General features: G+C 31.0%; 4 protein-coding genes, 1 long non-coding RNA gene, 1 other non-coding gene and 1 pseudogene across 9 annotated transcripts; 5 read left to right on the top strand and 2 right to left on the bottom strand.

Annotated features, from left to right (window-relative positions):
- Positions 1 to 3078: 3078 nt before the first annotated feature.
- TRNAL-UAA (transfer RNA leucine (anticodon UAA)) lies at positions 3079 to 3161 on the top strand. Its single transcript has one exon. It is a non-coding gene; the product is annotated as a tRNA-Leu (tRNA).
- A 5402-nt stretch (positions 3162 to 8563) lies between these two features.
- On the top strand, positions 8564 to 10507 carry LOC133672449 (protein trichome birefringence-like 14; annotated as a pseudogene).
- Positions 10508 to 13393: 2886 nt separating this feature from the next.
- On the top strand, positions 13394 to 19342 carry LOC133673437 (protein trichome birefringence-like 14). Of its 2 annotated transcripts, XM_062094237.1 has the most exons (6): positions 13394 to 13736; positions 14305 to 14350; positions 14447 to 14605; positions 16129 to 16332; positions 17794 to 17989; positions 18104 to 19342. In XM_062094237.1, exons 3-6 carry the CDS (start codon positions 14449 to 14451, stop codon positions 18930 to 18932), a joined length of 1386 nt encoding a protein of 461 aa, XP_061950221.1. In that variant the 5' UTR covers positions 13394 to 13736; positions 14305 to 14350; positions 14447 to 14448; the 3' UTR covers positions 18933 to 19342. The 2 variants fall into 2 exon arrangements, with proteins under 2 accessions (XP_061950221.1, XP_061950220.1); XM_062094236.1 differs by having other exon boundaries at positions 14305 to 14605.
- A 16102-nt stretch (positions 19343 to 35444) lies between these two features.
- LOC133672752 (uncharacterized) lies at positions 35445 to 36823 on the top strand. Of its 3 annotated transcripts, none has more exons than XR_009834896.1 (5): positions 35445 to 35607; positions 35713 to 35926; positions 36042 to 36153; positions 36267 to 36403; positions 36479 to 36823. It is a non-coding gene; the product is annotated as an uncharacterized LOC133672752 (long non-coding RNA). The 3 variants fall into 3 exon arrangements; XR_009834897.1 differs by having other exon boundaries at positions 36042 to 36162; XR_009834895.1 differs by having other exon boundaries at positions 36042 to 36403.
- An 89-nt stretch (positions 36824 to 36912) lies between these two features.
- Positions 36913 to 38354, bottom strand: LOC133672751 (uncharacterized). Its single transcript, XM_062093268.1, has 2 exons — positions 37432 to 38354; positions 36913 to 37243 (listed from the first exon to the last, which is right to left on the bottom strand). The coding sequence occupies exons 1-2, from the start codon at positions 38202 to 38204 to the stop codon at positions 37153 to 37155; spliced, it is 864 nt and encodes a 287-aa protein (XP_061949252.1). The 5' UTR covers positions 38205 to 38354; the 3' UTR covers positions 36913 to 37152.
- A 7292-nt stretch (positions 38355 to 45646) lies between these two features.
- Positions 45647 to 48026, top strand: LOC133672812 (pentatricopeptide repeat-containing protein At2g13600). Its single transcript, XM_062093346.1, has one exon. It carries the CDS (start codon positions 45788 to 45790, stop codon positions 47918 to 47920), a length of 2133 nt encoding a protein of 710 aa, XP_061949330.1. The 5' UTR covers positions 45647 to 45787; the 3' UTR covers positions 47921 to 48026.
- Positions 48027 to 50142: 2116 nt separating this feature from the next.
- On the bottom strand, positions 50143 to 52394 carry LOC133673435 (ABC transporter G family member 5-like). Its single transcript, XM_062094234.1, has one exon. The coding sequence runs from the start codon at positions 52234 to 52236 to the stop codon at positions 50284 to 50286; it is 1953 nt and encodes a 650-aa protein (XP_061950218.1). The 5' UTR covers positions 52237 to 52394; the 3' UTR covers positions 50143 to 50283.
- Between the last annotated feature and the right edge of the window lie 5066 nt (positions 52395 to 57460).

Here is a 57460-nt window from a genome sequence, read left to right as displayed (position 1 = left end):
TAAAAAAATCATTATTTTAAATAAAAATATTATTTTAATATATTTTCAAACAAAAATTAATTTAAAAAAAAAGTTCTACCATGACTCCAAACACTTTAATAATTCCCTCCACTCTAGTTAGGGGTGTTTGAAATAATAATTCCAGTTATTTTTAAAAAAAAAATTTATTTGAAAATGTATTAAAATAAGTTTTTATTTTTAAAATTTTTTTTTTAATATTAACATATTAAAATAAAAAATAAAAAAATTAAATTAAATCAAAAAATTTAAAAACTTTCTTAGAAATATGTCCAAACATACTCTTATTAAAATTGGCATTTCATTGACGAACGACTAACAATAATATTATTTATCATTTATTATTATTATCTCAAGTCTCAGCCACTTGTACGAGCGTTTGGCAAATTGCCTAGATTGTCCTTTTTGTCCTTTTCCCTAATAAAATAAAATATAATTACAATTATGGTTTAATGCTTAAAGTTGAAGCAAAGGCCATCTTTATTATATTTAGATTTGTTTGGTTTTCACGATGGATGGAGGCTTGAAATTGTCTTAGGACTTACTCAATGGAAGATTGTTGGGTGGTTTTCAACGCTTTCTAGATCTTAATTATTTTGGGTGATTTCTTAATTTGTTCCCATCAACGATACAATCAACGTTACATTAAATTTATTAAAACTACCATTTTATTTTTCTTTTAACAATAAAATGATATTTTTAATTAATTTAATTTTATCTACTAAACTATTTTTCTTTGATCGGATCTTAAACTTTGCCGTTTTATGAGGGTTTTTTTAGTATTTAAATTTTTTTATTATTATTATTAATGTGGGTGTCCGGGTCAGCTTGTGCACACCTCGACTAATCCCACGAACTATAAAGTTAACGACTTTAAGTCTCCAGTGACTCTGAAATTTAAAAAACTCGAATTGGTAACCTCTAAGGAGTAGGTTAGAGTATTCAAATCTTGAATAATAACATAAGGGTATACCATTTCACATCCATTAGTTAGGGTTTAGTTCTAGTGTCTTGAAATAAATAAATAAAATAACATGATAATAAAGGTAAAAATAATATGTTTCTCTGTAATTTTTGTTTTGAAAATAGAAAATCTCTTCAACAAAACATGTTTTTTTTTTTAATATCAATCCCCTAGAACGTTCAGTAAAAAACATAAATTACTCCTACAATTGCTAACAAGTCATGAAAAGATCTGTAAAAAAAGCATAGAACACAACTTAATTTCAAGAATATTTGTATTATTAGAGAGTTGAGATATCTAGCTACTTTGAATGGAATTGATCGTGGCCATATTTTGCTTTTCCACCTTACAAAATAATGCCTTGTTACCTGTCGACAGAGCCGTGGAGATTTACCAAAGAAAAGATTCGTGACAATGGCACTGACTGTTTCTGTGTTCGGCAAAACCATTGATAAAAAGAGGAGGCTGTAGGGGCCGAGGCTTCGGGAACATCTTCCCAGTTGATGAGATTACATCGCCTGTTCCAAGTCATTTGATGTGAGGTAACACATCCATGTTTTATTGTCTCAACATAAATAATAGCTACCTAGGTTTTTTTATGTTTTAAAAACATTTTTATTTATTAACATTAAAAATAATTTTAATGTATTTTTAAATTAAAAATACTTTAAAAAACAACCACTACTACACTTTCAAATACATCGTAAACCAAGCATCGATATTCATCCCGAATAACGCTTCTCTTCAACAAAATATTCAATGCCTTTTTCTTTAACAAAATATTTAACATAGTTTGAGCTTATTTGGCTCCTTTCAAGTTAGGGTGTGTTTATTTTTTAGATTTTTTTTATGGTTGTGATTTGAAAAAAATAAGTTTAGAAAAGATATTTTTAATTGTAGTTAGTGGAATTTAAATAAGTATTTGGTAAAAATTATAGTTGAAGTTTATATGTAATAAAAAACATGTGTAAAGTATTTAGATAAAACTTTTTTTACTTTCTTACAAACAGTAAAAGGAAGACCAGTAAGGACTTTTTGGTAATTTTAGACAAACATATTAGGAATATTTACGAAACTCGATTAAAAAAACATGTAGAAACTGCTTTATAATAACTATGTTTTGAATTTAATTTTTTAATGGGTCTCACGGTATAAAACTCATTTCTTTTAAAAACCAAACTTGAGTCTAATTCACTAATGTGATATTTACTGAAAAACAAACAACAGTCTTAATTTTAATATGATATAGAAGAAGAAAATTCTGCCTTTTAAATTATAAGAAGATGGCTAGTACTATTTAATATATATATTCACATTAAAAATAATTAAATTAACTGATTTAATAACATGAAAAAGATTCCCTTCAAATATAACTTATTATGAATCTGGAGAAACATTCCTAATAAAAACTTAGCCCATCATTTAATTTTAATGACTGAGATTAGCACCAACTTAAAAAAGAGCCAAATCTAAGTTATAATGAGACTAGATCTTCCCTCCTAAATCCCTTTTCATCTTTTTTTTATGCTTTAAACATGATATTAATTTCCCAACGACGATCTTTATGAGACACTGTATGAATCGCATGACGCCATAAGAACAATGATTGATTAAGATTTGGAATATAACATGATTTTTGTCGTATAATATATAGTATTGTAATATAACATGACCTGATTATCTTTTTCCCTGAAACTAGTGACAATATTTCAGATATTTAAATTTAAATTACTAGCTAATATCATTCATTATTCTTAATTATAATTCTTTATTTTACAGCCCACGTACGTAGTCTAGAGTTGAATCCGAAGGTTCCACTTAAAGAAATCAAATAATACAAGATATACAAAACATTTACTAACTAATAAATTACAACTAACTTGTGTTTATACTAAAATATTAAATTAATTAATTAATTAACAATGATATTTGATTAGATGAGTTAATAATCATTCTGCCATAACTTTAACAACTTTCTCTGCATAACAAATGCCATATTAGTTCGAGTAGAGTAACTATTAGGAACATGTTAGCATCTCTTATATGGCTCGAAAACAGTATAGAAATATATTGAATATGAGCTTGCATTCGCATCAGCTGGTTTGCCCGAGAGGTTAAGGGGGAAGACTTAAGATCTTCTGTACATAAGTACGCATGGGTTCGAACCCCATAGCCAGCACCACCTTTTTTTCTTTTTCTTTTTTAAGAATGTATTTTTCATGTGAATTAAATGTGTTTAGAAGAAGTAAATTATTCTCTAAACATTTATTTTAAAATTAAATCTCGGAGATCTAGAAGATATCTTTCTAGGATCAAATTCCACAGCCAATTCCTTAGAATATATATCTTTCTAGGATAAAATTCCACCTTTTTAAGGATGTTTATCATAAATACAATTCAGAGCCACCTAATTGTGCTGAAACTATGGAATTTCAATTTTTAAAAACTAAAAAGAAACCTCGCGACAAATAAAATTAAAATAAGATAACCAAATCTAAGCCACTTACCCCAACACCTTATTTGAAAAAGCTCACATAAAATCCATCACAAGGACAGGGGCCATTTAGAAAAATGGAGTTTTTAAAAATTTTGGATTTTTTTTTGTTTAAAATTAATTTTATATATATATATTTTTAAATTGTTTTGATATATTAATATAAAAATAAATTTTCAAAAATAAATAATTTTAATATATCTTAAAACAAAGAAATATTTTAAAAAAATCATTCTGTCGCTGTCAAATACCCGAAATGAATGTCGGTGTCACCGCGTACAGCTAAGAAACACCCATTTTCTCTCTTTTAAATATTCCTTCCTGCATAAGACCGCCGGATATGCGCCATGTGGCATGTGCCCAGACACAAATCTCGCTCGTCAGAACAAAAGTAATAATCTCAAAAGATCAAACAAAAATCATTGCTTTTTTCTTCATCTTAACGATCATGAGATTTTCCCACCAGTTTTCGTAACAAGAAAATTAGTTATTTTTTATTAAATTCAAATTTATACACTTTTTTAGCATATTCTTTTGAATTCAAAACTAAATTAATAAATAACATGAGAGGATATAAAACAACTGAATTAATGTAACAAGATTTATAAAATATACTACTCGATCAGTAATTTTTTTTATTAACATGGTGTTCGGTTCAGTTTGCGTGCATCTCGACTAATCTCACGGATCCTGAAATTAACGACCATGTAAGCCTCCAGTAGCTATCATATTAGCAACCACAGGGATCAAACCTAAAACTATATAGGATGTAAACTTTTTAATCCTAAATTTTTACCATTAGACCATCTACTATATGGTTATACTGAATCAATACCATTATTCTCATGAAGATACAGTCACATATCAATTATGGACTGTTATTATATATTGAATCACGTAATAAAATCGATATCATATATTTAACACCCGTTTTGGATAATATATGAAAGTTTTTGTATCATACATTGAATAATTATCATTGTAACCAAAACTAAAAAATTGAAGGTCGGCCTATGTACAGTGAACCTCTCAGCCCATTTCCTTTTTTTAAAATTTTTTATTTTTTTAATTGCATCATTTTATGGTCTAATTATATAAAATTAATATCTAAATTAAAACACGGAGAAAATACATGGTTCGTCTCAAATTTATAATAATTTTTATTTTGATTTAAAAATTTATTTTATTCATTTTTTATTTCATGAGTTAGAGAGAAGATAAAGAAAATTGTTACAAAACGATAAAAGATAAAAAAGATGGTTGGTTGTTGTGATACCAATAACAAAAATGATTAAAGCCCTCACATGCTAGAACACTCGGATCCCCGTGCCTAGCTTAATTTAAAAAAAACACTTTAAAATTGGATTTTTTATGAGTTTTTTATTATTTTTTTAATTTTATTATTTAATATTGAGTTGATTTTAAATTAATCTTTATTTTTTTATTATTTAATTAAATTAAAAAATATTATTGAACTCATTGAATTTCATAACCCAAATCATGAGTTTGACAAACTAATTCAGGTTGATCAAAATTGATCTAATACATCATTATCTAAATATTGTTTTTTTTTAATAATTTCTTTATAGTCAGTATCACTAACTTTTTTTATTTGTAATTTTACAATGAGTTTTTTCTTTATTTCTCAAACTTAGTGACAGAAAAATAAAGAAAATAAATTTTTAAATTAAAATAAAAATCATAAAAAGTTTGAAATTAGCCATTATTTTTATGTGTTTTACATTGTAGTCATTTGTTTTTTAATTTTATTTTTCTACTACAATTTAAAATTTTATTTTATGAAACTGGATTATAAAAATTTTAAATAAAAAAAATTGTGGATAATTTTATTTAAAAAAAAAAACAGCTTCACCCATTCATGTCTATTTTATTAATCACTCTAATAGCATAGAAAATTTATGCATTCCGTGGGCGTTGTCCTATGGGAGAAAGTAAAAATGAACATATAGTTTAGATCCATCGCCGACAAATGACGGCACAGGGACCCACGATCCATATCCGGTCCCACTAGACCGTGCACATGAGAACTAGAATACTCTGAATTTGTACAGAAGAAGAACCCAAACGTGGAGGTCACTGGATCTCTCTCACTCTCTGCCTTGCGTCCTTGCAGTAGCGGTGGTTTTTAACTTTTTTTTAATTAGGAGATCCAGAGCCCAATCACGTCTTCACATGGATATCTTGGGACCGATCATGCTGTGGCGTAGCGTAAGTAGATACCACGTGAATGACTGTGTTTTTTTGCTTTAAAAATGTTTTTTTTTAATTATTTTTTATTTGTTTCAAATTATTTTTTTATTTTTTAAATTTTTTTAATATGCTGATATAAAGATAATTTTTTTAAAAAATTATTATTTCAATATATTTCTAAATAAAAAATATTTTAAAAAATAATAGCTTACATAATATTAAAATCCTCCAAATATTGACAAATTGGAAAAGGGTGTGCGTGGGAATCAGTAGATTAAAACCCTTACAAATCTTTGTATATGCTATATATACAATTTGATACAACTAATTTATTATATTCATTATTAAGTAAAATACTAGATCCAATAGGTTTTTTTATTGTAGTCTATCCACGGTCAAAAATGTCTAGAGCTATAATAAAATTTTCCTTTTACCATTCATTCTTTAATTTTTAAAGTTTCACTTGAGAAAGATATCTTTACACACAACTAATTTGTTATTTTTGATTTGTTTTGAGGGAGCACTATCAAGGGCTTGATTATAATTTCATAAGGGATTTTTTTGTTATTGTTCTTTGGTTATAAGAATATTTTTTATTTTGTGCATATATATATATAAAAATCTGAGCGAGCAAACTTGAGCGAGCATGTCAAATCTGCAGCTCGGATCATGATATTGGGGAAAAACAATAAAAAACAAATAAAAAAATAATAAAGCTAAATTTTTAATAATTCCAATGACGAAGAATGGAATCGAAAAGAAAAAAAATCAACTAACAAAAGAACAAGAAAAGAAACACCACCAAATCAGCAAGCCCGCCAAACTCCACGACTTGAATCATGCGAATGAGATAGTCTGATAGAAGGAAAACCAAGAAAAAACACAAATATCAAATGTTGAAGGGTGAAATAATTTTTTTTTTAAATGACAAAAAAAAACTCGAATCAATCCAAGCTAACGTATTAGACCTGCAACATAGATGATGGTCAGGATAACCGAAAAGAAATGAAATTGAAGAAAATCATGAAACCCTATTAAAAACAAAATACCGATTTAAAAATATACAGTGTGGAAGGATGAAATTAAAAAAGAAAATCAGTGAAAAAAATCTAAAAAAAAAGAACAATGTTAACGCAGGTTAAGTTTTTGAATCCGCAACTTGGTTCATGAAACTACAATCACCCCCATTGAGAAAAAACATGAAGGTCAAATTCCAACAACATCCATGCTGATTGATGAAACTGAAAAAAAAATTACAAAAGAATATAAAATAAAAAATAGTAATAAAAAGAATGAAGATCAAAGATACTAAAATAAATGAGATGATATTTTACATCTTTGAATTGAAGGATGGAATTGAAAAAAAATATTCACAAAAGGATAAAAAACTAATTAAAAGAGTGAGAATCAAATTTGAAAAAAAATAAAAGGATAATTTACTATTTTTTAATTGAATGATGAAATTGAAAATAATTTTAATTTTAGAAAAGGATTAATAAAAAAAATTAATAATCAAAAAAATAAGAATCAGATTCTAAATAAAAATATAATTAGGGGACAACTCTCGATATTGAAATAGCTAGTGCGAATTTCAGGGAAAAAAAAAAGATGAAAATAAAAAAGAAAGGATGGTCGACGATAGACCATTGTGAATGCCCCACGTGGAAAAGAACGACGCGCCATATTTAAAGACACCGTGGAAGCTGAATTTGGGCACTGATGGAGGCATCAAATGCCGCCAAAGCGTTGCGCACTTGCATGTCAACTACAACCCTCATATATTTTTTGTAAATCCAATTTAGTTCTTGAATTCTTAATTGTTCTAAATCAATAAAATTCAAACATATTTTCATAAATTAAGTATCAATCGAGTATCAAACCTTTCCCTTGACATTGAAAACCGTTGTATCTAGGCAATCAAAATAAATAATTAATTCGGTTCCAAAAAAAAAAAATTAGGAGAATCAAATTAAAAAAAAAGAAGAATAGGCACCAAAAAAATTAAAAAAGACAAAAATAGTTTCCTTAACCATCCAACCCAGCCTTGAAATATTTTCCTGACACCTCGAGGTCCTTATCGGTAGATAGACAAAACAACCCGTAAAGCCCATATTCATATAATTGCAATGTCAAAGAGCTAAATTAAAAAAAAAAAGAAATTGAAGCACCAAATATATAAAAAATTAAAGGATAAAAAAAATTACTGCAGAATATTACTGTAGTCACAGTGTTTACCGAGGAGATGTACAGTAATTCCTCCTGCAGTTTTAAGTTTTAATTTTCCTGTAAGGTAATGCTTGATAGTAGGAGATATCTAGAAATGAGAGTTGTTCGAAGAAAAGGAAAAGCCCATTGATTCTCTCTTGTTTATGCTTTTAGTCCAGAGGGGATCCAGCCCATATAAGCTTTACATGTCTAGAAATGAGGGTTGTTCTTGAAAAACCTTCTACTCTCGAAGTTGAAGCAGCCCAGCCCTAATAACGCTGTCTAATCCTATGGTTCGAACATTTAATGGCCAATTGTTGTCGATTACTAATCAAAATATTTCACCAACAAAAAAAAAAATCATCAAAATATAACATTTCGGTATTCGTTTGATCATACAATCCTTTCCATTTGCTCCTTTTTTTTTACCAAATTTTGAGCATGGCTGAGTGGTTGGATGTTTCTTCATTCGTATGGAATGGCGTACTTAAAACTAAGATACAAACACCACTTTTTTTTTTTTACATACATGTTATATTAATTAAAAATAGGAGAATTATCCTCCTCCTCCTCTTTAATTTCCTCTCTTTAAGCATACAGGAGAATGGTTTAAGCTCTCTGAATTTTTTTTGCACAAATAGCTGAAACAAAGGCTAGAACAATACCGCTAAAGCTTATAATGGATTATTGCTGAAGGTGTTCATCATCTTTGTTTTAAGGCTTGAAGGAGTTCTATTTGTGTGCAGAGTATCTATGCTGATCAAAGCTTATATGCAAAGATGAGGAAAGGAGGATATTATTGTAGGTTTAGGGGAAGACATCTTTTCCTCTCCTTAATCACTCTCAATCTCTCATTATTACATATATTGTCCTTCGGACGGGAGAAAAACAAGCCATTCTATTTTCACATGTAAGGAGCTTTTTTTCTTGGATTTCTTGCAGATACCATAAACAGTAAAGAAGAGCTTGAAAGTTTTGGTCATGAAGTAACTAAATTTTCAACTTCTTTCCCTCCACAAATAAATGAAAACACTGGGGCTAAATGGGCTCCTTCCAATGCAGAAGGTAATCAAAAGTTCCCCTGATACAGTTGCAATTTGCAAGCATATCAAAAGTGCTTCTCCTGTTTGCTCCATCCATGAAATCTTTTTTATATGCTTCTCCTTTACACAGTTTGTAACTTTGCCAGGGGTAGATGGGTTGTGGACAGCAGGTGGCCTTTGTATTCCGGTAAGAAGTGCAGACGTTGGTTGTCAGGAATGTGGGCTTGTAGACTGACAACCCGAACGGATATTTCTTATGAGGGATATCGGTGGCAGCCAGAAAATTGTACCATGCCAGAGTTTGAGCGGACTGCTTTCTTGAGAAGGTAGGCTTGTCTGGCTATTTTAATCAGATATAAATTCTCCATCAGTTTCCTCGGACAAGTTCATATGCGGTTTTGTATTTGTACAAGTTCCTAACCATAGTTTTCGAGCGAGTACTTGCTGAAATATTTGTCATTGATATCAGATACTTACAATTGAATTTATCCACTTATACCCTTCAATAGCCGGCTGTTTAGAAACGACTTCTAATGTTCAGTTCTCTAAATATGTCTGTTACCTTTCAGAATGCAGCACAAAACAACTGCTTTCATAGGAGATTCAATAGGAAGGCAGCAATTCCAATCTTTGATGTGCATGGCCACTGGAGGAGAAGACAGTTCTGAAGTTGAAAATGTTGGTGAAGCGTATGGACTTATCAAACTTCCTGAAGCAACTCGGCCTAATAACTTTGCTTACAGGTTCACAAACACCAACACCAACACCACCATTCTATATTACTGGTCATCAAGCCTTTCAGATTTAGAGCCCTTAAATAAGGCGAATCCAGACTCCAAGATTGCAATGCGTTTGGACCGTCCGCCAGCTTTCATGAGACAATTCCTCCATCAGTTGGATGTTTTAGTTATCAATACAGGAAATCACTGAAGCAAAGGAAAGTTCAAGAAAAATCGGTGGCTGATTTACATAAATGGAAAGGTTAATGAAGATAGAAAATCTAGCAAGAATCCCAGTTGCCAAGAACTTTACAGTTCATAGCATTGTTCAGTGGCTTGATTCACAAACTTCCATGCACCCTCGACTTAAAGTTTTCTCCAGGACTATTTCTCCGCGACATTTCAGTAATGGAGAATGGAATACTGGAGGAAACTGTGAGAAGGGTCAAGTGATGGAGAAGTTGAAAGTGCTGTTAATGGTACGAGAGTGCAAATCTTGGACATAACTGCTCTCTCGAAATTGAGAGACGAAGGCCACATAGCCCGTTACAATATGAAGGCAAAGAAAGGACTGCTTGCATGCATTGGTGTTTTCCTGGAATCCCAGATACACATGGAACGAACTTCTTGTTGAACAAATCTAGTTTTAATGCAATCTTAAATACATCCTAAATCCTATCTCTTAGTTGCAAGATAACAAAATCATTAATTTATGTAGATTCTGTGTTCTAGGAGTTGGGAGTTCCAGCTATAATTTTATGTTGGGAGAATTAATGTAATCATACAGCTTCTCAATTGAAAGCTGAAAGAATGGTAGCAGGTGGGATTGCCACAATTGAAACCTTTTTCTTTATTCTTGCTGTTCAAACTTCACGTTCTAGTGTGTGTTGCCGCCATTGACAATAACTCTTCGTTAATTTATAACAGTTTTTCATATTTTTAAAATATTTTTGTTTCATTGCAAATGGAATGTCATCATCGTTAATATACAAAAACAAAGCAGTAGCCCGAAACCTAGTTCGACGACAATGGTATACTGAAACTAGTTCTATGTATTAAAAATGATTCTTCTTCTTCTTCTTCTTCTTCTTCTTCTTCTTCTTTTATTATAAAACAAAAATCCAACTTGGAAGTTGCCAAATTGTACCAGTACAACAAGGATAAAAAGCTAAATGATATATAATATTTAAACAAACAAATAAATATATGAGGTGGAAAATAGCTTATTGCACTAACAAGGAGCCAAGTGTTATTCACTGGTTCAAAATTAATTAAGCCTTCTACCTCACGTTGTTTTTTTGGTGATAGACTAATGAATGGACTGAATCTTCTGATTGCAAATACATTTTTTTTATATAATGAGGATATTCTTGAATTAACTTGGGCGAGACTATCCTTTTTTTTTAAAAAAAAATAATTTTAAAGACACAATATTCCAATATCATTTTGGGCATTTACAAAAAAAAAAATAATCATATATATTTCAAGGTGTTAATTAATTTTAAGCTTTGAACTCTAAAAATTAAAAAAGAAAAAAAACCCTTTTGCACAGTAAGTTAACCCCCTGAACAAAGTGGCAAGAGAAGGAAACTATATGCAAAACCTTGTTAAATGAAAACCTTATGTTGGATCACTTGCCCAAATCTCACTTTGTGTATCATCAATTACAAGAATATTGCTGCAATTAAGGATGGTGGAGTTACAGGTTGTAGTTATTTTTTAAATTTTAAAAAATTATTTTTAATATCAACACATTAAAATAAAAAAAACATTAAAAACTAATAATTTAAAACAAAAAATTTTTAAAATATAAAAACAAACCAACCTTATAAACTATTTAGTTAAGCGGGGTGGCGATTGTTTCATGTTTTCCATGCTAGCCTCAATTAAAAGGACTAATTTAGTTTAGTTTCTTTGGTTGGAATTAGCTAGTCTATACTCTCCATTCAATCCAATTTGAGAGGATATGAAGAAAATCAATTATGAGATAGAAAAATTTTAGGCTCTTTCTCCCTCTCAATGGTGTCGGCTAGCTTGTTAAAAGGGAGAGGAGATTTTTTAAATTACAACAATGCCACTCTTAAATTGTTCCGTACGTTATTTCTATCGGACACCTGACAGTTGACACTTTTTATGTACCAATTTAATTTTTTTATTTTATCCGAATTATTACACTAATAAACTGAAAATTCTCACCATAATCATAAAATCTTTTCTCATAATTTATTATTTCTAGTAAGGAATTACTCTAGGTACTTAACACGAGATTTACAATAAATGTGATGAAGATGTTGGTTGTAATTAATATGATGGAGTTAACTACGATGATAATAATATTTAAAAGATGATAATGAAAAAATAACAACTAAAATAATGGTTGCAATAGTTATAATAATGTTGTAGTATAACTATAACATTAGTCATAATAATGATAATCCTGGTGAAAATATAATAATATGGTGTTGATAATATTGATAACTTGATAATTTATAAATAAAAAAGTTTAAAATATAAAAACTAATTTTTATTATTTTCAAAAACTTTATTTAATCTTGAAATTTATTAAAAAAACGTTATGTCAAATAAAGGACCATTATGGTAGGAGGATACTCTATAAGTAGTCTTCCTTTTATTTTTTAATATTAGCATGATATTAAATTTTTTTTTAGTATAATTAAAAAAATATTTTTTAATTTAGAAAAGTCAAAGAAGTTAAGTCATAACAAATTAGGCGGCATTTAGAAACGCGGGCCAACCTGTATTTTCAAAAAAATTAATTTTTTTGGTTAAAATTTAAATTTTTTCATGTTTTGCATCGTTTTAATGCGCTGATTTTAAAAATAATTTTTTAAAAAATAAAAAAAATATCATTTTAATGTATTTTAACATGAAAAACATTTTAAAAAACAATTATAACCACACTTCCAAACATATCTTAACAAAAAAAAAATATGGGACATGCACAACAAGTCAATCTTCCATGTACAACCAATAAATCGGCAAATGTATTTAGTGGTTGTAAAATGTAGCTTTCACATGTATTTTGTATTTTATTAAAAGTAAATATGTGAAAAATATTACACTTTTTCTAAAATGTGTTTTTTTATAGAAAAAAACAAAAGTAGAATTTAATCTTTGGAACAAAAAAATAAAAATCAAATCAGGAATTAACTTGACGGGTTGACTTAAAATTGACCTGATAATTGATTTAACATATGATTAACCTGTTTAACCTGAGCTCAACCCGAATCTTTACAAAATGAAAGCAACTAGGTTATTTGAGTTTTTGATAGAGTGTTTTTGACTTGGTCTGCTAGAATTTTTTTTTAATTTTATATTTTATCAATAATGATCTGGGATTCAAATCAGATGGATTTCAAATCAATCCACCTGACCATTCTCATTATTCTTTCATTGTGAAGATCAACCCCATTTTTACCAAGGAAAAAACACATTTTTTAAAGGTGTAATATTTATAACATATTTACTTTTAATTAAATATAAAATACATGTGAAAGCTATAGTTTACCACCACTAGATATATATTAGATAATCACGTTGGTCGTGCATAGAGTACATGCGGTGAAGTTGTTGTGCATGATTGATTTGTTGCTCATGTAATCCATGCATGCCTTCTTTAGTTATACTAGATTATTATTATTTTTTAACAATATTAGTTTGAAAAATATTTTCTTATTACCATGTTAACGTGGGAAAAAACTCGGAGTCCGTTCATGTCCTCTCCTCTCCCTCTCACCGCCTATTATTTATTATATTAAAGAAAAACTCACGCGCACACAGTCACTGAGATCGCCGCGTTTCACAAAATGACATAAAACTCCCTAATTTTCTAACGCAACATAATTAGGCCAAAACCATAATCTCTCTCTTCTGTGTGTCTGGTTGTGGGCTTCTCTCCCTCTGCATTTGAGGTTTTGTTTGGCAGATCTGTGAATGCCAAAAGTTTTGCCATTTTTATAGGAAGAAGGAATACAATTGCAGAAGAGAAAGGACGAGAAGTGAAGAGAGGAGAAGGAGGCTTTAATATTGTACTCTCTCTGCGTGTGTCATTATATCATCAGGTTCGTTCTTGTTTTTTCTTTTTTATTTGCTTTCTGTCCTTCAATTGCTTGCTGTAATGCAAATCTTACCTTCAACGGTTCTTGGGTTTTCTTGTTTTGACAATTAGAATTCTGGGTCGTTCGTTTTTCAGAACATAGACACGTAAAGTTTCAGTTTTTGTTTTTTTGTTTTTTTAATAATGCCTGTTGAATGGAGTTGTGGACCTTGATTCATGACTTCTTTTTTGGGAATTAACGTGGTAATCAAAGTGTAATTATTTGGACTCAAATGGTTTTTTTTTTTATTTTGAAAATTTCTGGTGATAGTAAATGAGCAGTCTTTCAGTGGGCGATCTATGAAAATTTATAGTCAAATCTTAGAGCAAGTAATTGATATTTAGCAAAGAGATAATGAAATGTACTTGCTCAACTTGTTTTTGATTCATAAGACCCGGCTGGAAAGTCATATAGCTAAAAACTGTGTGCGATGGCATAGCTCTTGAGGTGGCCTGTCTAAAACACACAACATAGGAGAACGAATGACCATAACCATCCTTTATTTATTTATTTATTTTTTCTTGCCTTGCAGCTGAAGCCTCTTGAAGGACGAATATACTGTGTAAGGGTATCCTAAGGTGGATTTTTCCTGAACTTATTCGCTGTTGCTGATTTTTAACCTGCCACATGGAATGCTTGTAATGCATTGAAATCTGCCCTTTGTTGTGTAATAGAGATGAAAGGAGCAATTTTTTATAGATTGAGGGGAAGACACTTTTCTGCTACTCTGCTCTTCCTTACTTTTACAACCTTTTTTTTCTGGACGTGGGAAAAGAATCCTTTTGCTACTACTTTGTGGTCAGCGCAAGAGCAGTTTAATTTTCATACTTCAGGTTCGCTTCCCATTTCACTGTTCAATATATATACACGTACTTGTTTTTGGGTGTGTGGTGTAGGCGAGGATGTGTAAAGAGAGAGCTTAAATTCCTGATTGTATGACCTTGCAACGTAATTGCTTGATTACTTTATATTTTGAATTTTTCTGAAGATAGGAACTCTATAATGAAGATGAGGTATCAGAGAACTTCTAGATGCGTGTAGACTTGGTCTCTCCTTTCTGCTAAAAATCTTGAAGGGTACACGGTTGGTAGCTAGGATGTTTACTTTGGACCTTATTGCTTTAGTTGTGTTTGGTCCCTGTCTAGTTTTTCTCATTTTTCTGAAGTGCTTATAGAACTGAAAATACCACATAACAGAATATAACAGAGTAAAGATTTTGATAGAAAGTTTTTGCTTTAACATCCCAGAGAAGTTCTTCTCTGAATCAACCTTGGAAGGTTCATTCTGCATTTTCTTACTTGCTAGAAAATTGCCAAAACCCTTAATCAAATTTGTAAGAACACTTACATTCTGTATGATTTAAACTCACAGAGATCGCATTTCATCTACATTTATATGGACACGACTCAAGTTAACTGTGGCATACCATACCTACGGATAAGGTTCATTACCATAAAACTCCTGAAAGTGCCCTTTTGCAGTATCTTTTCTTGATTATTTATAAGCAGGCATCAAGGAGGATTTTGGCCTAGATATACTTATGTGGTAGGATGAGGATGTAGTTAGTTAAATGAGGTGAAATTTAGCCACGGAAAATTTTAATGTCAGGCAAACTCTTTCAATGCCTTTTGGAATCTGGAAGATGTTTGCCCTAGAACTTCCTGAAACAGTGAAGTGCCTCTAGAATGTTTATTGCTTTCAGAGTGCAATGTTTTTGTTGGAATCATCCTTGTTTCAGAAAGGAAGGATGGAAAGACCTTGTGGAGGTGTGTTGTGTTTACAGCTGTATGGAACAGAGCTCCAGATCTTTTGAAGGATCATTCTATTGAGGCAATTGTTATGGGATAACATTTTTCTAGTTCTTATGGGGTAATGCTTAAAGGGGTTGTCTCCTTATCTAATATTCAGTGGGTTGTAAGATCTGTTGCCTTAAATTTTTCTTTCTTTATTGCTGTATCTAGGTGGATGCCTTATTGCCTTCCTTTTTAACCATTTGCTTTGTCTTTATCTCTTTCTTTCTCCAAAATAATTAAGATCCTTGGACTGGATGGTGCCAAGTAGAATAAATAAGTGACTGGAATAGTATTAGGCCTATTCTATTGTATTTACCTTTGGTGCTGGGATTGGAATAGATAAGTGATCAGATGATAAGCTTTGTTTTGGGGCATAAGAAGAATTGTTTCTAAACCAAGTGTAGTTTATTTATATTATATATTTTGCTGGTTGAGTTAATTTTTATTTTTGCTGTGATGAGTGCTCATCAAATTCTTGTGTACACCAAATAAATCATGATGTCGCTTAACTTTATTTCATGGTTGTCAGCTTACTTACTTTCTTTTCTCTTGATTTGGCTCAGAGTTTGTTGTTGATACCCTCAAAGACTCCTCTTCTGATTCTTTGACCCCAAAGAAGCATGTTGAGGAAACAGATTCTGATTCTACAAGCTCAGGAGAATCACAAATACCAGAAAAAGAATTTGACGCCTCAAATTTTACCAACTCATTTGCTCCTCAATTGGAAGATAGGGATGCAGATAGGACACCGTCTTCTAAGATAGAAGGTAGAATCCTTTTCATTTACAACCACAGAACATTATTTATAATAACTCTAGGAACTCTGGGCTTTCCATTCTCTAATCAGAGTGTACTTGTGTTCTTTGGAACTTAAACAGATGATTGAAATGCTTTTTTAACTTGTTGATTTGGCTCAGTTAGAATGAGAAATATACCTAACTTTTTGGGGACCATTTCCTTATCGTTTTGGGTGCTTTCTTAAATAGTACGAGGGTGGTGCTCTTTGTTTTTGTTCCACAGCTAACTCATTATATTATTGGCTGTACTTTCCTCTGAATTTTGTTGTACCAACCTTAGAGATGCCTTTTGTCAAAATTCATTGGCTCAACTACCTTGCTTTTCATTAACACTACTTGTCTACAGCGTGTGGCATTTTTTCATGTTCAATGTATCAAATATTTAGTTCAGTTTTCATGACCTAGAACATTACATGAAAATGCATGAACTTACTGTGTCCTCAATGTCCTCGCTATCAGGGTTTCTTGTAATGATCACTTGCCAGCTACAACTATGGTTTGCATTTGTACTTTGTTGGTTATAGTCAAGTTATAAGCTATAATCAACCTACGACAAAAATTGTATTCAACATGGGAACAATAATCTGTGACAGTGGAATCTTTTCTTTTTGCTGACAGAAGAATATTACATTACAAAGAAGCAAATGAGGATACCAAGACAGAGTGACCTATAGGGTCACAAACACATGTATCCGGGGTTTGGCTGCCATAATCATTAATTAGCCAAAGCCAAACTTGGGTTTCACAGTATGCTTAAGATAGAAGGACATTGGGATCCAAGCAGCACCCTGAGTTTAATACTTTTCACGCCTCTCATTTTGCTTTTTGTTGTTGTTAGAGTGACAATTACATGTTTTCCTCTTTAGTATTGTGCCAGGCCAAGATATGATGGCAGGAAATTGAAATAAAAACAGGAAAGAATGGAAATATGGATCAACCAAACTTATCTTCCTTGTCAATGGGTTATAGATTTGTACTATGATGGACACCATGGCTTACCACATAACTAAGTAGGGTAATTTAGTATGAGGGTTAAACTAGGAGACTTTTCCTTGTTCTGCTGAAGTGCAAGGAAGATCCTTATATTACAGCAATAATTATAGAAATCAAAAGCATTGCAGGGCAGGGTAAACTTGAAAATTGAGAACGTTACAGTTTGGGTAATGGTAATTACTTGAGGAGTCTGAATGTGTGGCCTGCATTATTTAGTTACCTTGTCCTGCTAAAGATAATAGAAAAATCAATGGCAACAAAAATTTGAAAGCTTAAAACAACACCTGTTGACTAGGTAACTTAACACGAAGTTTTAAGTCTCCTATTTGTTTATGAAAACTATAAATCTGTTGCTAATCTTTGTGCACCAGTTACAAGTTATGCATGCACCAAAGTCTTATGTCTGGTTGAATTTTAAGGATGCTGTCATCTTTGCAGACTGCAATTATTCCAAGGGTAGATGGGTTGCAGAAAGCAGGCGGCCTTTGTATTCTGGGTTTGAATGTAAACAGTGGTTATCTGAAATGTGGGCGTGTAGACTAACCCAGCGAACAGATTTTTCCTTTGAAGGATATCGTTGGCAGCCAGATAACTGCAAAATCCTGCAGTTTGAGAAATCTGCTTTCTTGAGAAGGTCAGTTTCATTTTTTCTTGTTTTGATTCTGAAAGGACAACATATGCTCTTGTTCTCCAAACCATCAAACAAAGACGTCTTTTGTTCAGTTCCCTGATTATTATTGCATTCCAGGATGCAGGACAAAACAATTGCATTTATAGGAGATTCATTAGGTAGGCAACAATTCCAATCTTTGATGTGCATGGCCACTGGTGGAGAATGGAGGGCAGATGTTGAAGATGTGGGCAAAGAATATGGTCTTTTTAAACCTCGTGGAGCCATTCGTCCTAATGGCTGGGCTTATCGGTTTTCAAACACCAATACCACCATTTTGTATTACTGGTCATCAACCCTTGCTGACTTGGAACCTTTGAACATCACTGACAAAGCCACAGATGTTGCTATGCATTTGGATCGCGTGCCAGCCTTCATGAGGCAATTCCTCCATCAGTTTGATGTGTTAGTTCTTAATACAGGACATCATTGGAACAGAGGGAAGATTACAGCGAACCATTGGGTGATGTATGTAAACGGGAAACCCCTTAAAGATAGACGACTCATGGCAGTTGGGAATGCCAAGAATCTTACAGTGCATAGTGTTGCCAGGTGGCTTGATTCACAACTCCCTTCTCATCCCCGACTTAGGGCATTCTTCAGGACCATCTCGCCAAGGCATTTCCGCAACGGAGACTGGAACACTGGGGGTAATTGTGACAACACCACTCCCTTTACCGGAGGGAGCGAAGTCTCACAGGATGAATCAAGTGATCCAGTTATTGCGGCTGCTGTTAAAGGTACAAACATCACTCTTCTGGATATCACTGCTCTCTCTGATCTAAGAGACGAGGGTCACATCTCAAGGTATAGTGTTAAGGCAACAGCAGGTGTAAATGATTGCTTGCATTGGTGCTTGCCTGGCATTCCAGACACATGGAATGAACTTCTTGTTGCACAGATATAGACACAGCCACTCCAATTGAGACAGATGGACAAATGCAGAGAACAATAAGAGACTTTTTATGATCTAATACATTTTTTTTGACACGGCGATTTTGTGACAGCTATCTTATTGATTAGAAGAGGACAGGTGAATGAACACAGCAGTTGCTAGATAAGCCTGGCAAAGCTCGAAGAAATAGTTTTCAACCCTAAGTTCTGGAGCTTAATAATGTTCCGACGGATGTTGCATGTAAATTCACGATTGTCAATACAGGAAAAGATTTATTCAGCCTCCCAATTTGTGCGTCAACCATGTAGCTGTAGTAGTTATGCAAGTTATCATACGGACCTGCGAGTCTTTTTGTGTAAATTGAATTCCTTCTTCCTTTCACCATTTATAGCAATTGGTATCGCAGGTATACTTATATTAAACATGTTTATTGAATTCTGTTCAACAATTTTTAAATCTGAATTAGATGTGTCAAGTAACAGAGAATAATTCTTAACATGTTCCTTTTCATTTGTGGAAAACCTAAAAGTATTTTTTCACTTTAAAAAAACAAATATTTTTCATAAAAAATCAAAATAATAATTTGCAAGTGATTTTAATATTTTGTTTTTGTGATAATTTCATTATAGAATATTATTTTTATCTCATTGTATTGCTCATGTTCTTCATTTGAAAAGTAGTGAGAAATTGTATTATAAAAAAATTGAAGATTTTAGTTGTGGTTATTGTTTTGAATTCAGAGCAATTAAATTAGTAATAATACATGTTTTAGTAATGGATGGATGTAAAAAAATAATATTCAAGTGCTGTTATTGTATTTTTAAAAATAATAAAAAATAATAATAGTCAATTCTCATGAATCAAAATACAAAATGAAATTGAAAAAAATAAAAATAAAATAGACTAAAAACAAAGTACTAGAAAAATCAAGTGAAGTTGTTAAAACTATATCATAAAAGATGAAATTAAAAAATAATTTCAATTAAAAAAAATAAGAATAACTATAAATAACAATATAAACAATGAAAATTACATTTGATATGAAAATAAAATGTTAAGGGATAAAATTCAAAGATAAATTAATTCAATAAAATATTCAAGACCAAATATATCATAATTAAAAGAATAAATACCAAATCTAATATAAAAATTAAATATTAATAAAAAACAAATAAATTCAATAAATAATTTAAAATTAAATACATTTAATAAAAACAAAACAACGAACAAACAAACAGACCAACTTTCTTGTCTTCTTACAATGTCTCACGTTTTATTATATCATAAAGGAAGATAGCGAAGCGATCGAACGCTGCCCTTGGTCAAACTTACAAGCCGAAGCTTCATTTTTCTGCCCATTGTGGGAGAAGAAAGATTATCAATCGATGAACAGTGTATATATTTTTCTCCCAATGGACCCCAAAACTCGACTTTCCAGCCGGAATTTGAACTAGGAGGACGCTGCGTCGTCCGATTAATTAAAAAATTGAGCTCACCTATTTCTTTTTTTTTTAAAAAAAGGGCCAAGCATGTTTGGGCTCTTGTTTTGGTCCAGACGCATGGACCAATTCTCTTGGACCTAGCTAGCATCAGGCGTGTTTTCCTTGGATTCTTTTATAGATTTTAGCGTTGAAGGGTTATGAACCTGGAAAATGTTGACAGATGGGATGAAAAAATGACTCATTTTAATAGCTATAGAAAGCAACATTTGTACATTGAACTTGCTTGCTAGATGCTTCAAAGGCTATAAGTAATTAAAGTCAACGGAAAATGACTGGTTCATTGAACTCGAAACCCTTCTTCTCATCATCCTTCACTCCATTTTCTCTTTTCCTACACTAACGACTCTTGTGATTTTGCAAAGCCATGCTATATTCGTCAAACTTGTTAATTAATTTGAAGTGAAAGAAGATGGCTAGATAATCTGCATGCAAATAGAGTACTAATGCTAGCCTACCAAGCGCGTAATGGGAAAGGCATATAATTTAGCAGAAGCACGTATAGACCTTCCCACGTACTTGACCTTTCGAAGCTCGATCGATTTCATGCTTTGATGAAACTTGGTTTTGGTTAAGAGAGCATGATTTCTTGGATGCGAGATTCATGAGAGGCTCAGAAAGCATGAGAGGACTAGACAATGAAGATGAACTTGCTCCATTCCCAGATTTTCAATCCATTTAATTTCTTGAGGATTCACACAACGAAGAGATGTTCACAGAACAAAATAAAAAATAAAAATAAAAAAATAGACGAACTCGGTCAATACAAAAGGGAGGAGTTTGTACAACGCCCCCACCATATCATTTTCCATTTTTTTTCGAGAGAATCTCCAGGTCTTCTGTCAATAAAAGAGCTGGAGACCGAGTTTGGCAGCCAAAGTCAAGACAGGAGCAACGCATTGAACAAGAAACATCTATATGATTTGTCACCCCACTTGCGCTCTGCTGATTTTTATTACTCTTCTCCTTGTGTTTATGTTCCTGAATGCCCGACCGCAGTTCATCATTTTAAGGAAATTATATTAATTCTAGAATTTATACTTTTTTCGTATGATGTCCTTTTTTTATTCCCCTAATGTTAAGGATGACTTTATACTAGTTTTTTCGTAGTCAAATCATTTGTTTTCCATCTAAATTCTAAGCATGTCATCAATACATGAACCACTGCATTTACAATAACTTGTTTTCTTGCGGCCTCCTCTTCAATTTGGAAATTATGGAGTCTAAACTTACTTATCAGTTAGACTATATATAGTCCCCTGGGGTCTTACTACCATCTCCTCCTCCTCCTCCTCCTCCTCCTCATTATTATTATTATTATTATTATGGTCTTCCCACCTTATTAAGTGACTTTATGGGCCTCAACTAGCTAATTAATTTCTAATATATTGTAATAAGAAATTTTATTTCACAATTTAAAACATCATCTACCGGGCATATAACCGTAGTTTTTAAACTCAATTTAAAAATCAACCCGATATAGTTTCTAGGTTTCAGGTTAGATGGGTTAACTCGAGTGATCTCCAATTAATTCATATTTTTTTATTTTATAAAAAAGTAAAAATAACATCATTTTAAAAAAATTAATGAGTTTTTATTAAGTTTTTTCCGGGTTGATCGAGTCACGAGTCACGAGTTAACTTGAGTTTCTGACTGAGTTACTCAAGGTCAATTATCCTTCTATTTTTTTTTTATTAAAACCTAGCCCAACTTTGTATATAATTACATAGAAAACTAAAAGGCTTGGATTTTTTTCATGTGAAAAATTGCATTGTTCATTCTCTCACACATTACATATTCCGATGGATGAATTGTGTAATTTTTTTTGTTTTTTTTTTTATTTTTGATAAGGAAAATAATATATAAATATATTTTTCATACTAGAATTTTATACAAATTGATATGTCAATAATTAGCAGTAAAATATGGGTTTTATAAATAATAAATAATTGATATTTATTAAATGAAAAATTACCCTAACTGTTTTAGAGTGTAGTTTTTTTTTTACTTTATTTTATTTTAAAAACATTACAATTTACATTTGGTAATTTCTTTAACTGTAAAATATCTATGCTCATTGTGGAAACAAAAATGAAATCCGAATTCAATGTACTTGGAAGACCACAAATATTCTCCTCCCCACTAAGTAAACAGGAAAGATTCAAGGTTTGCTACCAAACTCATTTCAAAATTACAACTGTTGATACATCGTCACACACGTTTTTATTTTTGCAAAAACCCCCAAGATCACACCCTACCATTTCACTTTTTTTTTTATGAATCTTTTTTTTTCAAACCTCCTTATACAATTTCTTATCTACTCCAAACTTTAAATTAAACCATCTTGGAATTGATATGAAGTGATTTATTTGATTTGAACAATAAAAAAACAACTTAAATAACTGATAAAAACAGAGATTGACTTTAAAAAATCAAAATAATATCTTTTTTTTTCAAAATCATTGAGACAATGATATATTAAATTAACAGATCAAACTCATAACCCTAGTCATGATTTCATTAGGTTTAATAACTTTGTATTTTTTACACAACTAATTTTTATTTAATTATATGATAAAAATAGATTCTTAAAAAATTAAACACCAACTTAATATCGGAAACCGTGATGATCTTATAAAAAAACACAAAAATAAATTATGAAACTCAATTCTTAATAATATTTTTTTCGTTTGAGAAATTAAAAGATGCTATTTATTTCTTATAAAATAAATTAAGAAATATATGAATTGATAAATCAAAAGGAGTTGTTAATTCTATTTAAATATTAAAATGAAAAGTTAATCTTCATGGTAGAAATAAAAAATATACACACATGCAAATATTTTACACCGATAATCCTTTTTATTTTAAATATTTTAACTCATTTTATCTTACCAGCTCATTATTGTTGATAATAACAATTTTTTTTCCATTTTTATAAAGAATCTATACAAATACAACTATGTTGTATAAAATATAATATTAAAAAAAAATTGAAGGCAAATTAAACAAATCTCTTCCAAATATCATGTAACCAAAACAAATCAATCATTGTTTAGAAAACAAAACTAGTTCAATAAAAACAAATAATGAAAGAGAAAAAAAAAACAAGTTTTTTTTTTGTTGCCTCATGAGTGAATATGATGACCACTTTTTTTTTTATTATTATTATTAAGCAGATGACATGTCACCTACAGTAACATGTGACCTCTTGTTAATTGGGCTACTACCTATAATCTAGTTAATATTGTGTTGGTAGAAAAATTAGAGGATGAGTTTTTTTTGTCTAAATATCAATTTCAAACCCATTTTCATCCAAAAATATTTAATAAACACCATAAAAACATATATAAACCACTTATCAACCCTAACACACTCCAAAATCACAAAAAAAAACCTAACCAATTCAAAAAATCTAAACGGAACCAATTTATTTTTTAGGCATACTCATAAGAAAAAAACACCAACTTCAAACTCTCCTCGTTCAATAAAACTTGTTAACACCAAACTCGACGAGTTTCGTCGCTAAAAAATAGTCATACACCAACTTTCTCTCTTCTTCATTTTTTTAGGCTACTCTCTCTTTTCTAAGATTTTGGGACTAAAATATTAATAAATAAATTTTTAAATCAAAATTAAAATTGTAAAAACTAAAAGGACTATAGAGTAGGAAGAAAGAAAGCAGGTGGACTAAATAGAACTTTTTATAACGAAATTGAGATTCTATTTGTTTTAGATTTTACTCTTTTTTTGTTGAATTTTTTTCTTAATAAAGTTTAGTAAATTAATCATTAAATTAGGCATAGAAAGCTGTAATTGAAAAGGAAAAAATGTAGGAGGATGAAAATAAATAATAAGAAACGGGCTACTCTGAATATTCATAGTTTATTTTATAAAAGATTTTAAAGTGTGAAGTCTAACTTGAAGGAAAGCCGATTTTCTAACTTGAAGGAAAGCGGTAAAAGTTGCTTTCTTACATTACATAAACACCTCCCTTGCAGTAATCACTGTGTTTTAACAATTAAGAATATTTATTTGTTGCACTTGAGGGTACAGTTGTTATGGTTAATCGTGTGATTTGTTTTATTTCTGTTCTGGGTTCGACCCTCTATGTGCACGCCTGTCACTCCCGCGGTGCCTTACCTGCTCCTGGGCTTGCAGGATGTCCAGTGGACCGTGAGAAATAGTTATAGTGCGCGCACGCTGGCCCGGACATCCCATGTAAACAAAAAAAAAAAAAATATTTATTTGTCATTGACTATAAGAGCACCTCTGGAAAGAGAGAGGAAGAGCTGGTCTTTCTGAGAAAGCAACTTGTAATTCATGAGCTAATTATTATATACATTAGCAATACTTCAATCTCGCCAGTGAATAATGTACGTAAATGTTGATCATCCGTCATGCCTCACGCCCTGCCGATATTTAAACAGTGTTTTTTTAGTTCATGAATCAGACTTTTCTCTTGCAACCTTTTCAAAACTCGTACAAGTACCAACTTTCAAAAAAAAACCTCACCGGCCATCTAAGTTAACACCCCAGAGCTGTAATTGGATGGACTTATTCAGACAACCAGCACACAAGGAGACAGCTTCAAGTCAGGCCTAGTGTGGTTATATATTTATAACCCATTAAAGCTTTGTTTCTATTATTCTTCGGTCTTTAATTTGTATGTAAGAGTAGAGAAAGAGCATCGCTGAAATTTGGGTGTGGAGAGAGAAAGTTACTATTTTCACCCATTCTAATCACTAAAATAAAGTTGATTTTAATATCCATAAAATTCATTTGATGAAAAGATGGTAGTTGCTAGAAACTTTAATATTGTGTAAAAAGTGATCCAAGTCAAAGAAGAAAAATCTTATAACCCAGTTTGATTTTATATTTTTAGAATATTTTTTGGGTTTTTTAAGTTGATAAATTAGTTTCTAAATATTCTTAAGGTGTTTTTTTAGGAGTTAAAATGAGTTAATAATAAATTTTTAGAGTAAAATTTTTTTACCCCGATTTTCTAGCCACTATATAAAAGCTATAATTTAAGCAAACAAACAACATGTTATTTAATTATTTAAAAAATATATTAGGTTCAAGCGCTTGTTGATTTAACCTTAATGGTTTTATCGGGTCAACTGAGTTTTTAATTACTCTTATTTGTTTATAAACTCAGATGAGTTTTAATTTCTGAGTTGACTTGTTGAGTCAGGTTTTAAAACTATGCATCAAATACAATTAGATAAATAATTTGTGTTGTGAGATCAAATATCTTAATCAACACTTGTTTCTAGATTTTTCAAGTTTTATTTTTAGTTATTATTTATATTTTATTTATTTATTTACACATAACGATTAATTTATTTAATTAGATGCATGTAAAGGTTTTTTTAGTTTACATTTAAAATTTTTTATGCAAAAATTCATGTCTAAAAAATTTGCATATTCAATTTTTTTAATGAAAAAAATGGAGGGTGAATCAAATAGTTTATTATATGTTAAATATTTTTTATTAATAAATATTTTTTACAAAACGAACAACCCTAACACTCATCTACTATTCTTCTCTCTTTTTTTCAACCTTCTCTTTCTCGTGTGAACCCGAACTTATTAATACTTCAATTTTGTGCAGCTAAACAAACACGAAAATACACTCCTGGTAAGTTTCGATGAGAGAATAGAAATTTGAACAGTAACATTGTTCAATGAACTTCGCTTGAAATGCTGGGAAACTATATCTACTGGATCCAGAAAGAAAGAAAGGGACTCCCTTCGGAAACGAGAAATTGAATGAAGACGCGTGGAAATAGTAACTCCACGCTACTTATATAAAGCAACCCCATGCTGACAATTTTAAAAATTAAACAAACTTGAAGGTATCTCCATCGTTGCCTCTGGTACCTCGCAGTTTCCCCCCACTCCCCTCTTTGATTCCTTGCTTTAGTTTCCAGAAGTTTATTATCTGGTGAACAAGAAGGTGTATGGGTGCAACAATGGCTCTAGGATCAAATAAGCTTGAAGCTGCAGGCAAGAAAAATCGTAGGAACCAGAGGTTGCTTCCTCCCGTTAGAGGACAAATAAAGCGCCGAATACTTGCTTGCTTCATGAGGAACATCAAGCTTGGGAGCCAAAATTCCCTGACGTTTCTTTTGGGGAAGTGTGGTCATCCATCCAAGCTAAGCTAGCTAGATGGTTTGCAGTTGCTTACACTTGTTCCCGCATCACACACACGAACACACAGTTTCATCATGATGCAAACTTGTTATTCTCGTGTGCAAAGTTTTGTTGCAGATTGAGAGATGACAAGTTAGTGCAGCTGATGAACAAGTAGAATTATTTTTAAATGATCAGTGATAGAGCTCGGAAGTTATGAGAAGAAAGTTTTGTTTTGACGTTTGAAAGCGTTAAGCATTTTTTCTAAATAATTAGTGTTCTTAATCTTCGGTATTTCTTTTGTTAACATATATGTAGATGAAATTCTATTGCCTCACAAGATTTCTGTCACAAGTTGTGGTTGTTGCAGTTTGCAGTAACATATCCAGGATTAATAACATTCACAGCAATATTAACAAAAGCTAATTCGGGAGAGAAAAACATTGTCCGTCGTTGTAAGAGGATTTATTATTTATTGGAATAATGTAATGATTATTTTATTCTTCTCAAGAAAAAATCAATGAATGGTTATTGGGTATAATATGATATTTTTTATAAGGTTAATTAGCTATTATTAAATTGATCAGGGATTATTCGGTTTTTTTTATATTTTTGAAATACAATAAAATAACTAAATTATCCTTAAAAGCAAAATTTATTTAACCAGCTTCTAAGAGCTTTTTTGAATTTTCACTTTTTAAAATATAATAAAATGACTAAGTTATCCTTAAAAGCAAAAAAAAATTAACCTAAATGCAAGGATTTTTTTGTATTTTTATCTTAATTTTTTAGTTATAAACAAGTTGGTTAAGGGGCGATTTAATATTTTAATAAATATAAAATATTATTTAAAAAATCAAAAGTGGCTATCACATACATTGTATGCATTGGTTTTTTTTCCTCTTTATTTTCTTTTACCTCCGAGATTTTAGTGCATGACCCTCTAAATTTTCAAAGTAACTTTTTAATTTGTTTTTTCTTCATATTATTTGGTTCTTATTTTTTTAATTGCTATTTATTTTATTTGAAATAATTTAAAAAATTGAAAACATGTCTCCTCTATCTTAAACATGTTTGATTAAAGGGATTAAGATAGAGACATAAAATAAATTTATCTCTAGAATAATTTTTAAATAAATTTATATCTTTTCAAAATATAAAAGATGAGGGGAATGTCCCTCTATCTTAGTTATCTTTTTTTTAAAAAACATTTAATATAGTAATCAAACACTACATTATTCTTCTTTACACGAGTGATTTATGTCAATAAAAAGAAAATTTAAATTTTGATAATATTGCTATTGTAATCATATGGACAAATCAAAGTCTAGGAAACCAGGAAAGTATTAAAGGGAGAAAAGGCTTAGTCTTAGAGTCTCTAATGGGCTTTGCCATACTAATGGGCCTTTAATACTAATGGGCCTTTAATACTAATGGGCCTAACACAGAAGGGAGGACTTAATGTGATGGATATTTGTTTGACAGATAGATGGCCCATGTTTAATCCTTCCATTTAGCATGGATGGGCCATCTGAAGCATGGAGATTAATTTGAAAATATTCTCATAAAATTGTACTTTGTATATATCTTTGACCTATAAAATAAAATAAAATAAAATAAAGCTAGATTAGTCACGATCAGTTCCTAGTCTCATAAATTAAATATATTCTTTGAATGAATGATTTAATCTTAATCAATATTTTGTTATAATTGATATATATCCATTTAAAGTATATTATTTATTAAATTTTCTGAATGTACTTAATTAAAGTATGAGATGGGCAATTAAAGAAAATTTAATATTAAACAAAATATAATTAAACTCGTTATAAGATATCCATTATCTTTTTTTTTTAAAAAAGGTGTATATATATATATATAATTTTATCTTTATTGTCTAGAAGACATTTAAATAGTAAAAACATTGTTTAATTTGGGAAATCTTTCTGCTCAGATACTTGTGGTGTGAACACCAGAAGACCTTCAAAAATTGTCAAAGCATTCAGATCCACCTACACTTTCCATGCAATTTCTCTCTTTTGATTGTTTCTCTTTTGGAAAATTCTTCCACAACGCTAGCGTTTGCCATCTCATTGGTAGAAATTTTTAGTCACGGCAACAGCGCTTCTGTATATAAGAAAGTAAACTCTAATGCATGAAACATCTCAAACAAGAAGAAAACTTACACTTGCCTTTGGTAGCTAATTAAGCCCTCCTCCCTCTTTGGCTCTTCTTGTTTTGTTCATCATAGCCGGCATTAATTTCTTGCCGTTTTCTGAGCTCGAGTGAGTGACGACTGACCGATAATATATAAGAAGGTGGTTGTGCCGGCTCCAGGATCAAGCCAAGTACTTGAAATGGTGGAGCCCAGAAGAGGAAGCAAAAATAAGAAACCGATTCCACCGATTAGAGGGCAAATCAAGCGGCATATTTTTGCTTGTTTCATGAAAAAGATGAAACTTTGGACACAGAATCTCTCCTGCAATACCAATGATCCCTCTTAGTTGCCAGTACCTTCTTTATCTTGGTCTTTCTGTGTCTCCCTCCCTCCCCCCCCAGTATACGTACCGAATCATGTAAGAAATATTGAATCTGCAATGCTCTTATGTTTGCTAGTGGTAATTAAGGTCTCCTTAGCTTTCCTTTTATGTTTTATCCATCCTATTTGGTGTCCCCAGAGCTAGCCGCTGGTGTTCCTCTTCAACTTTACGATATATGTAAGTCAAATAATCTTTTTTTCATGAGTTTATCGAAAGTTTTCTTGCCGTGTCCGTTCGAAGAATGCAGGGAGCAACCCGTGCACTTGCATCATGGCTAGCCTACACTAGCATATGCGACGGCTTTGTAACGGAAGGGGAAAAAATACTTGAAAATGGATAATACAACCCTATAAAAAGAGAAAGGTACCGAAACATTTCTATTTAACCAAAAAAAAAACAATCAAGTAGACTAGATACATGGAATTAAATGCATATTTATTAATGTGCAAATCAACGTCAGTGATCTTGCAGGAGTCGCCGTGTAGGACCTCATGCCGTCTGCTTTTGTAATTCCTATATAAAATAAAAGATTGATAAATTTTATTATTATTTGACTTGAATATATCATTTAATTTGTTTGATGCAAGGTTGTCAATTCTGTTCCGTTCTGCCTGGAATGACCGAAACATTCCATATCAATTCAAAAAAAGGAACAAAACGGAACAAATTTCATCTCATTTTAAATCTCGGTCCGTTCCGGATTTTTCGGCTAAATTCCGCCCGAAACGTTCCAGTTCCATTCCACATGTTCCGTTCCGCTCTTGAAAAGCCATTGAATCAAATTGAACCTTATTCAATTTAATTAATTAAACCACCCAATTATAAAAAGCTCTTTTTTATTATTATTTTCTATAACAATGATATTAATAATAACATTGAAAATTATTATTACTATTTTCATTAACAATGATATTAATTTTTTAAAATTAGATTTATCACTAATATATATGGTTTATATTCATATTGTTTTTTTCATGTTTATACTTTGTAGGAATTTGAGCAAAACAAGGGATGCTTTAGATTTCATTAGTCTTAATAACATTGACCTGACTTTATATTTAAAATATTTGTGTTAAAACATTTTACTTTCATAATATTTTGATATTTTGTTTAAGTTGAATTACTTTAAGTTAAAGATCTATTTAATCTTGACTATTTAGAAATATTTTAAATTTTAAAATTATATTTGTTTGGCATTGTGTTTGTATTGCATAATTTATAATTAATTTATCTTGAATTTGAATTATATTTGTTGATATATATATATATATATATATATATATATATATATATATATATATGAACAGTACAACCCCGAAATGGCACGCCGAAATACTCTGAAATTGAAACATTTCGTTTCAATTGAAAAAACAAAACACCTATTGAAACAGAATTGACAACCTTGGTCTGATGTATACAAATCTCCGTTATTCTTAAGACTTTTCGATGTCTGAGGAACGATTTTATTATATTTTCTATCACATCAGTTCAAAGTAAAGGCATTTTTTTAAATTAATTTCTTAAGCTTATATCCATACTATAAGAGCACCTTTTGCATCTTGAGGAAAGAGAGAGAGGAAGACTTGGTCTTTCTGCGAAAGCATCTCATAATAATGAGCTAATTATAGTGTCTTACGTGCAGTTTTAAGACCCGACTTAATTCAACATCTTGGTTTTAAATTTTCACCGGATTAATTGGATTAGTTTGTTTTTTAATCAAAACATTATTATTTTAGTAAAAGAAAAGGTTTAAGGATTGCAACCGAGTTTTTAACTAGGTCAACCGGGTCATACCAGATTTTTTCTTATCATATTTTTTCTTCAATTCAATCCAATTCCAACTATAAATTGATCGGATCATGGATCAACCTACCGGATCGAGTTTGAAAACTATAATTTTACCTTAGGAATACTTCCATCTCGCCAGTGAATGATGTAAATGGTGATCATTCTTTATTTCTCGGACATTGGGGTCCATTTAGGGTTTTTTTTTTGGTTCATGAATCAGACATTTCTCTTGTAACCTTTTCAAAACTTATTTAAGTACTAACTTTCAAAGAAAACCTCACCGACCATCTAAAAGTTAACACCTCAAAGCTGTAATTGGATGGACATATTCAGACAACTAGCACAAAAGGGAATGGAGCGGGTTTTTTTTTAGTCCTCAAATTTTTTTTTTCATCGACTAAGTAATTTCTTCTTATTTGTTGACCAGGGGTAAATTTAAAAGAAGGAGGACCAATGTAAAAAAAAGCACCTAAAATAGGTGGAGGGTTGAAGGTGATGTGAAAAGTTCAATATAGTCCTCAAATTTCTAAAATTATACTTTTTTGGTCTCTAAAAATATTTTTCAAATCCAAATTTCGTACAAAGCTTTGTTTTTATTATTCTTTGGTCTTTGGTTTGTGAGAGTAAAGAGAGCATTGCCGAATTGTTGTGTAGAGAGAGAAAGACACTATTTTTATCAATTCTAATCACAAAAAAAAATTGATCTTGGTATCTATGAAATTTATTTGATGAAAAACGTTTGATAGTGGTTATAAGACTAAAATAAAAACTTTAATATTTCTCCTCATTTTAAGACTTTGTTAGCAATGATCTATCTTTTTATATTTAACTTAAAATAAAAAAAAATACAATTTCACTATATGTTATCATTTAAATTAAAATATTGTGCCTAATTTTACTATCTTAGTTCCATGTGTATGTCCTGTAAAAGACTAAAATTAAATGATCTTTTCTACAATAGAAAGCATTGTGCACATACACACAAATTATTGTGAACGACAATTTGTTTTTCTTGTTGTTGCATGAATCTCGAAACAAGGGTGGAAAAAGAAAGAAAAGAAAAGATTATCGAAGCCATATTGGGAGTTTGACGCCGACAAATACTGCCTTAAAAAAAAAAGCTCGATGAGATAATTTTGTCAGCACAAAAAAAAACCACCACCTAGTCACGGAGGAGGCCGTATATATCGTCTCAACCTTGGTGGTCACCTCACATGTTGGTTCTTGAAACACACATGCAAGTTAGTTTTTTGATTCCCCCAAATTCTTTTATGTCATTTCAATTTATTCACATATTTAACCCTTTGTTTTTTTTTTTTTTAGCCCTTCTCTTCAATTTAATCCCAAGTTTCATCCAACCTATGGCTAATTAAGGCCTAGCTGGGAAGACAGTAAGGGATGAGAAAAAAAGGATTAACATTTTTAAAATACAAAATATTCACCTACCTTTTATAGATTTGGCAAAGATTTAAATGAACCATATTGTCAAAACAATCTTCTTAGTGATTTAAACTTAGAATTTACACATAATACTAATTTGTACTATTATTTAATTTTAATTAAAAGAAAAAATAAATATGATGAGATTTAAATTTATGATTCTAATATAAAGTTAAAAAGTTATTCCAATCCAAGAATTTAATCTATTATACAAGATTACGATATATGATTTATAACGTTTAGATTATTAGATTAATTACTAGAATGAAATTATAAGAAGATAATCCAACAATGTTACACCTCCCTAATAAAATTAAAGTAAGGTTTGAATGAAATGAACGCGTTGAAGTTGCATGATTAGGCGTGTGGGGCATCATTAAATTACAAGAAGATTAATTAAAGAGGCAGGCATTCAATGACTTTTCCCAATACATAGAGGGAGACTTGTTTGTCTCACTAGCCGAGCACGAGTAAGACTTTATGTTCATCATTTAAGTAGATTTGTTCGACATTTTATTCACTATGTTGAGAAGAAATATTAATGATACGCCCTAGCAGGGCGGAGCAAGATAAAAAAAATTAGGGGGGTCAAATTATAAATTAAAAGATCAAATTTTATTTTTATTTTTATTAAATATTTATAAAAAAAGGGTATTTCTTTGCTGGGCCGGGCCCCTGCCAGCCCCCCTTTCCCTCCGCCATTGCTAGCACCTGCACCCACCTGCACCACAACTTCCATAATTTGATCAGTTTTCAGTCGTAGTCAAAGTATTAAAACTAATTAATATGATGAACTTTGCAGATTCAATCATAAAAGTAACAAAATACCCTGTATATCTACGTTAATTAAAAAAAAAACAAATAAACAGCTATTTTCAAAAACCAAATCACGAAAGAAAACTCATCAATTTGAGGTTTTATTAGCGATTACACACTTGTGTATGACTTTAAGTGCCTAAACATGATTAATTAACTATGGAATTCTTCTAGGATCTGAGGCACTAGACTGGACACATAAGTGCTTATGAGAATAAGTTTGGATGTGATTTGGGCATTAGTTTTTCTGTATTGAGCTTCCGAGGCTCATAGAATGAAAGGCTATCAAGAAGCTACACACGGTATCATATCGATCCACGTCGGTTAGTGTGTAAACGCATTGCAACACCTACACCTTGATTGTTACGTAAATATCAACATGATATTTAAATATATTGATTCACTAAGTGATAAATTAACATATTTATTAACATGGTATATTGATTTAATAGACCTATTAACATTCTTATTAGGTATCATAGTTATTAAATTAGGTTAGGTTTGATGTGTTAGTTTAGGAAATTCAGGATTTAAAACCTTGGCAGGACTGAGTTTTTAATTCAATTGAGTCAAACATTGATCTTATCAAACCAGTTCAACATGATAAAGTCAATAGTTAAGAGGAAAAAAAAAATAAAACTCTATCATTTTAATTAAAATAATTGTTCTAAATTGACTCGATGACCTCCAAATTAATTCAATAACTCAAATTATTTTTCAAACTAATTCTTAAAATGGATGGTTGACATGGTAAGATCGTGTCCATATTATGTAGTCTTGTCTTAGAAATAACATGCAAAACAATATTTGGAATGAAACTAGTTAGTTGTCTTGTGATTTGCTATAGGTCAAACTATTTTTTTTAACATAACAAAATAAATGTGCAAGTGTTCCCAACAACATGTTTTTTAAAATGAAAAATATAATTGTAAATTGAAAGGATAATGCATATATTTAATTAAATAAATCGAGAATCATATATACTAATAGATAACAAAAAAATTTGTTAATACTAATTAAAAACTAAGTTAAAAAGTTGAGAAATAGATGCAAATCAAGTTATCTTATCTTGCAACATGAGTTATAGATCAATTGTGTTTAATAATTTTATTTTTTAAAATTAATTTTATATTTAATTAAATAATAATAAAAATAAACACATACAAAATGATTGAATAAAGTTAAAAGAAACAAATATCATGTAGGATGGGAAAAAAATGACTGCTGTCATTGGAAAAGGAAAAAAGAGTTATAATCTTATAAAAAAAATAAAAATAAAATTAAACAATAAACTTTATATTTTTCGCAACCCCCATCCCCCTGGCGGGCACATTTATAAATTTTTTTTATATAAAATAAAATAAAAAAAAACATGTGCTTAGACTCGGTGAGCCAGCACATTTACAAGGTTAGATTCACATCAACTCAAAACACCCCTTAATTTATCTAAAGACACATTATATTAGGGGTTCCTCTCAACTTTGATTTATTTTTTTCAGCAAGATAAATTAAAAAAAAAACTTTAATGAAACTTCTCTTAATGAATAAAATTTGTTGACATCAAGTATGATCTTTTTATGGGTAAATAATTTTTTTGCCAAATTCTTTAGGTGAAGAGAATATAGCTAACCAACAATTTTCTTTTTTCTTCATAGTTTTTGGATGAATCTTTTTTTATCTCTCAAATCAATAATTGAAAAGTAAAAAAAAATAAAGTTATGGATCAAATTATTAAACCTTCAAACTAAAAAAATCAAAAAGGATTTTTGCCAAATTCTTTAGGCTGAAAATGCTATTAAGGCGCATTTCAAATAGCAGCCACAAAAGAAAAACCCTATATTCTTTCATTTTGGTCAAATTTATCAATCTTTTGTTTTTGCAAGCAATAAAACAAATTGTTTTTACAAAATCAAGTTAAAACAGTTTTTTTAACACAATAATAATTTCATAAAAAACAAATAAAAATAAATTATGAAATCAAATTTCAAACTAATATAATATCAAAAATGAATTTTTTAAAAAAAATCAGTAAATAAAAAAATATTAAAAAGATAGACAAAATCATACTGTTAGAATCCACAATACACTTAGTTTTGGTACCCGGAGAAGTGTACAAAGTTTTTAGGACGGGGCATAGAATTGAATTAATTAAATGGACACATTTATGACGGACTCTTTGCTGTGGGATTAAAAAATATATATTTGGGCCGTGAGGACCGATAAAATTAAATTGGGCCTTACAAGTATTTCTAACCGAATATTAAATTATTCAAAATCGAAATATTTCGTGTTCGATATAAATTTCGATTTACTGTAAAAAAATGGTTAGGTTCGCTCAAGTAGGGAGCTCCCTAGACACAACACGACACAACACGAAAATTCAACTCTACTAGTACTAGCTTGTTTGGTTACCGAGAAAATCAAGTATTCCCAGGAAATAAAAGTCTCTTTAGTGAGCTCCCTAAGGTAAATTTTCCTTCATTCCTTCTTAAATTCAAAAATTTGAGAAACTTGTTTAGTTTCCAAGAAAAAAAAAAATCTTACTTTGAGCTCTCTCTCTGTTTTACGCAGAAGTAAATGATGGGGGGGTTTTGAAGAATTTGAACCCATTTTTGATGAACCCAGAATAGAATGGTCAAAGAATTCTAATCCGAGTTCGGGTTTGATGGGCCAGTTCTTGATGCGTATATTTGCTCCTGACTACAACCACCTCAAAATTCAAGTAACTGATTACCATTCCAATACTTTTGAGGATGCTAAATCGGTTATGCAGCTTGATGACTTGGTTAGTGTTTTTTTTTTTAAATTATTATTATTATTATTATAATCATGGGTTTTTGATTTTATGAAATTTGGGTTTTAAAGTTTGTAACTTTTTTTTTTTAATGGGGGCAATGCAGAGGGATTGCATTGGAATTGGAGGGTCTTGGACTGAGCTTGTCGAGTAACTTGCTGCTTCTTTTAAATCTGTCGATGTAAAGCTTGTTCTTGAGAAACTTTCGGATTCGGATGGTGATTCATGTTGTTGAACTTTAATGCATTTTAATTCTAATTTCTAAATACTAAATGACGATATATGGTGAAGTGAAGTGATTTTTCAGCCAAGCATTTCTTACATGCTGCAGGGCATCTTCTTCTTCTTCTTTGTGTGGTTTGCTTACTCCCTTAAGACTGCCCTCCCCTGCTTTACAACAGACAAACTAGAAGGACGAGATCCTCCCTCAACGAAAGTTACTAATCGTGTCGTGTCAGCATTTCACAGGTACTTCAGCATCATTAGTGTCATTCACCATATGAGCCTGTGTTTCCAATATCTAAACTTACAGTGTTTGAGCAGGGCAAAAGTGAGGGGTGCCTTACTCCAGGATACAGAAGATGACGAAAATAACTAGAAGTCAATTTGACAGTTTGTTTCAATATGTTTTGGAATTAAAGATTTCAGATTAGAATTATGATTTATATATAATATACCAAGCAAAAAAGTCAGTTTAAGTACAAGGAGTAATGTCTTAGGGTTACTGAACAGGCAACAAATGGATGTCAGTTTTGTATTTCTCATTAGAAAGTGTAATGCCTCCATCAGATTTGTAACTTTCTATTTGGGAGGTGTGTGTGTGTATTCTTTTAACCTCTTGTTTATACAAATGCTGCTATGGGTTGATGTGACCTTACGCATCGTCAATATGGCCTATTCTGTTTCCAAGCATGTGCTATTATCCTTTAGGTTAAGAAACAAAACTTTTGAAATCAGATGAAATATCAAAAAGCATCTAAAGAACTAGAACGTAGAAGGCCAACCTTCTTGAGTATAATCTATAATAGGAGTGATTTTACACGAAAGAGTGGCTCCTATCTACAAGACTATAAAGTAAGTTGTAAGAGATACATTGATATCTGCAAAAGGCAAGACTCTGTTTTAAATATATTCCCTGAAGAACCATCCCAGAATAATTTCTCTTGCTTGTGTCATTTCTTATTCTACGGCTCATACTGATACCATTGCGAAAATCTTCAGACGCGTCCATTGAGTTTAGGACTTTTGCTTTTCTTAGTGCAGAAGATAGGCCAGCAGCGTGGCAAGGCATCCATGTTGTCATCATACCTGCACGATCCCAGTAAGAAATTCAAAATCTGATTGTAGTACTCCAATTTAACAGTCTGACGAACTTCAGTAATCAAGAAAGAAAATCAGATGACAGAATTCTCAATACATGGAAATAGATCCTGCAAAGATGAATTTCCCATTGCAGATCATTCAAATGTTAAAATTTAACAGAACCCAAGAAATACCTGCTTGTGCTGCTGTTCCTGCTGCTAGTGCTTGTGCTGCTGCTCCGGCTGCTGCTCCCGCTTTTCCTACCCTCTTTTGTAAACAAAATCCTTTTGACCCACCACTCCTTGTATGCGCGGTTATCAGTTAGTTCCATCGATGACCTTGGAGGAACTTTTGTGTCATTTCTCGTGTTGTCTGATCTGATCTTGAAACTGAGAGAAGTTGGAATGAACATCTTGATCAAGAAAGTTTCCTTTTCCATACTGCCGTTTCTTGTAATATCACCTGTCTTGCTAAAACTACTCGTCTTCTTCGTCTTTTGTTTTGTGATGATTTGAGCCTCATTCTTTAAATCAGAACTTGTTCTTTGTATCGCCATCTTCTCCCGTGCCTCTTCTGAAATCTGCTGCTCATCAACAATATCCTTCAGCGAGAGTTCATAACTACACTCTGGCATGCTATGAACCATCTCCATGAGCTTCTTCCTACCTTCTGCCATCACTTGTAACCGTGACCTTGGCGAAATAGTATTGTAATGATGGCTACGGGGGGATAAAGGAGAGGATTCATTTCTAACATTTATTGACACATCAGTTTCTCTCAAGGGTGATGAGTAATCAACAAAGTCTTCTTCAAACTGTGCTTGAAACCCTACGTCACTACATCCTCTATCACCATGATAATGTGTTTCACTTGCACCCCAGAAAACAAAGTCTTCATCTCCGTTGTCATTGCCGTGCATTTTGTACTCAGGATTCAAAGAAGGGAGATGGTTGCAGTGATCAAGCATATATGGCCTTGATCAGGAGGAGTGTTGAGAGAAGAACAAGTGATGCTGAATTAAGAGAAAATAAAGAGATTTTATGGGAAGGATAATGGTCTTATTTTCTAGACACTGTCTACATAGGGGCTAAAAGTCTTGCCGTCTCAAATGGGATGAGATGTGACTGGTCTAAGCTTCCTATTTTTCTACACATGTCCTGTTCAAGATTTTCTTACAACGAGTAAACACCTATCTTGGTTTTGTCATTTTCTAATTTCAAGTTGTAATTTATTAGGTGAATACGTGAATGATAATTATTTTATATTGAAAGAGAATGAAAAAAAAGTGATATTTATATATAAAATAAATCCATGACCCAACCATCTATATTTAATTTGAGATAAAAGTGATGTCCATCCTTGCATGTAAAACTATCGTGTGCGTAGGTCTAATACGGACATGGAGGGAGATTCATGCATCTGTCCAAACACAAAAACCTCCCTAACAAAATAACACAAGAGTCTACGGTTTGGATGATAATCAGGCTCTCGTGCCTTTGTTTGTTTTCCCACAGATAGAGTCGGGTTTGGGTTTTAAGGCAGGAAAATAATGTAGTATTGACTTGCGGAATCTTGAGTGACTTGGAGAGCTAACGGATAGAAAATGTATAAAAGTTATGTTTTTGTTTTTTGGTAAGATAAAATTCCATTTTCCAAGTTTTAGGGGCCCTGTTGGATGTGTTGCTTTTCTAGATAGATATTCAACTTGGTGCGTGCGGTAAGGAGCTAAGGGCAGGTGATCAACAACACATCACGATCCTGGAATGGAAGACATGAAGACATTAACATTTGCATGATCCACGTTATCTTTCTCGAAGGTGTCCAAAATCTTTGTTAACATGGCTTGATTAGAGCTCATTTATTGACTTTTATTTTTGTGGCTGTCCTTGTTCTTATTCATGAATCCAAAGGAAGATTACCCTAATGACTTCGAAGAAAGAAACAACTAGGGCCGATAATGAATTACTTAATTTCTTAACAAAGAAATATTTTTTTAAAAAAAGAGAAATATATCATTTGAATTCAATGCCACATGTTTCCAGGAAACAGAGAAGAAGTTTAAAACTATTTTCGATAACGAATAAGCCATTTATTCAGGCCCACATAAATACTGATAACAATAATATCTCCACATAAATCTTACACTTCTATTTTTCAAAAATAAAATAAAAAAGAACCCATGGAATATTTATTTATTTAGGCCCGAATTAATGGATCCTTATACTATGAAATGACTCATGGCATTACTTGGGGTTGTAAGACGAACCATGCTATATATATATATATATATATATATATATATATATATATATATAGAGTTCTTGTTTAGAAAATTATTAAAATACCCATTTTTCTAATTTCGAAAAATATTATTTCAATCAAATGAAATGTGAGTAGATAATGCAGTGAACATAAATACATGATTGGACACCGTCAAAGATGAATCATTGATTTCATTCAAAAAAAGAAAAAGAAAAAGAAAAAGAAAAAAGAAAAGAAGATATACACGATCTTTTATTGGATGGTGAGGAGTATTTTTTTTAAGTTATCATGCATGGAGATTAATTATAATTTAAAATATTTAAAGGCATTTACTAAATCTCCATGAGTATTGTTTTTAAAATTTAAAGTTCAAAAAACAAAAAAGTACTTTCGATCAGATTAACTATTTAAAGTTTCTAAAACTATATATATATACATAAAACTTGACTTTGAATGGGAATTTAATTACATAAAGCATGCCTTCGAGCAATATATAATCATAACATATATTACATGTTCTTTGCAAGAGTCTATGAATCTCGATCGATCTAATCAAGTCAAACCAAGTTTCCGGGTTAGCTTCCACAGTCCAACCCTAATTCATCATCACCAACAACGTAGCTGCCTGGTTGGCTTGCTTGAGCAATATATATAGCACTGTTGAAATATTAGACTAACAGTACTGCTATGGTGGCCATCATTGAATCCATCGTCTTTGTTAATTAGGTTAAAAGAAATAGGCGACCTGACCTCTACGAAAAGACAAGAAAGAAAAAGTATACTGTGTGTAAATAAACTATCTAAGGTTCATGTATTTATATAATATATACGAACATAACAAAATTAAATTAATTATAATATTAAAGTTTTCAACTCTTAATACCAGCTTGCTAGATTTACGTTCACTTAGGATATTATGTTGTTATAGATTTAGGTTTTTTTTATAAAGCATTCAAAACACCGAATTAAAATTACTGCTCATCATATGACCATTTATATTTTTGTATTTTTATTTTTATAAATATAGATTTTCATCATCAAAAGAATAAACAACTTCTAAAATTCCATTGATTGAATAATTCAAAAAGATATGTTATTGCATCTTAAATTATTTTTGTAACATGCAATAATTAATGATGGAGTTGATTTTTTATTAATAAAAAACTAAAAGAGAAGGAAAAGTTTCTATATCTCTCATCATAAAATATTATTCACTATAATAGTATTTTTTCTATTTATTTCTAAACTACGTTGTTTTTTTTTATTTTCAATTTCAATTTCATCATTCAAAGCTAGGTTTATTGGAAATTGAACTTTTATAATTTTTTTCAATTTAATTTTAATGAGATTATTCCAAGCCCATGATTTGAGTCGTGAATTTGATAGGTTAACTCGATTAACTCAAGTTTTTTTTTTCAAATTGATTTTTTTTTCAATTTCACCCTTTAACATTGTATTGATTAGAAATTAGGCTTCATGATTTGTATTAGTTTACTTTCGATAAAGTTATCTCCGTCTCATAACTTGGTTCACAGGTTTGACAAGTTAACTCTAATTAACTCGAGTCATTTTTTTGTGTCATTTTTTAATCAATATTTTTTTTTCAATTTCATCTTTCAACACTAAGTTAATTAAGAATTAAGTTTTATAATTTGTTTTAAATTTCTTCTTATTGGGTTATCCTAATCTCATGACCTGAATTGTGGATTTGACACGTTGACTCAAATTATTCTTTAGTTCATTTTTTAATTGATTTTTTTTCTATTTCATCTTTCAACATTGTATATTTTTTAAAATTGAGTTTCATAATTTGTTTTAATTTGTTTTCTATGGTGTTATCATGGTCTCATGACTCGATATGCGGATTGACAAAGTAACTTGAGTTGTCTTAAATTGATTCAATATGTTATCGTCTCAATGTGTACATAAAAAATCTCATCTTAAATATTTATTCTGAGTCAAACTAAAATCGATTCAATATGCAATCGGTTATCCGAGTTGTTTTTGGACTTGTCAAAGAGACTAATTCATAATAGATTAATCCTCGTACAATTTAAATTTTTTTCTACTAGAAAAAACATTAGAACTCTTAGATATATTTTTACATTAAAAAAAATAATTTGACCCATAGTATAACGTGAGCCAATGATATAATAACTTAATATTTTGAATAAGAGACAATTAAAAATAAAATGCAAGAGAATATTTTTGAAATAAAGAGAATAATAATTTTTTTAAATGGAACATATAAAATTATTTAGCTCATTGAATGACTTGGTTCATGAAAAATATTTATATTTAGCTCATTGAATGACTTGGTTCATGAAAAATAGTGGTGAGTAGGCTGGCCTGTAAAATCTCTTTATAAATAACGGTACTGGACAATTTTAATTTACAAACCAATAATTACAATTTCATTAACATTAACAAAAAAAAAAAATTGAAAGAGAAAGGGAATTTAGTAAATTTTAATTTACAAAATACTTTTCTAGCTTCAATTTCATCTTTTAACATTAAGTTTATTGGAGATTGAGCTTTCATGATTTTTTATTTATTTATTTTTAATGAAGTTATTTGAGGCTCATGACTCGAATCACAAGTTTGACGAGTTAACTTAGTTGATTTGAGTTTTTTTTTTCATTTTCATCATTTAATATTGGGTTGATTAAGAATCAGATTTTATGATTTTGTCTTGATTTGCTTTCTATAAGGTTATCCCCGTCTAATGACTTTAGTCACAAGTTTGACCGGTTAATCTTGGTTGGCTCAAGTCATTTTTTGTGTTCTTTTTTAATCGATTTTTTTTTTAATTTCATCTTTCAACACTAGGTTGATTGAGAATTTGGCTTTGTAATTTGTTTTAGTTTACTTTTTATTGTGTTATTTCTATCATATGACCTAAGTTGTGAGTTTGGTAGGTTAATCTAGAATGACTCGGGTTATTTTTGTAGGGCCTTTTTTTATTGATTTTTTTCTTCAATTTCATTTTTAATATTGGGTTTATTGGAAATTGAGCTTCGTAATTTATTTTAATTTTATTTTTATAGGGTTATCATAATCTCATGATTCAGTATGCAGATTAGCAGGTTAATCCGGATTGAACAAAATCGATCTAATATGTTGTCATCTCAATATTCACAAAAAAATCTCGTTTGAAATATTTATTTTGAGTCAAATTATATTTTTATCTGTTATTGGGGTTGTTTTTAGACCCGTTAAAAAAACCAAGTCACATCAAATTAGTTTCCATATGTTTTTCTTTCATTGGCAAATCTTAAACTTGTTTTAAATTAAAAAAAATAAAAAAGTAATCTAACAAGCGGCGTAACACAAGCGAAGAATCTAATTTATTTAAATGAATACTCCATGAAAGCATATTCTTCAGTGAACTAGCAGTGAGGGTGGTCGTGCAGTGGCATTAATGGCCACCTTCATTCCCATTTGACATTGGTTAAGTGGCCAACTGCATATGAAGTAATTAGCTCCAAACTGAAGTTGGATTTTATCATCTCCTGACCTATAAAACACTGACGAGTCTGAGACTGAGCAATCATCATCATCTTTTTTCTCCACCGCAACGACGGTGGCGTCTTCAGTATCATACTTGAATTCTGCTATATATATATATAGCCACAAAAATAAATAACAAATATATTGGTGTATGAAAAAGCGTTAAGAGCATCAAAAAGTCTCAAAGTCTGCACTAAATTAGTTTTTTATGTAAAAACAGACATGGATACAATTATGCTTAAGATTGAATTTGGAAACACGTGTGAATCACATTCCTTTAAAATTTAATTTTTTTTACTAAATTTAATTATATTTTTATATTTTCATATCGTTTTTATTTGCCAATATTAAAAATAAAAAAATATTATTTTAATAAATTTTTAAATAAAAAATATTTTAAATTATAAACACTATCACATCCATGTCTCCAGCATAAAATTTCTTCCCTCCAGTCCACGATTCCGGGTAACCATCCAGAGTCCAGCCCAAATTATCTCCAACAATGTAGGTGACTGGTCCCTTGCTCGAGCAATATAGCATTGTTGAAATGTTAGGCTCAACAGTGTAGCTATGGTGGCGATGATTGCCATTCATCTTGTTTGTTACTCAGGAGTGGAAAAGAACAGTATATTGTTTAATTTATGGTCCATATATATATATATATGTGTATATATATATATATATATGTGTATATATATATGTGTATGTATGTATGTATACACAAACAGGAAAACACCAATACAAAGATATATGGAAAGAAAATTTAATTACAGTTATAATATCAATTATTTCCATTTCTCACACAAAAATATAGAGCAAGCATATCGAAATTTTCCTAATACTATATATTACAAGAGATTTTACCTACTAGGACTCATCCAATTTGAATACCCAATAAAGATCGATCATCATCTTCTGATTACTTCGTATTAACAATTACATGTATCGCATAATTTTTTATGCAATTATTTTTATTAATAGCAATTGTTAAGATTTTATGAGATTTTCTCTAATTTAAAAATCATAATGATAGCTATATTCTATATTAATTCTTAATAAGAATTCATTTTTTTAGAAGGATTTAGGCTTATAATTGGCATGATATATACAAATAGTTATACATTAATGTTGTTCAAGGAATAAGGTAACTTAACACCTAAAACAGGTGAATTAAGTGTATTGCTAATTTTAACAATTAATGCAAATTTCTCTTAATAAATACAATAACCAACAATATAATTAAAGTACTTAAAGTAAAGAGATAATAGAAAGAATTTGCAAACTCATTTTCAACATAGTTTAATAAACCTATATCTACATCTCAAGTACCAAACCATACTTGAATATTTCTTTCATCAGTTTAAGTTTAAGAGTACAATATTTATTTGATAAATCCATACTAAGTTTTTACACTGCTTGAAGAAACTCTTTTAAGACCTTTTCCGCTTGAAAATATGTCATCTTCAAGATTTTTCGTGTGGTGAAATTTCTTTACCAATACTAAAAGTTTATATCTAACTTTCAAAAGTTTACAAGAATGATTTTGTTTTTAAAAAAACTCTCTTACTAAAGTGGATAATATAATTGAAGTTATAATATTTCCATAACTCACTAGGTAACATTTATAGGATTTAAAGGTGTTTAAGTATAGTGAAAATGTGATTGAATATTTTTATATTAAAATATAAAGATTTAATAGCAAAATTAGAGTATGATTAATGATTAATGATTTTAAAGTTGTTTTGCTCTTAGAATAACTTGTATATGATACATGTTCGGATTTTGTACCTAACTCTGCAATTATACAAGCTACACATATATTTATAACAAAAACTAGTTGTTTATAGTTGATATTATTGCTCTGACAGCTAAAATAGTAGACCGGTTTAGATTGGTCAAGCAATTTGTCGACTTGTTCTTATAAAATTCTTAGGTATTCATCACTGATGAATAAGTAATCAACCAATTCATTTAGTAACACTAAACGATCGACCGGTTCATGCATTATTCTTGATTTATCATATTAACTTAGATAAAATCTTAGAACCATCTATTTTAAATTTTATTATAAGTCTTTTAATGTATGCAGAGTAAAGTGTGTAAGATCATTTTAATTGTGCTATCAAGTAAGATATAAAAATTTATATTTAAACACTAAAATAAATATTTATTCCAAATCTTCACTTTGCTTCCTTCTTAGACTTCCTAATTGATTTTACACACTTGATAGATAAATTAGGAAGTCTAAGAAGTTTTAAAGTTTATTCTTGACCAATCATATTATTAATTTATTTTTCATTTTATTTTTATCATTAAAATATATAAAAACATGAATGTGTGACATTAAAGGTCAACGATAATATAAATATATATATATGAAAGAAAAATTCAATTACAATTATAATATCAAATATTTCCATTCCTCAAAAAAATATATAAAAAATATTTCAAAACTTTCCTAATAATATTACTGAGATTTTACCTGCTACAATAATGACTCATTCAACTTGTAAACCCAACTTAAATCTTACTGAAACTATTTATTTGGGCTGGCCAGTACTCAGGTTCAAATTGAGATGCTATGGGCCCAAGTCTTCTGTTTGGTCCAATGTCACTACTTCTTTGACCCTGTAAGTTGTAAGGTAACCATCTTGAAAACCCAGGAGTGGAGCCGAAATTTGAAACCCAACAGAAATTCAAAAATCTGTCATAAAAAACACAACAGCCAATTGAGAAATCAATAACCCATGAATCGACTTCATCTATGGTGATAATGGAATGGCAAGACATGGGTTGGTCAAGCAAATCATTGGCAGTGCTGGTGGTGGCGGCATCTTTTTCACTGACTCTTCACCATTTGCAAAACTCTTGGATTTATGCGTCAAACTCAGGTCCTCTAGGGATGCTCGTAGCGTACATGGACGTCTTATCCAAACCCCATTTTGCGAAGAAGTTTTTATACAGAATAGGCTTATTGATGTTTATGGAAAATGTGGTTATTTGGATTATGCACGCAAAGTGTTTGATAGAATGTCTGAAAGAAATGTTTTTAGTTATAATTCCATTATTAGTACTTTAATGAGATGGGGTTTTGTTGATGAGAGTGCATGGTTGTTTTCATTAATGCCTGAGAAGGATCAGTGCTCGTGGAATTCAATGATTGCTGGGTTTGCGCAGCATGATCGGTTTGAAGAAGCTTTGGATTGGTTTGTTCGGATGCATAGGGATGATTTTGTGCTGAATGATTATTCCTTTGGTAGTGGTCTTAGTGCATGTTCGAGGTTAAAGGACTTGAAATTGGGTGCTCAAATTCATGGTTTGATATCAAAATCGAAGTACTCCTTGGATGTTTTTATGGGGTCTGGTCTTATTGATTTTTATTCAAAATGTGGGTTAGTGGGTTGTGCCCGAACGGTTTTTGACGGGATGGAGGAGAAGAATGTTGTTTCCTGGAACTGCTTGATTACTTGTTATGAACAAAACGGTCCTGCAAATGAAGCTCTGGAAGCTTTTGGAAGGATGACAGAGCATGGGTTCAAACCAGATGAGGTTACGCTGGCTAGTGTCGTCAGTGCTTGTGCAACTTTGGCGGCATTCAAAGAGGGTGTGCAAATTCATGCCCGTGTGGTGAAATCTGATAAATTTAGGAATGATCTTATCTTGGGCAATGCATTGGTTGATATGTATGCAAAGTGTGGTAGAGTTAATGAAGCAAGATGTGTTTTTGATAGGATGCCTGTTAGGAATGCGGTGTCTGAAACCACCATGGTCAGTGGGTATGCAAAGTCAGCAAGTGTGAAAGCCGCAAGATCAATGTTTGCTACAATAAAGCAGAAGGATATAGTTTCTTGGAATGCACTTATTGCGGGATACACACAGAATGGGGAGAATGAAGAGGCACTGGGACTCTTTCGAATGCTAAAGAGGGAATCTGTTTGTCCGACCCACTACACCTTTGGGAACCTGCTGAATGCCTGTGCAAATCTTGCTGATCTGGAGCTTGGCAGGCAGGCACACAGTCATGTTGTTAAGCATGGATTTAGGTTCCAGTTTGGTGAAGAGCCTGATATTTTTGTGGGAAATTCTCTCATAGACATGTATATGAAATGTGGATCTGTTGAAGAGGGACTTCGGGTTTTTGAAAACATGGTGGAAAAGGATCATGTATCATGGAACACCATGATAATAGGGTATGCACAAAATGGCTACGGAATGGAGGCCCTTGAACTATTTCAGAAAATGCTGGAATCTGGAGAGAAACCAGACCACGTTACAATGATTGGTACTCTATGTGCTTGTAGCCACGCAGGGCTTGTTGAAGAGGGACGGCGTTACTTTTTCTCAATGACTAAGGAACATGGTTTGCTACCAGTGAAGGACCATTATACATGTATGGTTGATTTACTAGGCCGAGCTGGTTGCCTTGAGGAAGCAAAGGATTTGATAGAGTCAATGCCCAAGCAGCCTGATGCTGTTGTCTGGAGCTCTTTGCTTAGTGCTTGTAAAGTTCATCGCAACATTACTCTAGGGAAGTACGTGGCAGAGAAGATTTTTGAAATTGACCCTACAAGCTCTGGACCTTATGTTCTTCTTGCAAATATGTATTCTGAGCTTGGCAGATGGGGTGATGCTGTAAGTGTAAGAAAACTGATGAGGCGTCGTGGAGTAGTTAAACAGCCTGGTTGTAGCTGGATTGACATACAGAGCAATGTGCATGTTTTTATGGTGAAAGACAAAAGGCATCCTCAGAAGAAGGAAATCTATTCAATCTTGAAACTTCTTACAAAGCACATGAGGCAAGCTGGATATGTCCCTGATGCCAGTGATCATGAGGCTTACGAGGAACCAAGCGAATTAGAATCAAGCTCTTGTTTCCATATCGAAATGCAAGCAGAGGCTGCTGTCATGTAATTTTTTCGGAATATTATATTTAAACACTCATTCTGTTACCAAAGCATGATCGATTTTATGGTTCAGTAGCACGAATAAAATTTCTCTATTATGTTGTCCTTGAAAATGATATTCTTAATACAAGCCCGCAAACTTCTACAAGGGTAGGTTTCTTTTCATTTCTTTTCTTTTTTGCTATACAAATGATCTATATGGCATGCATCTTTCAAAAGATCGGATCCCTCTGGATTGGAAGCAGTGCCAATGTTTTATCAAGCGAGTTCTTAATGAAAAACTACCCGCAGCTCAAGGAGAACTACTTGCCAGCACAAACAAAACCATTTCATGACAGGTCAAACCAACTATCTAGGTCTTATATTTTGATAGACAAGGAAACATATTTAAACTCATTTTGATCTCCTTGAAGATTCTTTTAGTTTGATGAAGCCCATTTGATATCCCCACTTGGAAACCAGTGACCAAAATAGTTTGGTGAAATTCAGAACACATGCAGGGATTTAAAACCTGTTACCAACATACAAGTTGAACTAGTTCCATCAAAAGATTGGGTTTGGTTTCAAGGTAGTTTTCATGGTTACAGTTAGAAAAAAAAAACAATACTTTTAGTTGATGTAGATTTTAAAATATATATTTTAAAAGATATATATACTTAAAACTATTGTGAAATAGATTTTTATCTGTAAAATAAATAAAAGATAAATCTTCATAAATAAAAACTAGTCTATTTTAATTTTTACAAATCAATATTTAAAATAAAATTATATATAAAATTCATGATAAAAAATAAAAATTATTTAGCTAACTAAATGATTTTTTTTTTGTGTTGATCGGAAAAAAAACACAAGTCTCGACAATACAAAACTGTCTCCTCAGAAATTGTAGACTTGAGGGAATGAAGTGTAGATTTACGTGCCCATTAAACAATAAAAATGGAATAAAAGATTGCCTCTTATTGCCAATATCAAATTTAATCCCTACTCTTTTAATTTTATCTTTTGCAGCAATTCAAAACTTTCCAATGCAACGATGGAAGATGTCCACGGTTGAGCATTCAATACCCCACATGGAAACTTTAAAGCAAAATGAAGTGTAGAAACATGTAGCTAGGGAGAAAAGCATCCAAGTGTTATACTGACATCTTGAGAAGTGGAACATGAATCAGAATAATGAATAAAAATTATTTAATTTAAATTGTAAATATGTTGATATTAAAAATAAATTAAAAATTATTTAAAAAAATAATATTTATCATTATCTCAAATATCCTATATTCCCAGCAACTAGTGGATAACAATGATGAAAGAATAAGATTCTAAGGGAGCACACAAATTTACAAAAAAGCTAGCATACACCACCTTTATATATTGTTTCCTTTATATATTGTTTCGAAATAGAAAGGAATTTTTTTTAAAATTATTTTTCAAATAAAATTATTTTTATATCTTTATTTTATTTTATTTTTTAGATTATTTTGATGCAGTAATATAATTAAAAAATAATTTTTTTAAAATAAAAAAAATATTATTCTAATATATTTTTAAACAAAAAAATATTTTTTAAAAAACCTAATCAAAACTTTATTCCGTCACAAAACCAACACAAAAGCTGGAACCGAAAGAAAATTGGTTAATTCAACAAGCATGTCTACTCGTCTGCTTTCTTATCTGTATCATGTCTGCCTTTCATCTCCCTCCATCAATCTCTCACGAGCTTCTCCACATCGAATCTGTCTATATTGTTATCACTTATCAACCTTCATGCCAATACCTCGTGCAGGTCTGGCACTCTAGCTAACTTTCCTCTTACATATTGTAAAATAGCAACCAGTCTATGAACAAAACAATTCCAATTGGCAAAAGGGTCTAATCCGTAAGGAAAATGGCAATGGAAATGGGCCAACCCGATCGACAAACATTTCGATTTACATAACCTTCATGGTTATTCCAATGGACACAAGGGTCTAATACGTTGGGAAAATTTATCAATCCACTAAACAGAAGAAAGACTATGGAACTATGACAGCAGACAGACAACACTCTCACACAAGCAACGGCTTCTCCTTAAGTTTGCAATTATTCCATTACACGCCTGGGTTCAATACGATGTGAACTATTCAATGACATCATTTTTTTTTTGTATTTTGTTTTTAGCTATCACTGTGCTCAAAGAAAGTAAAAGAACAGGAAATAATGGCAGAATAAGACAGAGACGACTCATGATGATGATACAATTTGTTCTTTATTATTTTGATATTAATTTCTTTGGCTGCTATCTTTAGTAAATTCCAAAAACATGTGAAATGTCTTGTTAACACTCGTGAGAGGGAGAGGGAGATAGAGAGAGAAAGAGATTCAGCAGAATCATCAAACAAATGAACCCTTGAAACTGCTGATGCTAGGACAGTATCTTAACCTAAGAATAACATAAGAAATAAACCTGTAAACCAAGATGAAACATACCATGATCACCACATTCCTCCACTTACCATCCTCTCCATATCCTTCTTCTCTAAGCAAATCTTCTGCACTAACCATGCATTTCCCAAACATGTACTCCAAGCACTTCCCTGAATTTGAGAACTCATTTATCAAAAACCCTTCAAATGGATACTTAAACAGCGATATATAGTGCATAAAAATCCAATAATTTGGCATTCCATGCTTCGATATGAAGTAGCCAGAGAACAAGAAGAATGATCCCATCACCCCTGAAATCACCGAATTTCCAACGATGAAGTTAGGTACTAGAGCACTGAAGCATACCACAACCGAGTTCGCTGTGTAGAGAATTAACCAGATTAACAACAAGAAATGCATGAATGCCATGAAATTTGGGTTCAGTCCCACTAGCCAATATAGTGGAATTGTGAATAGTATGGCAAGGATGAGTAGAAATGGCAAGTAAACTAGTCCATTGGCAATGGCATACGATGAGACTCTATAGCTCCCACAAGATGTCTCCTTCATAAGAATCTCCCTTTCTTGCAAGAAGATCGGTAGAGCTTCTGTTGTGCAAGATAACAAGAAAGTCAGTATAAAAGCAAATAGTCCTACCCTTTCTTCTGCTCCAGTCAAATCATCTTTAAGGTTGTAGAAGATAGAACCCAAAACAAGTCCAGAAATCAGCATTTGAATCGTTCGGCATGCAAAAAGCTCCTTGGTTCTGAAAATGTTCTTGGAGAACCTATGAGTGAGAATCAAAGTTTCTTGCAACCTTGAGTTAGCAAAACCAAGAGGAAAATCAAACCCAAAATCGATACTTTCCTCATCTACCACTTTAGATTGCTGAAAGAGTTGTTGAAGAGTGAACTTGCCACTTCTACTCTCGCCAGCTTCTACTTTCTTCTGCCGAGATTTTGTTGTAGATGATGATAGCAGTTGTGGTTGAGTTTCTTGCTGCAAAACTTTCCTTTGTTGTTGAACGGTGTCAATTGACTCTAAAGCAAATTCAACAACATTGGCATGAAGAGGAAGCTGCATTCCCATTGTCCTCAAATTAACACCAAGCTGATCCACCGTGCCATGATGCAAGACTGATCCATTAGCCATCAGAAGTACTGAATTGAACAACTTCACAATCCGAAACCCGGGTTGATGAATGCTTAGTATTATAGTTCGGCCCCTTGTCTCTGCCATGAGCTTGAGCATATCAATAATCTGCAAAGCAGAAGTGCTATCAAGACCTGAAGTTGGTTCATCAAGAATTAGCACTTCAGGATCATGAATGACATCAACTCCTATCGACACACGACGCCTTTCTCCGCCGGATATCCCACGAACCCGGTCGTCACCAACTCGAGTCATGGCTACGTGATCCAAGCCTAACTCATGCATTAAGAACTTAACCTCAGAGCTCAGTTGATCTTGAGGAAGCCTTAGACGTAGCTTGGCGCTAAACATGAGTGTTTCTTCAACTGTAAGGAGAGGAAAGAGGGTGTCTTTTTGGGTGACATAGCCTGAAGCCTTCTTGAACTGAGCTTTGTTAATAGGGTTTTGGTTGACAAAAATGGAACCACTTTGTGGGGTGAGTTTCCCAGCTAGGACTTCAAGTAAGGATGATTTACCTGCTCCACTTGGACCAACAATAGCAAGGATTTCCCATGGCTTTGCTTTGCAATAAACATCTTTCAAGACATGCCTGGCTCCAAGGCTTGCTTCTTCAAGATTTGTCACTTGTTGTTTCGGTTCTTGATTTATTTCTTGCTTTTTGGTGAAGATTTTAAAAGGGTGCTCTCTTTTTTTGGTGGAGATTTTGTAGGTGATCCCTATTGCTTCAATCTCCCAGCCTTGTTTCTTCATTGCACTCTTTTGCTCCATTATTCTGGTTTGGTTTCTCAAGACCGCACCAGCTAATAAGTACGTACGGCTATTCTTTTTTTCTTTATTCTTTTTTCCCGTAGAACAATGGAAGGGTGCAGTGACAATTGCAACCTAGAATTTGTTAAACGCTTCACGTGAAATTGTTCTTGATATTTCTTTGTATTTATATATTTTCTTATGGAAGATTAATTGGATAGCTCACGTGTTCTGCTACTTGTAATCTTATAGTTTCTCGTTGTATAGTTTTGGTCTTTAATTTGCACTCTGATAATTTGTATTTTTATTTGGGTTATTAATTAAAAAAGAAATTAAAAGAGTTCAGTCTTTCAGTAAAATGATCAACGGGTTGATCAACTTTTCACTAATGAAAACAAGGGTTAATTAAGAGCTCATATCACAAGTTAATTATCTTTTATCTTTAAATATAAATTAAGTTCTTAATCTATCTTTCTAGAAACATTATATTAGGCCAAACTATCATAATTAATTACATAATTTATGTACAAATTAATTATACCCTTACAAACTAATTAACTAGACAAATAGAAAGCATTCATGTGCAAAAAATCACACAACTAATTTTAACAGTTTAAATAGAAAATCTTGACAGAATGATAGGTTAGGAATTTAATGTATATTTAGAGATAAAATTAGCTTAGTTTAATATATAACAATATATTAAAAAATTGCTCTATTATACGAGGATAAATTAAAATTGTTAAACTAGAAAAGAAAATAAGATATATTTGTTTTGCTTACGAATCACGAGTTTTATTTCAAGAATAATCAGCTAGGGAGCCTTAGTAAACTATATCTAATAGTATTAATTGAAAACTATATGCATTTTTTCTTGTAGGTTTTGGAACTGCAGAAAACAATTGGCTAGGTTTCTTGTACATGTAATATGAGTGCCTGGAGTCGGCCCCGAATGGAAAAAAAACATAAATTAATAATTAACCATTTTGGAAGCATATGCAGGCAGCAAGCCACCAAACATAGGGGTGAGGACGGAAAACCATGGTCCCAATGGGTCCTCGAATTTGTGGCTGAAATCACATTAAATCATAATGGCTATTAACCTATGAAATCTCTTTTATTAATAGGATAGAGCACTATTTATATATATAGTGCGTTGTTGAAAATGGCTGTGAAATTATAGGGAAAGGAAATTGTTAAATTTGTCGGTAAATTTGTGGTTAATGAATTTTTATAGATGGATCATGTGTATTGAAAAAAAAAATACTCACTTTAATTTGTTAATAATTGTTTTGGTACTAGCATATCACTTACAGGATAATCGTATCTAATTTTATTGGTGAGTTGCAATAAAATTTACATTAATTTATTTTTAACTCTCTGTAATATATATATCGATGGACTTATTATGAATATTTTCACTACGATTCCTTTGATATATATCGTGAAAATATTTTCATCGGTGTTTACAGATGAATTTAGTGATGGAAAAATTTGATTGGTAAATATCACTGTAATATACCGATAAAAAAATTTCATCGATATTTTTATTTGTATTTATTAATTTTCTAGTAGTATAATTTGTTGATTACAATTGCAGAGCAAAAAATTTAGCAAGCAAAGCTAAAACTTTAATGTTTTATATAAGTTAGATAAATAAGATTATTTATGAGATAGTTGGATTTTTAATAAGAAAAATACTAAAAGGATTCATTAAACATAAGAATATAAAAATATGTAATTAATGAAAAATATTCACAAAAATTATGACGAGAAGTATTGTTGTTACTAGCTGCTCTAATATATAATTTATATTATTTTTTAATATATTTTTTTAAGTGAAAAATTTTTGGATTTGAAACTTGTAAAGACCTATACTATTTTATGCTATTAATTAGATTTCAACTAAAAAAAATAGAACTATAATGTTGGGATTGTAACTCAAAATCGTTTCATAATTAAAACTCTAATATTATATTAAAAAAATCATTTAAATTTAAGTTGTGGTGAGTATGAAGTTATGAATTATATTATTAAAAAAAAAAGAAATTAAGATGACAGGAGAACAAATCATTTTATGTGGCTGAGAACCTGAGATGATCAAGAGACCAATGATCTTCAAGGAGGGAGGGTGTGGGCCAAAATGATTTGTAGTCTTACTTTTGTCACTTTTTTCAAACTTGTAATCTTGCTAGCCCTCCTTGAGATTGAAATAAAAAAATGTTCTTGTGGTGTGGATGTTTTCCAGATATTTGTTAATGTTTATACAAATGTAGCAGTAAGCACCCGTGAACCGATCCCCTTCCTGACCTGGCCATTTCTGTGGTCAATCAGGCACTCTGGTGGTCTCCACCTCTTTGCCCCACCGTTCATCGCCATCTCCTCCGTCCACTTTGGTTAAAGAAATTGCAGCCAGCCCAGCCCGTGAATCCTTTCCTTTTCTACCACCTTTCAATTATTTATTCATCATTTTTTTTTAATAATTCTTCAACCCTTTTGGCCATCGATAATACTTATAACAAGCTTATTGCGTCAAATAGATTAATTGCTTGCGTTTTGCTTAAGGTAATGTATATATAAGAGTAAAACTCAAATACAAAAAAAAATCATTTTAATTTTTTTTAAAATAAATTGTTAAGTGAAATGTTAAAAATAATTTATATTCATTATATAACAAGAAAAAAAAAATTAACCCAATTTTGTACTAGGTCAGGTAAATTATCACCTAGTTATCAAAATCAAGTCGATAATTTAGTTTGTATTTAGTATTATGATGTATGATATTTTTTTAAAAAAATTATTTTATTTAAAAAATATATTAAAATAATTTTTTTATATATATTTTATTATTTTTAACATCAAAATCACAAAAAACATTAATTTAATATTTAAAAAAAACAAATGAACTTTTAAAATACCTCTCATAACACACTCCACTCCCAAACATGTTCTTAGTTTGACTTTTTTGTGCTTCCAGTTTTGCTTAGCTCCTTATCATATGAAAACAAAATATAGATGGAATCTTCATTTATAATACATCTCATGTTTGTTGTTTCGAAGGATTCCTGAAAACTATAATATGGGCTACGACTAAAATAAGATCCAATCCTCTATTTTGAACCATTACAGCCCTGGTTTTGTCAAGTAATTAGCTAGAGTACTGTTGTTATTAGCTAATGACAGGCATGTTTTATTTTCTAGTGAAAAAACTACTCTCGAGGACTAATTAATCCCCTTGTCTTTATGTCAGATCAGTCATATAAGACCAAATTGATTAGTTGTAAGATATATGGCATGAAATATATATTATATGGTAAATATATAATAAATATTATCATGGTTGGAATTACTTGGAATCCTGACTTCAAGTACCCTGAAGAGCACACCAGCATCTATCGATCACGATGAACGGGGAGGGATTTGAGTCAAGTCTATCTTAAAGGAGTTCTGTTCCATGCACAAGATAATCAACTTTTTTTTTTTTTTTTACAGAACATTTCACAAGATAATTAATATATAATAGTGGTATATAATAATAATAATATATTGCTTGTGCTTTTTCTCTATTCTTGTGACTTGTGTAGATGATATACATCAAAACCCTAGCTAGCTGTTTTTCATGGGAAGAAATTAATCTATTTTAAGTAGTGAGCACCCTATTCCAGCATTTTGCATCTCTATTCGGTATGCATATCCGTGATTCTTTTTTGTATGAGAAAACAATACTTTCTTTTCATTTTTATATTTTTTTGGTAAGAAGAAGAAGATAAGGTCAAGCTATTTAACTACATTCTTAATTATAGTGATCTATCAAACTTAAATTGTCAGGTGAGCATCATGTAATAAGATATATATAACTAGATGTGAATGCTACGCTGTGAGGTTTAATTTATTTATTTATTTATTTTTAAAAATGATATTTATGTGTTGTAAACATTTTTTTTAATAAAAAATAAAAATTTATGACTTGAGTCATAGACCCGACTAGATCAAATAAATTATTTTTTTAATAGAAAAATCAATATTGAATATTAATGAAAACCGGAAAAAAGATACGTAAAAAATAATATTACATGCATTAACTTTTCAAGCTCGTGAACCGGATTGTTATACTGAAAATATCATATTTAAAAAAATTATAAAGTTAAATTCTAGCACCAAATTAAATATTGAAGACTGAAATTGAAAAAAAACAATTTCTATTATACAAAAAATCCAATAAAAAAAGTAATTAAAAAATAAAGATAAAAAATAAAATAAAATCTTCTTGTGATGTGAATGTTGTCCATAAAAGATTTATTTGTCATCGATCAATTTAAATTTAATAATAACTAATAGATCTAGATTTTAATATCCTTTACAGATAATTTAATGATTTTTTTTGAAGAAAAACAAAACATCATTACACTATTACACTAAATAGTTTATATAAACAATGTTTTTTCATGAAATTTTAGCTTTTGTTAATATAAATAGTGATGTGATTATTTAATTATTAAAACCATGATATTATATTAAAAAAATTACTTTCTATGGTTTTATTTTACCATGTTGAAATACAATTAACAGAGGATCAATTATAGATTCAGTATGAATCTAGTTAATTGATGATAGGGCTCGAATTCAAGCTTAGAGAGGAAAATGAACTTCTTAACTACTGTGCCAAGAGGCTGTCGGCATTTTCTTTCTGCACTGCTCCTGCTATGTACCATTATCGAAAACAGATATGTTCTTGAAGGACAGAAAACAAAAGTATAAAAAAGAAGAAGAAAATATCAACATGAACGTTGTCTGTCTCCGAACTTCGCATTCCAAGGAAACAAGAAACACAGTACTCTGCTGTCTTTTATATTACAAGCAATATCTTAATTGGTTCAATTTTCGAGAACTGAACGAATAAAACAAATGAAGTTCATGAGATCAACTATTGGATCACGAAAATATATATCTTGTAATGTTACTTCCATTAATATTTTAAATTATTATATTTTAGTAAAGTTAAGAGTTTATCCTCGCATCTTAAAAAATAATATAAATTATATTTTAAGATTTTATATAACAACTAAAATTATTGAGTTAAGATGATTCTTTATCATGATATCAGAGTTTTAATGATCAAACGGTCATGAATTCGAATCTTACTATTTTATTTATTTGATAAAAATTAAATACAAAGTAATATAAACATGTGTAAATTTCAAACTCAAAAAACTTTCATTTGAAAATGTATGTTAGAAAATAATAT

This window comes from Populus nigra, chromosome 14 (assembly GCF_951802175.1).
Source record: "Populus nigra chromosome 14, ddPopNigr1.1, whole genome shotgun sequence".
NCBI classification, from domain to species: domain Eukaryota; kingdom Viridiplantae; phylum Streptophyta; class Magnoliopsida; order Malpighiales; family Salicaceae; genus Populus; species Populus nigra.
This window is presented reverse-complemented; position numbering and strand designations above follow the sequence as displayed.

What these genes read in the sequence shown, in the direction of transcription:
- LOC133673437 (XM_062094237.1), top strand. Translation starts at nt 14,449, where the DNA reads ATGAAAGGAGCAATTTTTTATAGATTGAGGGGAAGACACTTTTCTGCT. An exon ending in ACCGTCTTCTAAGATAGAAG is followed by an intron (nt 16,333 to 17,793) that starts GTAGAATCCTTT and finishes TCATCTTTGCAG; the next exon opens with ACTGCAATTATTCCAAGGGT. An exon ending in AAATCTGCTTTCTTGAGAAG is followed by an intron (nt 17,990 to 18,103) that starts GTCAGTTTCATT and finishes ATTGCATTCCAG; the next exon opens with GATGCAGGACAAAACAATTG.
- LOC133672751 (XM_062093268.1), bottom strand. Translation starts at nt 38,204, where the DNA reads ATGCTTGATCACTGCAACCATCTCCCTTCTTTGAATCCTGAGTACAAA. An exon ending in AGGAACAGCAGCACAAGCAG is followed by an intron (nt 37,244 to 37,431) that starts GTATTTCTTGGG and finishes GGGATCGTGCAG; the next exon opens with GTATGATGACAACATGGATG.
- LOC133672812 (XM_062093346.1), top strand. Translation starts at nt 45,788, where the DNA reads ATGGCAAGACATGGGTTGGTCAAGCAAATCATTGGCAGTGCTGGTGGT.
- LOC133673435 (XM_062094234.1), bottom strand. Translation starts at nt 52,236, where the DNA reads ATGGAGCAAAAGAGTGCAATGAAGAAACAAGGCTGGGAGATTGAAGCA.